This window comes from Parus major, chromosome 3 (assembly GCF_001522545.3).
Source record: "Parus major isolate Abel chromosome 3, Parus_major1.1, whole genome shotgun sequence".
NCBI lineage: Eukaryota > Metazoa > Chordata > Aves > Passeriformes > Paridae > Parus > Parus major.
In genome coordinates this window covers 21,640,037-21,711,427 of record NC_031770.1, presented here as the reverse complement: position 1 = coordinate 21,711,427, position 71,391 = coordinate 21,640,037, and the positions used below count along the sequence as shown (strand labels likewise).

The 71,391-nt window shown below is 41.0% G+C and overlaps 2 protein-coding genes and 2 long non-coding RNA genes across 6 annotated transcripts; 2 read left to right on the top strand and 2 right to left on the bottom strand.

Moving 5' to 3' along the window:
- Nucleotides 1–12,068: 12,068 nt before the first annotated feature.
- Nucleotides 12,069–15,261, top strand: LOC117244178. The gene is made up of 2 exons (XR_004496757.1): nt 12,069–12,131; nt 15,018–15,261. It is a non-coding gene; the product is annotated as an uncharacterized LOC117244178 (long non-coding RNA).
- Nucleotides 15,262–15,342: 81 nt separating this feature from the next.
- Nucleotides 15,343–39,563, bottom strand: INTS7 (integrator complex subunit 7). Of its 2 annotated transcripts, XM_015622216.2 has the most exons (20): nt 39,461–39,563; nt 39,183–39,312; nt 38,193–38,339; nt 35,532–35,669; nt 34,986–35,032; nt 34,279–34,478; nt 33,089–33,211; nt 30,429–30,546; nt 29,324–29,458; nt 28,670–28,767; nt 27,761–28,000; nt 26,940–27,077; nt 26,056–26,262; nt 22,402–22,596; nt 21,520–21,623; nt 21,066–21,134; nt 19,883–20,015; nt 18,557–18,655; nt 17,604–17,789; nt 15,343–16,715 (listed from the first exon to the last, which is right to left on the bottom strand). In XM_015622216.2, the coding sequence occupies exons 1-20, from the start codon at nt 39,549–39,551 to the stop codon at nt 16,428–16,430; spliced, it is 2,886 nt and encodes a 961-aa protein (XP_015477702.1). In that variant the 5' UTR covers nt 39,552–39,563; the 3' UTR covers nt 15,343–16,427. The 2 variants fall into 2 exon arrangements, 1 of the variants encoding a protein (XP_015477702.1); XR_001520523.1 differs by lacking the exon at nt 15,343–16,715 and having other exon boundaries at nt 17,702–17,789; nt 19,905–20,015.
- A 178-nt stretch (nt 39,564–39,741) lies between these two features.
- DTL (denticleless E3 ubiquitin protein ligase homolog) lies at nt 39,742–63,363 on the top strand. Its single transcript, XM_015623306.3, has 15 exons — nt 39,742–39,837; nt 39,979–40,104; nt 40,925–41,023; nt 41,352–41,413; nt 41,505–41,625; nt 42,103–42,168; nt 43,298–43,413; nt 44,177–44,250; nt 45,207–45,310; nt 46,258–46,362; nt 48,236–48,348; nt 51,873–51,962; nt 53,671–53,809; nt 57,398–58,269; nt 59,715–63,363. Exons 1-15 carry the CDS (start codon nt 39,795–39,797, stop codon nt 59,781–59,783), a joined length of 2,199 nt encoding a protein of 732 aa, XP_015478792.1. The 5' UTR covers nt 39,742–39,794; the 3' UTR covers nt 59,784–63,363.
- Nucleotides 63,364–63,951: 588 nt separating this feature from the next.
- Nucleotides 63,952–68,940, bottom strand: LOC107202514. Of its 2 annotated transcripts, none has more exons than XR_001520710.2 (3): nt 68,819–68,940; nt 68,622–68,720; nt 63,952–64,215 (listed from the first exon to the last, which is right to left on the bottom strand). It is a non-coding gene; the product is annotated as an uncharacterized LOC107202514 (long non-coding RNA). The 2 variants fall into 2 exon arrangements; XR_001520709.3 differs by lacking the exon at nt 63,952–64,215 and adding an exon at nt 64,386–65,974.
- Between the last annotated feature and the right edge of the window lie 2,451 nt (nt 68,941–71,391).

Here is a 71,391-nt window from a genome sequence, read left to right as displayed (position 1 = left end):
ATGAACGTTTTCAGGTGGAGATTATGTTCTAATATTTAGAAGTACTCTGTTATTTAGGATTTGTCAAGGGTTTGTTTTTAACTATTTTTGGATGCATTTCTTTCCTTTGTGGCACAAGAGCAGTGTGACAACCAGCATCTGTACAGCTGCCACCACAAAGACTCTAAAGAGACTCTTAAGTATAAGCTACAGAGCAGGACAAAGCCATATGATGCTTCAGTGAAGGCTATCTTGATCAAAAGAATTTGGGTACATTAATATCTGAATGTACTTATTCTTTCTACAGCATAACAGGAGCAAATCAAGGCATTTTGGAGCTGGTTAAGAACAGTGCAGTCATCTTGTTCATGACCTTCACTATTTGTAAGACAGGCAAAACCCAGAATATATCACATTTGAACAACCTGCCAGCTAGTCAAGACAAGCAGAAGGTGAGGCAGATGTAGCCATCATTCCCTTTCTTCTACCAGCTATATGCAAATTTCATAATTTTCCACTTAGGCAGAGCTTGTTAACCTTCACACAAGGCCACTCTGGGATTTTCCATTTCAATCTGTTTTACATAAGATATACACGTCATATTTGTAACTTTTTGGGTTACTCTTGGTCCGACCTATGAGGAATGTAAGGCCTCTTCTTGCAGCTACATCTTCTGTAAGTCGTATGCAGACCTCATAAGGTTACTCATAATGTATTTCACAGTTGGCCAAATCAACATAATCTTAAAAACCAGAGAGGCTGTTCCTGCTATTACAATGCCTTTTCATACCGTAATAAAGTCACCATACCAACCCCTGTAATTGTGAGCTGAATAATTCAGGTGTTTTGAGGTGTCTGATTTCTCATTAAAGCTAAACTGAAGTCTTTGACAGAGGCCTCTTATTAAAGATGGGTAACAGATACAGCACAATGCAACCAGGTGGCCAGTGGGCAGCACTTCCATTTGCTGCCGTATGGAAAGTGTTTCTGCCATGTGTCAGTCAATGGGCAGCTTATGTAGGGCCCAACTAAGCTGGGCTCTCATCTCAGTTGCATGGATGTTGCTTTCACCCCACTGACACTACTGTCACCAAGGTAAGTTTGACCTCAGGGTTTGCTTTTGATTTTTGTGGCACCTTGTTTTGTGTTGGTTTGTTGGCTTTTTTCTAGAATTAATCTTTAACCTCTTTGTTAGCTTGGTTATGAAATCTTTTATCCATAACATTGATTTAATCCTATCCCATCTACAGAATCTTATTACTTCAGGCAATGATAACATGCTGATTATATATATAAGCTTGTGCTTTGCAAGATTTTTTTGTAAGCCCATTAAGTTTGCATAAGGAAGCATGGTACAAACACAGAGATGAAGCCAACCTGTCTTTAGGCAGATGGGACTCCTAACATTTTCTAGTTATCACACTGTTTTGTGATTAGCCATTTAAAAAATAAAAATAAAAATGTATGTATGTATATATATATATATATATATATATATATATATATAAAAACCCAGGAATTTGACTGCCCTGAGTTAGTCTCTAATATTTTTCACCATCTGTACTGGCAAACTAAGCACTACACTGTATGGTCCTGATCATAAAGTTCTTACGTTGCATAAAGTTCAGATGAAGCTCTTGTTTTCATTCAAGTTCACTTCAAGTCAACGTTTACCAGACTGACCTACTTGGGTTTTGGTAAACTCTTAACACCAAGTCAGTGTTTGTAGATCAAACCATAAATACAAGAGAACTAAATAAATACTTATCACTGTTATAAAATGTGATTATCACACTTAAATCTCTAGTGAACAGCTTGTTACAAAATTAAAGAGTTATTTACACTACTTTATCCTTCTTATGTTTGTTGAATTCTAGATTGTTACAGTCTAAAAATAATATTGATGTTTCAGGAAAGTGGTGATTTTCCAGTTGATAAAGAAAGTAAAGAGTCCAATGTAACAACAACAGCTGCCTTTGTCATGGAGTCTGTTTGTCCATGTGATTTCAAACAGCACTGGTCAAAGGGCAAAGTTCCATCCTGTGTGAGCTGACTGAAGACCTGAGGACAAACTAATCAGGTCTGATCCAAGGTCCACTGTGCATTTCCAGGAAGCAGGTATTGTAAGATAAATACCACCATTGAAATCTGATCAGGATAGAGATCTATTAAAAAGACTCCTCATCTTCCCTCCCCCAGTTTAGCACCTCCTTGTTTTATGATGCCTTATGCAGCTTTGCAACTGTTTTGCTGAGCTTCCTCAAAGACTGTTTAACTTGGTTACCCAAAGAAGGTCATGAGCACATCAATGTTGCAAGCTGTTTATACAGGTTTTGCACAAGCTCAAGTTGACTGAAGAAATAATGCAACACTGGGAAATCCAAAAGGAGAAGTCACACCATAATTTGCATTCAAGCTACCCACATCCTCTGCAGCTACCTGGATGAAAACCACTGATACTGTCTCTGCTGAATGTAGAATAGTGATGTCCACTGTTAAAAGCAGTTAATCACTTATTTGGGAAAACTTCAGTTAAAGATACTGTTGGCACTGGTTAATGAGAAATCATTCATTTATGTAGACAACACTATCAGTTAGGTATTAAAAGGTATCCTGTTTTGTTTTTTTTTCCCTCCAGGGAAAGATAGAATCACAGAATGGCTTTAATTGGAAGGGATTATTAAAAGATTATTTAGTCCCACCCCTCTGCTCTGTGCAGGAACACCTTCCACTAGACCACATTGCTCAAAGCCCCATCCAACCTGGCCTTGAACACTTCCAGGGATGGGCCATCCACAGATTCTCTGGGCAATCTGTGGCGGTGCCTCACCACCATTACAGTAAAGAATTTCATCCTAATATCTAATCTAAACCTACCCTCAGTTTGAATCCATTCCCTCTTGTCCTGTCACTCCATGCCCTTGTAAAAAGTACCTCTCCATCTTTCTCGTAGGCTCCCTTCAGGTACTGCAAGGCCACAATTAGGTCTTAACCAAAGTCTCCTTTTTTCCACAGATGCAGGAGAAGGTTGAATTCCAGAAAATCCTTTTATATCTTATCTGTAGTTTCATATTAACTTTATCATCCTAAGCAGGTCCAATATTCTCAAAAGGAGAGGAAGGGAGGAGGCTTCATGCCATGTCCTATGATTGGCATCAACAATAAAGCCCCTTCCCGTCCTGCCCACAACCAATCCAAACCACTTCATCCTGATTTACACCAGCCAACAGCACAGACTTAGGCAACAGTCATTGGTCAAAGAGGAATTTTCATCTAGATGATTGTAATGCTGTTATATATTTTTTACCACAGACATCCAAGACCAGTTTCCTTAAGTCTGTGGCAGAGAACAAACATGTTTGTAAGGGACAATTATTCCCTATTTTCATGCCACACAGTCAAGTGCTGCCCAAAAGCTCCATAGGTTGGCATGTGCAGTAAGAGCTGGAAATTGTCCTTCCTAAAATACCACAATTGTTTGTCATTAGTGCTATTGATGCATTTCAACTTAATAAAATGTTGTAAAATCCATTACACCATTGTTAACTGTGGCTAAGACAGGCAATCCTAATGGCATGGATGAATCCAGCCAGACCACAAGGGATTACATAGTTTGATTTGTTCAGCCTAAGTCTCATAACAAAAAGGAAAGAAGGAAACTAAAGTAAGGTTTCAAAATTATAGTTTCCTAATGATACATATAACTGTAATACTATTTTTGTAATACTATGTACTTAGGAAAAAAAAATATTGAAGAAAGTAAAAACACAACAGAAACTCCCTTTGTCGAACAGAAGTGATGCAAGTGGAAGATAAAAACCCTTTCAACCATCTGCTCAACTCAAATCCCTTTTTCTCCATACAGAAATATCAGTAGTCCCAGTTTCACTGAGCTCCTCTAGAGCTGTACACCCCCTTATCGATCCAATGTGGCCCAGGCTGAGGCTGTTGACCTACCAGTGTTTTATGTCTCATCTCACACTTTCAAATGCAAGTTTCTCTAAGGTCCCAGCTTTCACCTCCCTGCTTTACAGCCCCAAGTTTTCCAATGGAAGCTGGAAGCTCTGAGCAGGACACCCGCCACGTTGTTCAGGTGAGGATCCATCCCCAGCTTTGGAGGTTGAAAAATGACATTAAATGTAGTTTTGAGATTGATAAATTAAGTTTCATTATTAGTAGAACTGAGATCTTTCCACTTGCTTCCTCTTACAATTGCCAAGACTGACAGACATCAGTGGAAGCCACTATAATTAGATTTGGGAGGGGGGAGGAAGGAGAAGACGGAACAGGCTGATGTGTTGAGGTTCTGAAAAATTATCAAACAAGATGTGCCTTGTGTTAATGTTGAATGATACATCAAGCAAACTGAATATCATAGAACCATAACTGCTTATCACACTCAGCTGTGAGGATGGTGTACTGACTTAATTGAGGTCAAGAATTATTGCATGTCTTTCAGATAACACTTCCAAATGGCAGCATCTGTCTAAAGTGAAGACATTAATTCAAACCTTTTAGGCCAAACATCTACAGAGAAGCAGAAAGTCCCAGTCAGAGGAAGAATGTGAAAAAATAAGTAAAATGTTATCTTGTCATAAAATGTGTCTTGATTGGCAAACTGTAAGTATGGATCAAAGCAGTAATATGCTGGAGAAAGAGCTAGATACAGCAGAGCATAGGCTTGAGTATTTAACCTACTATTTAATGTTCTCTTCTCTGTACTTGTGTATTCCAAGGAATTTTCTTCCCAAACTCTGCCTTACATCCTCTTTTCCAATATTAATACTTAGTGATGACTGACTTAGATTCTTAGCAAGGCAAACCTACCAAAGATGAAGACAAAAATAAACAGCAGTTGAAGAACAAATTATGTTGCATTTGTGACAGCTTGTTAGTAAGGTTGACTGGTGAAGAAACAGGACATACCACAGGGTGGTACTTGAATTCCAGGCTATCCTGGTGCCTGAGATTACCAGCTGACAACCTAGCAGGGAGCAGCCCTGGGCAGGGCACTGTCTCAGACATGAGCATCTCCAGGAGTATCTACCATGCCCAGTGATAAACTTTCTTTTCCTAAAGGCAGGGAAGAATTGGAAGCAGAGGCTTTACACCTTCTGGTTCCACACCAACTACTGCTGTCTCAAGTTGGGCTGGAGGCCAGTAATTTGGAGTATGTAAATTATATTGCACATTCCAGTCCCTACAACACACAGTCTTATTGTGGTAACTTCTATCTCCAAGTAGAGGTGGTATAGGAGTTGTTACATTCTTTACATATTGATCATCTCTCCCCTAAGGATGTGGCACACCTTAAAAAACAAGCAAACACCCCTAGCCAACCAACCCCAAACCTAAACCAACATCAGTTGTTAGATGAGTGCACAAAAACATTCCCTGGGCTATCCTAGACGGCAGCAACAGCATCTAGGACTGCAAGCAAACATAAACTACACATGTCCAAATCTACAGCAGAAAGGCTCACATTCCAGGTGAGGAATCTCTGCCATTCCCTATGCTGCCAGACACCATCATACTTGCTCCTGGACACTTAAGCTTTCCCTGTGAAAGGTGAGCTAGGAAGGGAGCAGCCCTGACACATGGTCAGGCAGAGACTGCCACAGACTGCAAGACAGCCAGGGTGATCTGTGCTGCTGCCCCACCACACACATGGACAGCACTGCCCAGCTCATTCTGCTCCTCCTCCTCTCTGACAGAAACTCACAAGCATCACAGCTTCTGCAAAGATAACTTCAGGGAGTTACAGAAAGAATCACTGGGCACATTTGGAAGGAGTGGGTGCAAGCACTGCTGTGCAGGATGATCTGTTAGAAGCTGTGGATTTTGTCTTGAGGAGATGGATGAAACAGTGCAAGCTAGCAGCTGAATGAAGAAGACACAACTGAGCAGAATCCACTTGTGAATTTGCAGAATCGAGGCAGTAGATTGTAGGGAAAAAAGCTGACTAAGATTGCTCAAATAAATACACTATATAATACACTCTGAAAAAGGCTTAACCATTACAGAAAAGTCAGGAGAATTTGCAAATCACTACTTGTAACCAACACACCCAGGAGCAGTCATTCTTCACCAGTATTTGCCAGAGGCCTTACAAAACACCACTACTTGACTTTATGGTCAAAACAAAAAGATAATAACATTGACTTGCAACTTTAGTCTTGCAATGCTGCAGCTCAGAGAGCAGCAGCAGCCAAAACCCTACAGTCTCTAGTCACCATCTTTAAAAACAGATGAAAAATGAAATATCCTTACAAAATAAATGGATTAACATTCTGTTCCAGTAGAAAAGCAATGAGTGTCACAGAAAAACTCTCTGTACCCTTGTTCACAGAAGCTCTTCACCCTGTGAGCTGTGTTGCTGAGATCCTACCCAGTCTGTAACAGCTGATTGAGTTCACATCGAATTTCAGCTGAACTGTTATAAAAATCCTGCAGGGTTTCCACAAAAGGTCATCACAATGTATGCAAATGCATGATGAAAGGATATAAATGAACATACTAAATAAACAATATGAATTCCTGGTTAAAAATAGTTCAGCTGAACCTAGGTATTATATAAACACCAAAGATGACTTTTTATAATCTGATCATGCTAGTCAGTGACTTCATTATGCAGGGAAACATGAGCTGGAATACTCAGATTTTTCAGTGCATTCTACAGTTTCACATTCAGAGCCATTTACATGCATTCAGTTCCAGGCAAAGTCCACTGCTAAGTACATCTGCAAACAGAGCTCAACAGGGCTGCCTACATAAACACAAAAGCTGAATTTTGAATCTGTGATTCAATGCATGTGAAATTATAGCTATTTCTACCAGCTAGATTAAGAAGAATGCTCATGGACAAGGTTCTCCTTTTAGCAATTCAGAAGCACTAATTCTGTTAAAATAGACCTAATCATCAAGAACATTTAAATTAGTCTTTACTCAGTAGAGCTTCATAACTTAACATGTGCTATTTGAGGGCGTTTATTAAGTGCACTGTTAGTATTCCCCCTCCTCAAAACTCAAATACCTCTTGATCTTTTTCAGATTCTCTTTTAGAATTCATCTTTAATCTTTGCTGTTACAGAAGTGTAAGTTTGTCCAGTTTCTCTTATCTTCCACCCTCCTTCAAAGTAACAGTTGCTTACACATGCACAAATACTTTAAAGGCTTATATTCCTGAAGATACAAAGCTTTCATGCATCTCCAAAATACTTTAGTAAGTGGAATGTCCATGCAACTGCAGCTCCTTCTACTCCTAGGTAGCCAAAATGATTAAAGAAACTAATTAAATAATTAATTACAAGTAGCATTCTTTGTAATGACTGGATTCTTCTGCCATTGCCTGGATAACACAGATAAATATTTTACTGTATCAGGTTGTATGTCTTGCCAGGCTTGTAATTGAAGTGGCCTGGAAGTTTAATATTTTAGAGAGGCACAAATGAGTCATGGTCTCAACTGCCTGTGCTGAGCATGAATTATGCACCTCATTTTAACAGCAGTCCAACACAGAACTATGGCAGACATCCTGTGCCCTGTGTCAGCCCTACTACAGCGTTACAGAGATTTGTCCTACATTAAAGGAAACTTTTGTCTACATTCTGTTTAGAAATTCAATTCCTGTGAATGGCTTGTGAATCCATGTAGACTGTGAGTAATCAAATCACTGGTGAACAAATTGTATCTCAGGCAGCACAGCTGTAGATTGCTGCTCTCTTGCTGGACAAAGTCCTTTCCACCTCTGTCCTTCAGCTGTCAGCTTCTCATTATCAACGCCACAGCTAGAACTAAGAACGGGTACACATGAATCACTGCTCAAACAGCTGAGCTGCTGTGACTAACCCAGGCTCCACAGCCTCTTTACACTGGTCAAAGTCTTCCTGAAGGAAAGATAAAGGACAAAATGAGTAATGTTTTTATTCACATGTGATCTCAGTATTTCTATACTGTACTAAGTAAATAACGTTATTACTTGTAATAATTTCTGTGAGCACAACCAGAGGATGCTGGGGTTTTTTATCTCTTCCTCTTGCAGATGAGGAAATAAAACAGGTGATAATTACAGTGATAAGATTTTTAAATTGCTAATTTGCCATCAACTTTTGTCAACTGCAAGTCACACAAGTGCTGCCCAAGTCCCACCCACAGGATGGAGTGGCGGCCACTTGGCTTCTAAAGCTATTAAGTTCCTGTGCTGATAATCTTTTACTCCTTGAATGGCAAAATGTCAGGCACAGCCCAGCAAGGCTGGGCATTTCAAGGTCAAACCAAAACTCACTCAATTGCCCAACAGTGCTGTTGGAAGGACAGATTTATTTTTTAATATTTTTTTTTCTCAGAAGGACAGATTTTACTGAACATTCGGCTCTTTTTAAACTTATGTTTTTAAGCCACACTTCCTGGAGTCATATACTAAAAATAAAAATGAGGAATGAGATTAGGCTAAACATGATTTATGGCTATCATGATTGTAGAGAAGAAGTTGAAAGTAAAAGCGCAAGAGATTAAAAGTGGCATTTTTCAAATTTATTCAGATTGCATAGCAGAATATTTAAGGTGGCCAATGCCAACTTCTCCCTGGGCTGCCCTGGAGCTGCTGGAAGTGGTCAAATATTTATAGCAGGAAGAGGATGTCAAGCTCCTCATAGCAGAGAATATTTCTATCTCTGCCAGGAGGAGATAAGTGGTCACATACAGGTGAGAACTGATGAATCAGAAAAACCACATCACAGGTAAACAGGGGCTGACTTGGCAGTGGATGTCCGAAACCAGCACAGCCTGTCAGTGCTGTTGTTAGCCACGACTGGAAGGGCAGTGCCCAGAAAGCACAAAGAGCTGCAGAAAGGCACCTCTCAGGTGATTAGACAGGCATCACAGAGGGCTCTCCCATCTGTCTTCTCACAGCAAATGCTCACTGTATTTGTACTACAGAGCAGGCTTCACTGAAAACAAATTTTAAGTTCCATATCCCTCTGGGTAAGCTGTTTTCTGGTGAGGTAGTGTTGACAAATATATTCAGTGAATCATCAACATTCCCATCTGCCATTTAGTACATTTACATCATTAAGGGCAGACCTGTACATGAGTACCTGATCACCAAGTTTTTGTTTTTGTTAAAAAAAGGTTCAGTTAAAAAAAAAAAAAAAAAAAAAAAAAGATTGATTCATCAGCATGGAATTTAAAAATATTTTTTCTCAAAAGCATTAATTACATTTAAAGTTCTGCACTGGTTTTGTTATCTTGCCAAATTGAACTACTGGAAGCATTGCAACACAGTTAAGAGTCATGGGGATTGTGTCCTCCTTTTTCCTATACAAAAAAGAAAAAATACCCCTCCACAAAACAGAACAATATTTTGTATGACCATAGTGAATTCCTAAAAATCTGAACAGCAAAATGAAGAATTAGGGGTTTGGGAGTTGTTGTTATTGTTGTTATCTGGTTTTGTTTTGTTTTAAGCAGGAAAACCAACAGAATTGGGTGCTTTTTTTAAGGTCAGGCTGAAATACCAGAAATACAACTAAACATACAGCCTTCAAGCTGTTTGTTCTTCTGGTTCATCTTTTTTGCCCCACTCCCCCAAAAATGAAAATCGGTGTATATTTTTGTTCTTGACCTAACTTACACATGCTAACAGAAGTACAAATCTCTCCAGTGGATCTATGATTTGGCTTGTACTACCCTGATGCAGTCAGGATTAATACTCTCAGAAATTCCTACCCAACTCACAAAGACTTGGTCAACACTAGAATTTAAACCCTTTCAAAAGGAGGAACAAAGAAATCTCCTGCATCTCTCTCACATGGCACAGAAAGCTGCCAGGCAAACATTTTCCTCTGCAAGGGTGAAAATGCACATCAATTCATTATTGGTGACAGACAGAGATAAAAGAAATAAACTATTGGAGTTTGTACACTGGAGGGAGGATCTACTCACTGCTTACATGTATCAGCTTCACTGATGAGTAGCAATAATTAGCCTAATTAATTATGGTTGCTTTTGCTCCTGCCTTGTGGAATGTGGGAAAGACCTTCTGAAGAGGTCAGACATCTTTTGTCAATTATTACAACTCCTGAAATTTCCTCTATGTCTGAAGCGTGTGACCAGCTCTGAGAGGTCTCCATCCACTTCACTCAACGATCTGGTTTGGACACTGTCATTTGCACAGACCAATTTCTGCTAATATGTACCCAAGAAACTAGTGTCAGTGGATTTCAGGCCAAAGGATAAAAGCCTACCTTTAGCCAGAATTTTTAAGTGTTCATGCAGGAACATCACTGGTATAAACTGCAATACATGAAATCGGACCTCTGCACACCTTGGGACTTTGTGAAACAAGGCGAGTCAGAAGCCATCATGTGAGCTGCTGCCCACATGCATTGCTGGCAAATCAGCACATACTCAAGCATGCCTCACCTGCTGCAGAGCAGAGAATGACACTCACACAGGCTTGGCCCCAGCCAGTGCTCCAAAGGACATTCCTTGCCTTCTGTCGCCTCACTCACTGGTGGGCGGTGACTCAGAGCAGCCGGGAGGCCGGGCAGCTGGCTGCGAGCTCCTGCAGTGCTCTCTGCCCTCTCCAGCTGCCCAAACAGAAAAGCCACAGTTGAGATACACATGAACACATTTTCCTCCAGACTCCTGCCAAGTACAGAAGTACACTGCAGGTCCATGGTCAGCCAGTCCAGCAGTTCACTATTACTTCCAGGATACACCACACGTCTTCCCCAGCACCTTTCTGCTACTGACTGCATTCACCAAGTCACTCTACAGTCAGACAGGACAAACCAGCTGAAAAAACACTCAGGCCAAACAGAACTGTTTTAAGTGGATAAACTAATGATCTGATCCAAAGAGCAAAGCTGGAGTCAGGAATAAGCACAAGAGAGAGTCCCATTTCAGCACTGCCACACACCTAGAGGGTGTCAAGTGAAGCCTGAAACTGTACCCTGAAGATTCACCCACCATGTTTGGCAGAGTCCATCCATCCACATCACACTCAGTTTATATTTATCCCAGTCTCTTCCAGCTCAACTGTTACTCCTTGGGTTTTCTCCACAGTTAGCTGCATGTTAAGCACAGACAGCTCTTAATTTCACATTAACTGCATTCCTAAATTTAGATTCTAGGAAGCAAGGAAGGGCTCTATAAAATGGATTGCCAGCATGTCACATACTTAAGCTGTTGAGCAAAGGTATTTTAAATCAGCCAGCCCACACAAGTCTCTTATTTTATCCTATCCTCCTTGGAGCTCACCATTGATACCCATTAAAAAAAAAACACCTTCCAAACAATTGTTTTTAGTAATCAAAGTTTTTAAAGACTTCTGGAGAACTCCACAATCATGTCTGAGGGAATGTGAATATGACTCCTTATCTATAGAGAAAAAGCAAAAGGGTGATTTTTAAGACTGTGAAGTGGCTATGGACTAAGTTTTTTATCTATACAATAAAACAGTTTCAGTATCTGCTTGACTGCTCTACTGGTCACTGGTTCAACTCTGACAAAAAGAAAAATCAGCTTTTTACTACAGTTAGCTGTCCAGTAGACTAAAGTGTTTATAGGCTCTTTCTAACCTCAGAAAGACTTTTCTCTCAAAATTCACTGAACACTGCTCTTACCTTATCTAAGATCCTTGGATCAGGAGACTGAGGCTAAGTGCAAACATCTCAGACATACAACCAAGCTGTCCTTAATTTTGACAGCATCAGTTGGAGGTGGGCAAGCAAGAGATAAAGACATTATCCTAAAAGCAAATAAGAACACCAAATAAATGCTTCCTATTTCTCAGCTGACAATCAGTAGAGTAGAGAAACTTTCTGAAGTGCAGACCTGGGATGACTGCTCACTGAAATGCAGCAATCTGTGATTTCAGTCATGAGTTTGAGCAGCTGCTGTTTGGCAGAGAGATGTTCCTTGGAGTACAAACAACTCGGGAACTATCAGGGGTCAGTAAGATAGGCTTGTTTCCTGGTGACACAAAACAGCACCTGGCTTAAAGGTTCACAGGGGGAGAGCGTAACTGCAACACTGCATAATATGCCTTGCTAGAAAAGCAGGTAACACTTGGTTTTCTTTTAATTTCAAGAAGTGTTTTTGTCTCAGGCACCATCTCTGCTCTGAAGGTGAAAATGCCAAAGTTCTGGGTAAGTCTGTTTTTGTTTAGCATCTCAGGTTGTGTCCTTTGAGGCACTTGTGTATATGAAGCAAGAGCAGCTCCCATAGTGCTGGACACAGATCTGCAGCAGTCAAACGGAGCGACTACCAGTTCTTGGGGGTTTACTCAACTCAGAACTGCTTTGAGAGCTGGCAGGGCTCCTAAGTTCCCCCCCTCTACCCTCTATTTTTCCCCCCCTGCCGTCTTGGTTTGCACAGTGCAGACACCTGAGTACACCTGCACTGCTACAAAAGGAACAGATTGTTCAGAGAAGATGCTATTAGCAACTAAAAGGACATGTGTGTAAATATGCTGACCAAGGACACAGCAAGCAGCACTTTAGGCAAACAAAAAGATAACCAGAAAAGAAATGAAGCTAATCTGAAGGCAAGATGCCTCCAAACTGTGTTGTATGAGATTTCTCTTTCTCTAAATGCATACACACACACACTGAATATCACTCAAAAGATATTTTAGGAACGCAACAAAATTCCTTCAAATCCTATAAATTTGTTCAGTAGGCTGGTGGCGTTTTTAGCTAGAATTGTGGTATCACTAAATAAAATATTTCTTAAAAGTTTATGCATATGTTTAAAGAATCATTGAACTTGCTTCTAGACCTGTGCAATTCCCATACAGTTTTACAGGATTTAAGTCAGAATGTATCCCCTATCAAATACAAAAACTTCAGCTATATTGAGGCATATCAGCCCTTGGGTAAAATGAGGGCATAGCCAAGGAAACAAAAATAGGAAAGGAAGTCTAAGATTCCATGAATACCCATGATGAGTACAACTTCAGGAATCACTTCTGAAATACACTTGAATGACCTTAGCAGGAGATTACACTCCAAATTCCAGGGGAAGGTAGAATCTGACAGCGGACATTCCTTCCCTTCCCTGCATTCAGTTCCACATTGCCTGGAGCAAGGAATCAGCCAGGAATCCAGAAATGACACTTTCTGGTATGCCTGAGCACATGTTCACAGGAACGTGAGTAGCAAGTACTTCCGAGAGTAACTGGCTACACCATCTGTGGAGAAGTCAGGTCAAATTATAGAGCCTAAGCACCAAAAACTATTGCCTTAATGCTGAACTGCACATATTATCAGCACCTCCAGTCATCTTCATTCAGCCATCTCCTCCTGCTCCACCCAACAATTTATCCAAGCTAGATGAAAGCATATCTCAATGATCAGGAACAGATCATGACGTAGCTGTCTGCATAAGCCCTTCTGTTGTTTGAATTCTTAGCAGCTGTCTCAGGACCAATGTCTGGCTACTGAATATTTTCTTTCTTCTGCCAGTTAGTGAAACAGATCTGAATTGTCTCCATTATCAGTATGCAGCTATGCACAGTAATCAAATTACTGCTTTGTTTACTGAGAAACACTAAGGAGATATAAGCTGGGTCCCTATCTTAGAAGTGCTTTCCAAATTCTTTTTTGCGTATCTTGAAGTACAGGCAACAGAAACTGAATGCAGGAATCAAACATTAATAACTCCCCTGCTTCCACTAATAGTCAAGGATCACATTCACTGCTGATAGCTCCAACAGCAGCTTTCTGTATATTGCTGTAATTTTAACTCCCTCACATCTCTTTTGGTATTTTCAGACATTGTTTGCCTTAATATCCATGGTTTCTGTTTGACAAGTCTATTTCCCAGCATATTAAGAATAAAAATACACCATGTTAGAAAAAAAACCAAAACACATACACAAAAAAGAACCTCACTACAATTCTAACAAAATATAAGACACTTGTGTTTACATAAAAAGAGAACTTAGTAATAGGTCCAGGGCCTTTCCTGATCAGCACACACATATAACTAACCCACAAATGAGTCAGCATGAGAAACTCTTCAGGGTTTGTTAGGAATACAGGTATTTGTACAGCAAGCCATCTTCCTATATAAGCTAACTTCCAATAAGCAGAAATTGCAATTTTCCTCCCCCTGCAATCTCCCATACCTAACATCCAGACTCTTAGGCTTCAATTATTATTTGCTTGGCTTTAAAACTGATACAAGTTCTTGGAATTCTAGAAGCCTCTCAGATCAGGTGAGCAGACATGTTTAAAGAAGGAACACTTTTTTCAGCTGTAAGGGTTAATCTCAGCAGCTCAGAGACAGTTAAGCCTCAAGCCAGAGCAGGGCTTTCCCTGGATAAGGCTGGGGTTTTTTCCTACTAGGCTTCTCGTAAGTTTAACTATGCACTCTGAACATCACATGACTTACGAGAAAAGTTTGTTCCCCAGCGTGGAAATGTCTTGTAATTTCTGAGTTGTTTTGGAATAGCACCATCAAAGGTTTCCACCAACAAATTGGTCAATAACAGCAAGAAACACACATTCATTATGCAGGATTAAAAAAATTGTTTGACCTCTTAGTCTCTTTTTTTTTTTGGCATTAAAATACAGAGGTTTTTGTGGTAAAGACACTGATCTATGCCTTTAATGAAAAAAACCAAATGACCACAAAAAGTTCAGATCTTCAGTCTGACAGAGAGCATACACAACAGCAGGTCAATTACCTCTTTCTGGACTTTCATTTGATTAAATGTAGCTACAGGTACATGTATGCATGTGTGCACACAGCTGCATGTATATATACACACACACCAAACTATAGTCATGGAACCACAAAAGTGGCACAGAAACCACCACTTTCCTCAGTCAGCTTGAAAGGCAGTGGCACTTTGTGCCTCCTGCTCAAAAGGAAAATAATTTAAGGAGGATGCTGCTCAACTTTTCACCAATTTTATGTCTTCTGTTTCTACCTTGCATCCCAATTATCTTTTCTAGTTAGGATTATAGCCTGACCAAGATACGACATCTAGCATCATCACTTCCATTTTTTTTTTCTTTTTTTAACAGTCTCAAGCCAAGAGGAGCTACTATAGGAAAACACAGCAAAAAATCCTTCATCCTGCTATGCAAAAGAAGCCTCAGCTTACACCAGTTCATTATCAGATTCTCTGCACTTGAAGGAAGCAAAATCCATGAACTCCAGTCAGCTCTAGAATGAAATCAGATTGAAGAAATAAACAGTAGCATGGGAATTTGCTAAGAAAATAACAATAAAAATTTCTGCTCCAATGAGAGAGATTAACAAGCTGAAGTATGTAAGAAGTGTCATCCATCCTCCTCCTCCTCCTCACCCAAGTGGGTCCTGCTTTTCTACAAAGTGATAAGCAGAGACTATTTATGAAGATCAGATGAAGGTCATGTTATGTGATCTACTGCCCGTGAGTCTGGATACAGTTCAGCCTTTTATATCACAAAGGAGGTGTGAAAATTATGTATGAAGCAGCATATTTCCAGAATTATTCTGGATCTATTTCTAGAATTGGCAAAATTCTATTTCAAGTTGTCTTGTAAAATTAACATTTAAGCTTAGCAAGTTGGTCAAAGAATACATAAGATTACAAATTCTTGGTACAAAGGACTCCTTTTAAAAAACAAAGCTGTTAACTTGCAAGTTGTCATTAATTTTAACTTCCTCCTTAAAAGAGCAAGTAAAAAAAAAACAACAAAATGACAGGTTTCAGTAACACAGATGCATAAAAATTTAAAAACAGCACATTAATATTCTTCCTGTCATCTCAGAGACAGTGATTATTCCCACCTATAAAACTCTGCCTCTTTCAGGACTCCCCCAACATCAGCCCCTCAACCAGTCTCCTCCCTCTGCAGTGACAGGTTATCAGAAGTGAACTGCAATGTTTTTTCTCTCAGCTGTGTGCATTAAGTAATGCTGATGAGTTGCAACAACATACATACATCAGCCAAATACTGGAACTTGCTATTAAAATGTCAGAAAAGGAATCTCTGGATATTCCTGACAATTTCTTCATGTTGAAAGATACACACTTGATATTACACTCATTTCTATATAACCAGCCAAAGTGAAGTGTTTCCCAATGTCCTGTAAACCTGACATTAGAACCTATGTGTGCCTCAAAAAAAATGGAAAGTACCAGTCAACAAGTTCTTAGTGTCCCCTGCTACTGTAGTTTATGGAGCCTGCTGGAATAGGTTTGTAAACAGAAGTTAGAGATCAGGTAGAAGTTCTTATAGCAAGAGCACAACTCCAAATTTGAACAGTTGCCTCTGCTGAATCAAGTTCAGATTTACCCCAGATAATTTAAAAAGCAACAAATTGGCATCTGAGACTTTCTGGGAGAAGGTTATGATGATAAGAAGTCTTCAAAAAACAATAAAAAAAAATAAGTGTCCAAGAAAAACTGCAATACCAGTTGAGCAGCACCGAGTGACCTCTGGGAATCAAAAGCGTGAGTACGCGGTTCTCTGCTGCTGCTGCTGGGATGGAGGCTGGCCTTGCTGCTGCTGGAGACGAACCTGCTGAGAGTATGGATCCTCAAGAGACTTAACAAAAATAGTTGTTTTAGGCCCAGTTTTCCAGACAATACCATTTGAGTCTATCACAGAGGACTCCACTGTGATGTTGTGGGTGCCAAGGATGACAAAGTTTAACAGGAACTGAGTGCTGAAATAGTCGTTGTGCGGTTCCACCTTCTGCTCCATTTCATTGGTCATGTTGTCAATAGGAATCTGAGAACACAGATGGAAAGTTAAAACACCATTTTACATAAACCTGCCAAAAATAAGTTTTCAACTCTCCATTTGAAGGAGAGGAAAAAAAAGGAAAAAGCTGTCCTCAATTCTCCTAAACATAAACACATGTGCATGCTCGAGACAGCTTGACAAGATAACAAGTTACCTTCTACCTAAGGTTCTACTTTTCCACAAATTAATGTGAGTCAAACATCACACACTTCCTAGTCCTGTTATTTTACAAGCCATTGACTTTCTCCTATTTGCCCTCAAAACACCCCAAACAACAAAACAAACAAAAACCTTACCCCAAAACACACCAAAACCAGGCCTTGCACTATCACATATTAGTTGAACCTAAATCTCAGGCATGCAATCTTTGATGAAACTGTTTACTTAAATTTAATATGTGTCTCTGCAGATGCTATTTGATTTGGACAGTGTGTCCTCAAAATTTCCACAAACAAAAGAAAAGAACCTTAAAATGACTATAAAGAAATTCTAGAGATTATGTGGTAAAGAATAATCTATTCCTGGTTTGGTTTTTTTTCCCTGTGGAGTTTTGTATGATGTATAACTGGGCTGAGTTCTCCTCATCTCAGGCAGGTTCCTAATGACTTGTTCTGAACATCACAAAGCCTCTTTGTTTGGAAGAAGAGCTGTTACAAAAAGGTACTGACATATTGCAGACTTAAAAATCCCAGATCCCCTCCACACGTTATGCTTGGCCCTGGCAGTGCTTGAATGTCAACTGGCAGGAGTGAAAGGATTACAGAACCACCCATTCATTTCACCCTGGAAATTCTGCTACCCAGAGTCAAACAAAAGAACAGCAAAACACAGCAAAAAAGCTTAAGACTCGTCCTGACTCTACTCTATCCACACCTTATAGTCTTGTCCAGATTTGCTCTGCAGCACTGAAGAGACATTCAGACAGACGGACTGGATTTTACGGAAAAGGCCTGGTTTAGATCCATGCTGAACCACTCCTTCCACCTTGAGGGCCAATTGCTGGTTGTTCTGTACTGCTATAGGCTCTGCTGGGTTCCTTGGAGACGGGGATAGAGCAAGCTGGAACACAAGTAAACAGATCAAAATGTAATTATGAGCCTTCAGAAAAGCAAACAGAATTCAAGGATGAAACAGGACACCTTCTTACAGAAAAATTTCCGAGGAGAGGTTGGGTAGGGAAATCAGCAAATGGAAACACAGACATTATCAGAGTATTCATTACTATATTAACTAATAAACATCATCAGCAATACCAGATATTATCTTTGTATCAGTTTCATTTACTTGTTTCATTACTTGTGGAAGATGTGGAAGAAATATGAAGCTGAACAAAGAAGCAAAATGCAATGAGTAATATTAAAAAAACTTAAGGCTTTCACTTTTCCCAGAAAAAAGAAGCATTTGAGTAAAACAAAAAAAGCACCACCATAGCCATATACACTCACTCTTAGTCAGTGAGCTGATATATATGACAATTTTCTTCCAAGATAGTGAACACTGTTTAAAGAAAAAGGGAAAAAAACTAATACAAATCTATAAAAGCTGTCCTCCCAGGACCAGAATTAATTAGCTTTGCAGACTCAGAATCAACAAAAATTCCAGGTACATTTTATCTTTAAGGCTTTGCAATCAAAAAACTGAATCCCACTTGCCTAAGTGACAGTATAGTCGTTCTGAACAACCATACATACATGTTATTCAAGTTATTCCTAACAGATTAACCTAAATGCTATTTGAGTTATGTATATTCACTAAAGATGCTGAAGCTTTTTTTGATGAAAGGCTCTGTAAAGAGAAATTTGAGGTCCTATTTGAGCAGTACATACCTTAATACTTGTAGACTGGAGCTTTTGGAAAAAATACCTTTGAAATGAAAGGGGCACCTTCAACAATGCAATGACAGCATTGCACAGACAAGCTGTATGCTGCAAGAAACAAGAGTCAGAACAATTGAGGAAAAATATCATGCATGACACAGCAAAAACCATGTACTTAAGGTATTGAAACAGCAGGAATTTCCATTTTAAGTCCAAAAATATATTAATACAGTCACAGAATTAAAGCCACTAAGATGACAGTGACTACATTCAGCTGCTCTGTTTATGTTCTGCCCCTTATTGAAGGAGGTATTCTGCTCTGGAAAAAATAAGGAGGCCAAGCAAAAGAAAAATACAAACTCTCCAGTCCTAGTGTTACAGTCAGCAGAGCATTTTCTGCTTGAAACACTCATCCAGAAAAACTCTCAAAAAACAACTCCCCTCCAAGCAAAAAGGCTGGCATCTATCACAACTTAATGCAGTAATTAAGTTTTAAGCCTCTTGTCTACTCTTTCTTTCCCTGCTGCACCATGCCTCGGGCTCACACGAACACAAGCAGTGCCACTGAAACCACCAAGCTGCCTTGGTGTGGAGCCAGCCACAACTACGTTTACAGGGTTTACCTTTGCTGTGGTTTACATGATTACTCTTCTATTCTATTTGGAATTGGTAAGGACTGTTTGATTAAGAAACCAGGCAAACAGATGGCAGCCATGACAAACAAACTACCTTGTTCCCATTAACATGCACTTCAGCTTTATGATGTTCATGAGCAGTAAGAGACAAACCCACCAGCCCTGTAAAGGAGAGCGTTATCAGCTCAGTGTTTGCACCCAGCACACTCCACACCATGCTCTCTGATGACCTGCACTGATAAGAGAAATGCTACACTCACACAGCACAGTGCTCACCACCACCAGAGAATTTCTCTGCAGCAAGAACATGAATGAAGAGAATGTGCTCCAGTGTTTGAATGTGAATGTGGTGAGGGGTCTGACAGTGCTTTTAGTTACCTTATCAGCATCTGCTGTGCTCTTAGGATGGGAATTTAAAAAAGATTATTTTTTAAATAAATAATATAAATTATATTAATATTATAATTATAAATTATATTAATATTAATAAAATATAAATAAAATAAATAAAACCAGTGAGGCTACAGATGTTTTAGCAAAATGGTTCTTGAAGTATTTTTAAACAAATGTAGAGACCATTTGTGTCAATAATGTCAAGTAACTGAGAATGCTTCCCAGTTTCTTGCCAACCACAGATATATGGAGTTCTGGGGCTTTGGCCCCTTTCTCTACACAATATACATTTAAAACTGTTACTTGCCAAGTAAGACACAGGAGCATACTTCCTGTTGAGAGATTCCACTTCCTCTAGTACACGATTAAATACAGACATCATTCTTCTTTCATATTCACTTTCAACATGAGCTGTTCCATTTGAGCTATATTCCTGGAAACTAAAAAAAAAAAAAACAGAAGAAACTTTTCATTATGTCTAACCTATCTTCCTCATCATAACCTGGAAGACATACTGCCAAAGAGATATAACAAGGGATTACAACATGAAATCCATTAAGAAATGTCTTTCAAACTGTATATTCTGTTTTTTAAATTATATAACACTTGCCCTTTGGGTTTAAATCTTTCTTAACTACCACTTATTCACCACTTCTTGTCCCCACCCTCTCAGTTGAGGCAGTGACAGGTCTAACAGACTCAGCATACATACTTCCCATGGATTTTATTTAACCCTGCAGTGTGTGTAACAGTCAAGAAAATCTCACAGCACAAAGCAAGAATGCCAGTCAGAATTAAAACTAAATCTTGAAGTTTATAATCTCCTTCTCTGAATAGAATTCCACCTCGTACACACCCAGCTTCCTACAAATTTGACTAATACACCTTCTAAGCAATGCTTAATTCATAATGAGTATTACAGTAACTTAGGATGTTCACTTTTATTACCAGCTATAAAATCACTGAGAGCTTTTATCCACAGTATTTTCCATTTAATCTCAGCCTGGGAGTTTTAAGCAGTGATTCAATTCAGCAGGACTTCAGTGTTATTTTCTAGCGGACTTAAGCTCACTGTTAGAAAAAGAGCCAGAGGTGATGGCTTTACATTAAAAATTTGAACTAATTTAGTGCATGTATTCTCACAACTTTGAAGGAAGCTAAGGTGCACTTACAAGTGCAAGCAACAGGTATGGGATCTAACACACAACACAAATTAAAGTAAGCAGCTAAAGGAGAGATTTAAAGTTCAAGTCTGCATTTAAGGTAAGTCCAGTATTCTCAAGAGCAAAATCAGTATGAAATGCAGAACCCAAGAGAGTTCCCAATTTGCCAGGTATGGCACAGTAGCAACAGATCCTCAAGCCTGCCCAGAATATAATTATAAAGGTCTACTGAGAAACTTTCTGAACATTCCTTGAATTCCTAGTTTTAAAGCTCCCAGGATTTATTAATAAGCAGAAAAAGAGTATGTAGTTAACTATCAAACCTACCTTGCAGATTCTGGATCCAAAATCAGAGCTTCTATTGCATGTGAAATCAACAGACAGCTCTGCTGTTGTCTGATATTAATGCTAAGGAGTTAAAAGACTTTCAAAGTTGGCACCTAAAGCAAGAAATGCAGTGTGTTTAGTGGCACTTTTCCTTGCTTCTGGAGAAGTAATCCTACAGTCATTACTCAATTAGTGACCAAAGAGCAAGAACTGTGAAAATACCAAGTTATATGCTGCTCCAATTTTTGTCTCATAGCTTGTTTATCAAGTAATTCCAAACAATAATATGGTAATGTTTATTTTCAAATAGGTTTTAAGCAATTGACTGCTAATTTTTATGTTAGCAACTTCCAAAATTACTTCATGGCAGTCTTCATAGAAAAGAGGATTCTTAGACTTCATGCTGTCCACATTAGAATGGAAGTGGACAAACTCTCGGATTTTTAAAGGATACAGTTCTACATTCCTTAGAGTTGCTGAGTCCGCATCAAATGATGACTGATACAGATCTCCGTACCGTGTAGCCAAGTTTCGGAATTCCTCCATTGAGTGCTTCATCTGGAGAGACAATGTTACTAGGCAAAAACACAAAGCAAAACAAAACAAACAAAACCCCACACATCCAGAAAACCACTGCACTCTAACATACAACACTGAAGGAATAGGTGGCTTATTAGAGAAAAATTTATTAAGTTCTTGCTTCTTCACTCAGATAAAGATTACCAAAGTGACAGACTGTTATCTACACATTAAACAAGTATTTTTCCTGCACCAACAAAATCTCCTTGGGTTAAAAACAAAGCAAAAGGAAAAAAAAAAACCCACCAACAACCTCCTCCATCCCCTACTGGTAAATCAAACTGCTCTTTCAATGACCACCTACTGGTTCCTTCCTGCATGGATTTGGAAGCAAACCTCCTTGGTGTTACGTACAGTACCAAGGCAGCTGCCAGCTCTCAGCAAAAGGAGTTGCAGAATCATCCTTAGGTATATATGTTCTTCCTTAGTGTACTCAAGAGTGTCTGAGGTGTTTCAAATCAAGGTGTGAAAAGCCTTGCCACAAGTTTGAGTGTACCAAGTGACTTGTTACATGCATAACCTTGGAAGCTGTGTGCATGACTGGAGGAGAAAACACATGTTCACGCTCAGCTTCAAAACACGGCCTGCTATAGGCAGGCATTTCCAGAGCTACAGCTGAAAACCGAAGTCCACAATTCAAAAAAACACACTTCACAACTACTTTTCATTTATTTTGTCAAATATGCTTGCTGAGAAGCAAATTTCATACCAGAGTCACAAACAGAACTGCACAAGAGCAAAATAGGACCACATATACCTGGTTGGAGATGCGTCCACACCTCTGGAGATCATTTCCGGATGTCATAGCAATTGTCGTGGCAATAGCTGGGGGGGGACTTGTTTTTAGGCTGTTGCAGGTACAAATAAGTTGAGAAAAAGCTTGCAGAAGGTCAATCCTGAGTTTCACAAAACCACACTGAAAGCTCAGAGGATTAAGTGGCGTGCTAGCAGCCTGAAACACAGTAATAGGAATGTTGGCAAACTAGGTCAAAAGCAAAAATGATAAAATGACACTGCAGTGCCACTGAACATTAGAAAACTGAATCCTTAAGTTCATTTCTAAAGGCTCTTTTTTTAAAACTGCATTTAACAGGTTTGCTCAATTTCAATCATACTAAATATAAATGACATAGAAATTACATAATTACTAAGTCATATTCCAAGCACTTCACCCTTGTAACCAATGTGACTTAAGCTGTCAAAACACTGTTAGGGCACCTATTTCCTCTTTTTCCAAGGCCAAACCATTAGGCTTCAAATGACATTAGGCCAGATAGTCTTTACCATAAGAAAAAATACACTGAATTGGATGGTAAACAAGAAATGCAAGGACTGAAAAAGTGATTCTCTGCATCAGCCAGAAAAGAAAGAATTGGCTGAAGTAACCCACAGCAAGATGAAGGGGTGATTTTTTGGAACTGTGAAATGGATGAGAACACTATGAAGGCACTGAACCTTGCATTTGATCAAGGCAAGAGACACAGTCTAGTGGTAACTAAGAACAGTAAATAACAGAATTCCAGGAAGATAGACAAGCTGCTATTGTTTAGAAAAGAACAGTTCTATGAAGCTTTGCTCCCTAAGAGCTTATCTGACTTGGAGAAACATCTGTGACAACTTAGGACACCCAGGAGGGGGTAAACTGCAGTACTCAATGCTTGATATTAGTAAGCCAAAAATCCTCTACTTATTTTTCTTACACTGTTGGATTTTTTAAAGAATGAGCCCTCTCCAAAAACAAAGCACTGAGACTTCCTCTTAAGACTTATTTCCCCAGTGCTTCTTGTTCCTCACCAGGTCACTTCTCAAAGCAAGAAGTTATAATCTACACCAAAACCTTACTAAAAATCATTTCTCTGCTGGCAGAAAACCAGCTAACTGATTCCTCACGAAGCATCACATCATCTGATAACTGGCCCACTATTGCCAAAAGTGAGGAAATATCAGCCCACTGCATCCAGTTTAAACTACTGAACTAAATTTCAACTGAAAAAATAAGACTATTTCATATTAAACCATTAAGCCTCTCTTATCCAGCACTTTGCTTTTCCTTCTCCAAGGGCACACAAAAAAAATCCCTTTTGAACTGGAATTGTTCCGTTTATTTTGCAAGGATGGTTTCAGCAAACCCTCTGTGGAAGAGGGCTACACTGCACTGTAATTGCTCTACAGAGACTACATGCTTTTAAAGAGTAAAGTACTCATATCAGAAAATCCAGACATTTTTAGTAGCACAAATTGGACTTGAGTCTTGTAAATGGAAATACAAGCTTGTCTCATTAATACTGCAATTTACCTTATCTGCTATGGGCAATAAATGAGTAACAATTCTTTTTGAAAGTGACAGAAATATTTTTGTGGCTCAGCCAAGTTCTTCAAACACTACCACTTCTATCGACATATTTGGAATTGGTGCTACTTAACCAATAGCTGTATAAGTGCTTTGTTCAAGTTTTGTATCTCCTTTAGATTACCAGCAGTGAAAAATTAACCCAATGCTTCCAGTGAGATACATGATCTGTGCCAGAAAGAGCAGGACCCATTCAAAAACTTTGCTAACTTTACGACCAAGCACACAGCAAGGCAGATGTGGTCATGATGCTCCCTGACAAGTCCCTGTTCTCCCACAGGGAGAACCTCTTACCCATAAAGCAGAGGGACTTCCTCAAGTGTACTAACTCCCATGAAAGAACATTCTGCAGTGCAAGACAGAGTTTTATGTGCATCAAGGAGGAATTGAGAAATTTTCCGACAAGGCGCTGTCTGAGTATTTCATCGTTGCTAAACTGGGCTGGCTGAACATCTGCAAGAGATTTACTGACACTGTTTTCCAGCTACAAAGTGGAGGAGCTACACAAGGTTCATCACATGCACCACTGGTCTGTGGTACCAGCAGTGCTGAGTCATGCCCTGCACTGAAACAGCAGCAACAGGAAAGCTCAAGTCACAGGGAAGAGAGCAAAAGCCTCCAGCAGCAAGGCTGTCACATGCATTTTGTGGCACTTTGCTCCCTTTGGAGAGGCTGAGTTCTACAGACAAGCAGTGAGTGGCTCCTTTTACAGCTGATACACTCAAGCATGGCTGGGAAGTTCTCCAGAGTGATGCAACAAGTCAGTAACAACCAGCAGTAAAACCCAACTTCCTCCCCTCTAACCTACAGAACGTGTACTTAGTCCCCCAGACCACAGCCATCCATAAGGAGGGCACTGCGCCCAGAAAAGCACTACGTGCAACAGGAACTGAAGTCAGCAGAAGACATGAAGACAGGAATCCTTCAACAGAAAAAAAGACCCAAACTCCACAGAATTGGTAATTAAATTACTGGATCACAGTATGACCTGTTAAAGCAAGTTTTTTTCCTGCCTCTATTAAATATTAACATCTAATTAGATGAGGTCCTCCTCTCAATGTCTTCTCGATGTTAGAGAAATCTTGAAATGCTGAATTAAAAGCCTTATTCAATCAGCCAACAGTTGAAGAAAAACACTTCAGGAATGATGGGTCTTTCAGAGGACAAAAATAGAAGTTTATGTCATTTCAGCTTATTCAGGGACATTTAATTAATAAATAGTAATATCTGGACTTTATTAAACACTAATGTCTAAATTTCCATGACCCTAACTGTCTGGTAACTGAAACAACAAAGCAGCTTCACTGAAAAGGCACACAGAAAACTGCATGTAAAGATTTCCTCATGGAAACTAAAATATGAAAGAAAGTATTGTGTGAAGCTGGATCATCTTTGCTTAAGAAGCAACTTTACAGTAGGAACTAAAGGTCCCTAATCATTAATGCTTTTTTTGGTCTAAAGACATCACATAGCTTCTTGGTATTTTTACCACTTCAGAGAAGCAGAAATATTTGCATAAATGCAGGTACCAGTTGGATTTGAAGAAACTGAATTGTCTTCCCTCTTCTTACTAACTTGCTGTTAGGATTCCATGAGATCACATTGTCAAATAGAAGGCAACATGAACTCAGCAGGAGGGAGAAAGACAACTGAATCCTTCTCTGTATTTCAAGAAGACAGCAGCCAATTTAGGCCAATTCCCAGGCTTGACTATTACAATAACTTTTGTTCACCCAAAGCAAGGAGTGGAAAATTATAAGTATTGCAACTTTAATTAAACAAGATCTTTCACATTTCATATGATCTGATCAAGGGAGGAAATGAGGGATGGAGGGAGAAGAAAAAGCAAAGAGAAATCTAGCTAATGACACTTGGCTGAGTTAGAGGATCTTTTCTCTCAAGATGCAGTGTGTTACAACTGAGATGCCTGCAGAGGAGAACCCAGCAGAGTCTGGCAGATGCCAGACATATTTAAGAACTTTTCAGGGAGTTAAGAACAGACCCCAAAGAGCCATACTGCAGCACCCAGAAATATCACCACTACTAGAGATGTGTGCTGACCGTCAGTGAGGCTATTCCTTTGTGGTAGGATTTTAAGGCTTCGGCAATGCAGGAGAGCGCGGAGCTGTAGTTGTCCTCCTGCAGGCCTGTCAGGCATTGCTCTGCATGGGAGAACTCCTTCAGGCTGTTCAGCCAGAAGTAGAAGTGCTCTGAAGCCACTTGAGTCAGCAGGCTTTGGTACAGTTCTCTGGCCATGTCGTGGTTGCCCTGTAATGAGAAGAATGTTTCTGAAAGGGAACGTGAAAGAAGGCTGAGGATTTCTACAAAACTTACACAAATAAGAAAACAGGAACATCTCCAGAACTATTCCCAGCTTATAAACAGAAATAGTGAAACTTTTTCCAATTATTTGATTGTGGCAATCCTAATAATATAGAAAAGCACAAGGGCTTACTTTATAGAAATATCAGCCTGTAAAAAAGTATATATTTATTTACACAAGATAATTCAATATGATGAGAAAAAAAAAATCATGGAAATTTACCTCATCATCTCATACTAGGATTTCTGTGTATTCTAACCCCAACTGTGAATTTACTGAAGGGAAAAGGGGAACAGTATATTTTTCTTCCGTTCTTTACATTGGAGAAAGAGAACCATACATCACATTCTGAAGAGCAGTCAGACAATACAGATTAGGTATGTCCTCAAGAAAATGCCAGGACATCACTTACTTCCTTCTCAAATACTTCAAAAGGACAAGTGAAAAAAACATTTTGATGGGATAAGTGTCCCAAATTATATCTATCTGAACCTGCATTCCAGGGAATTAGGAGGGAAAGTGATTTTTATTCTTTTTTCCTCCATTCCTTATCCAATTCAAAGAAATCCCTGGCATTCCTTCAATCACAGCAAAGCATTTTTCTCCAGGTATTTTCACTTACCATCCTGGAAGCCTGCCTGGCTATCCTGTAGGCTGTCCATCCATTAGAGGCATTCTCAAGCTGCTGTTTGATAACAGTTTTGATTTCTGTGGACAAAGCTTTCTGACTGGAAACAAATATCACTGTGGCAAGAGAAACCTAGTAGAGAGTGGAGGAGTGAGAAAGAAAGTTATATTTCAGTAACAAAAGAAATTAAAAAAGCCACTTCTGTTTTAATTTGGGCTGAAAACTACATAGAAGATTACACATATATATTTTAACTGCAAAACTTCTCAGTCATATGTTTTAAATAGTTAAGCAATCCAACTATATCTTGTAGATAAAAGTAACTTTCATTTAAAGAATCTCTACTCTGCCTTGTAGCTGAAATATTTCAAATGCTCCAAATAAATTAACAGAAAGCTTGTAATTTCTTTTTTTAAAATTCAAATTATTTTCCAAGTAGATGTGATGAAAGCATTTTTCTCTCTTACAGTATATTAAGTCATTTGCCTCAGAGCACCCTATATAAATGGAGCTAGCTGCCATTTGGCCTTTAACCACTACTTTAGAGATACCCCAATAATTTCAAAAGCCAGGTTTGCCTAAGCAGTGCCATCTGCTGGAAAATTTAATGAATACACTGCGCAGTACAGCTCTATCTTGGAGGTTTTTCTACACTAAGCACTGACACATGGAGTCAGAAGTTAAAACAAAATTGAAAATAATGGCTACAGACCGGCACATCAACCTGGACACATAACAAATGTCTTAGCTGCCTTTTAAAATACAGTCCATTCACAACTGTTTACACAGACTTTATCCATCAATGGAGGTCTTACCAAGAGTTCCTGCTTTTTATCTGTGGCAGATTGTCCAATTAATTTATAGAGGTCCATTAGGTCTCCCAGCATCCCATCTGCCAAGACAGGCAGCTGCATGGCAATGGCTGCTAGGCAGTGGCACATGAGGATCCTGGCATTGTCCTGGGCACTGTGTAGCTGTGTCAGCAGGGATTCCACCACGGACTGGCTCAGGTGAGGGCGGCACTTCACCAGCTCCACCATGCAAGTTAGCGTCATCTGCAGCTCACACAATCCACAGGTACAATCAACACAATGTCTTCAAAACCAGAAAGTCCAAGCACACTTACTTAGCTGCAAGCAGGGCTGCAGAAATACAGATCTGGTAATTTCAGAACTATGTACTCTACAAAAGATGAGACTTTTCTAAGAGCCCAAGCCTTTGTCCCCAAGCTACCAGCACAAAAACATGTCACAAATTCAAGAAACATTAGTAGTGTCTCACACCATCAGCCTTATAACTTACCAGCCAGGTAAATAACTAGAAAAATTACTGATGGTTGCTAAAGTGGGAAAATAAGAATAATCGTTTACAAAAATGTTGTGATAATGTACATTGCATCTCCAAAAAGCAAGTTCTCTCCAAGATTCTCTTTGCCCTCCAGAGACACCGCCATCCAATGTTCATGTTTTAGTACAGGTCCTCTGAGAGGAATGCTCCCTGCCACCTGTAACAATCCTCTTATCCTAGAGCTGAAGGGAGTTCTACTGTAGCTATGCTCAGTTTCTCAGCTGCTCTGAACTCTGATTATGGGCAAACCAGAAAAATCTTTTCCCTCCAGTCTGTTATGCTTCCACCAGAAAGGATCTGGTGCACACCAGCCTCTCTGTTATACAAGCTGTTATTATAACTTACAGCTGTGAAGGGTAATACAACAGCAATGTCACCTTTAAGGTTGCCTGAGCTCCTGGGCTGTCATCTTGGCTACAGAGAACAAGAAGAGCTTCTAAGCCAAAAACTGCATCTTGCTCCAAAGGCAGAAGATCTACAAAAAAGAAAAAGAGTGAGTTTGTTCTCTGACTATAGTTGGTGTAATGCTCGCACTGCTGTTGCACTCATGACAATTAAGAATCTTCCTAACTCTTCTGCTTTGCCTTACTTTGATGAGAAACAAATCTGCCATTCTATGTCTTGGGTAACTATTCAGCAGCCACACTGACACTTACAAAGCATGCATAAATCTTGGGACCAAGACTTCTAAACACCCTATTATTATTTTGCAAGACACTTTGTGCCAAGGGCTTTCAAAAGTTGACAAGCAATTTACTAGCCTTACAGCAAAGGTAAAGCAAGCATTCATTTAGCACGAGTTCTACTGTGCACAGTAATTTTCTCTAAATGAGACAAAGATGGAACCTTCCCAACCATTCATAAAACCATACAGAATATTCCCTGCTAGATTATAGTCCCCATTTTCCCTAACCAGCATGAGGGATCAGACAGATTTACAGGCAAGTTCACAGACAGGACAAGTTAATACATGTTAAGTGCATAAGCCTGACTGTAAACAGAGCCACTTCACTGCCCTTGCCTTCCCTTACCTTTTTCCTGGCAAGAGGCTGATATATTGGTCAGAATTCTCACTCCATGAGCTGCAATGCCACGGTTGTTATGATAACAGCACTCCTGTGCTAGTTTTACCAAATCAAATGACCTTGCAGTTGTAGCTGTTGTTCCTAAATAAAAGCAAGGCAAATGAAACATAAAACTGCACAGTCCATAAATATACCACAGATGTTTAAGTACATTTCTGCAAAACAATGATATTCGTTTAGGGTTTCTTCTTATGTTTAAACAATAGGATAGAAATATTTTTCTCTCTTCAGATAAAACCAGAGACTCTCTCATTCTTGAACACTACACAAGTTAGACACATGAGAAAGAACATTTGGACCTAATGGTTGATGTTTCAGGACTCGGAGAAATATTGCCTTAAGAAATATTATGTCTGATTAAAAAAAGCTGGTGAGTCTATTAATTATTAAGCCATGCTAGAATGATTGAAGAGGATGTACTATTTATTTTTTTTCCATTTCTGCAGCCCATGTATTTGAGCTCATAACACTCATTAAGACAGTCTGGCTTTCAAGAAGAAAAAAAAAAAAAGAAGCACGATCACAATTTTGAGAACAAGATACCTTTAATCACTTTTAAATGTCTACTCTTTTTCAACAGTTTCTCCAGAATATTGTCACAGAGCAGAAAGGTTCACCTGGTACTGCTGTAGGTCAAGCCCACAAGGGTGGAAGAGTAACATGCCAGCCCACTCTTACACCATGAAACCTCCCTACTACTCGAGAATTATGCAAATCCATGGTTTCAAAGCACCTTAAGCAGAATGCAGGTCAGCCATTTGAGAGGCAATACATCTCTTCACAAAATGAAGAAAACTTGAAGACCCAAAGGCAAAAAACCCTTTTTCATATACCACAGTACTCACAAAACAAAACCAAACCATCATTACTCATGACTATACAGTGTCCCATTTTAAGTTCTAAACATGATGAACACAGTCCGACTCTCAGTGTTCTGAAGTTCAAAAAATAGTTTTAGAAAATGCTACAAAGTGTTTAGATGAAACTGATCATCAGCAGAAAACCAAGCTACTAAAATGCCAAAGGTAATGATCTAATCCAGTTTTCTTACCTGGAGCACTGCTGAAGTACTGTTTAATGGCAATGGTCCCTGATAACGTGGAAAGAACAGATAACATGCCCATTTTCAAGCTGTCATAAGGAGTGTTAAGAGCAGATTCACAGAGTGCCTAAAATCAGCAGGAAAAAATACAGAGTTAAAAAGTCCCATGAGCTGTTTGTATGAAAAATTCAGTTGCACTTCTCTGGGAAGCTTTAAGAATCAAGATTTTCTACAGAAATTACTGTACTAAAATCAAAAATCAAGTCCTCAAGCATCTGGTTTAGAGGACTGAGGATGTGGCTTGCAGAAAAGTGAAAGTGGATCTTATATGCTAGGAAACATCAATTAGAAGTCATTCATTAATTAAAAATCACTGACAAAAATATTATCTGGTCTCACTGATCCAAGACTATAAAAGATTTTAAGACAGTTTCAGGCCTCCTGATGATTCTGCACTGTAAAAATCTGCAAGGTTTTATATAAATATACACCTCTGAAGAGCAAGGTTTCAAGTGTCATTTCCTTTGCAGTATTTGTGTCCAATGTCTTGATAAATAAATTAAGGTGTATTTTATGTTTTAACTCATTTGTTGTCCAACTCCTGTCTTACTTTTGTGCCTTTTGCCAGATCTTATCACAGGCCTTACCACATTTAGGTTTTAATAACTCTTAAAATGCACATTGTTTTCAATTTCTTATGCCAACACTGCACACAATTTAGTCATTCACTGATTTTGGATGCTTTTTTAGTCAACAGGAGTGACAGTAATATGAGACATAAATAGAAAACATAAGTATATTCTGCTTTAGAGTGTGTCAAAACTGAATGACAGAGAGACAGTAATGGATAAAGGAAAACAACACAATTAGTTCCATAGAACATAAAAAAAACCCACAGTATCAGGTATATGTATTGTGTAAGGGTTAAATTCTAATATCTGTGATTTATATCAATTAGTATTTTGCTAATCCACTGAATAGAATGGCATCCAAAGACAGAGGAAAATCTAATGACTGGGTTAGAAAATGAGTCTCAATGTGTCCCAAGACACCAATGTTTTACTCCAGTGCTATCAGATGAGCTCCCAGAGCAAATCTGAAGCAGTAACTGTGAAGACTGCCAGGAGCAGAGAAGAATTAGCAGGATGGACTGCTCTAGGCAGCAACAACTTCTGAAGCTGATGTCTAGAAATCAGTGAAGCCTCCACAGTACAAAGACCAAATCTCCCAACTGACCTACACAGGACAGACTTAAAATGCTGAAGAAACTAAACAATGTTTGTTGGTAGAAAGGCATAAGAGACAAGCCCTGCCATGGTAAAAGGAGGGTCTGTTCCAGTCCCTCTTGTATAAATATGAATAACTGTGGAGAACAACTTCCCAACTCAATATGTCAACTTTTTATTTCAGAAGTCAGAAAAACTCTTATTACTTCTGCATACCATTCTGCAAGCAGTAGCAAGTTTCAGACAATTAGTTTTGTTTTAACCTAGTCACTGGTTTAGCTCTGACATCAGTGGGACTTCTTCCCTATGCATTTCAACCATCAGGACACCCACTTCAAAATACTACATGACAATGAGAGCCATATTATCAATGTCTCTCACTTGAACTGATATGACTACTAATGAAATATAATGGGATAGAGTAGCATTTTCTCCACAAAAAATCCGTAAATCCATAATTCCTTAAAATTCCTGAAAGGAAATAAATTTCTGGAGTTAAGCAATTATGCAGAATAAAACTAAAGTTCACTAAAGCAAAAAGCTCTGCACACTCCAACTCATCATTGAGAACCCAAGAACTGGGGACAAAGCAGAACATGCTTTACTTCTCCACAATTGTTAACAAAAACCTGCACAGATTTTCCTTCCAGCTGCCTTCTGCTCCCACAGCACAGAACCAAAGTAGCTTCCAAGAGTAACAAAAGCAAAGAAAAAATGGCCTAGGAAAAAGTAAAGCTGTAACCCTGTCCCACTAAGTTCTTGAAATATTTACTTTCCCATTAATCTAAACTGATGTCATTTCTACCAGAAAAAGGGAAAAGAGACAAAATTCATATGCAACTGTGATTGAAAGAAGGCAGCAGTAGTATCTACAGTAGAACACTAGTTTCCCCAAATAACACAGGTGCACTATAAACACCTTCTCATGAATACAACAGGAGTCACAAGACTACTACTGAAAAAAAAACCAAACCATTAATTCTAGGAAATGAAATCAAAATTCCATTTGTCCTTTCAAGAACCACCTTGCTGGACAACATGTTCTGACAAATCCCGGAGGCTCTGTTGTGCACCAGAGCGTTGGTGTGTACTCCGTGTGTGGTAAGATCAGTGTAAACATTCAGCTCTCATGTCTGTTACCTGAAATGGGTTTGTCAGGTGGAAAAGCTACTTCCTCACTGTACAAAGGCCTCCTACATGGCATGTGCCTTCCCTCAGTAATAGTGCTCCAACTTTAATCACTGAGGGTCAACTTATCCAACTGAAGACGTTCTATGAACTGCTCATTAATACTTGGCTAGTCTGCTTGGCAGAGTAACCTAACTTAAGGGTATGGAGATGAATGTTACTCCTTTCTTTACCTCCCAGATTGTTCCTCTGGAAAGAATTCTACAACTCCTTGGGAAGTTTCATAATAGACTTTAGCTTGAAAAACATACAGACCTGAATATTTTCTCTGCTCCATGTATGTGGTGTCTTGTTGGCCAACAGCTTCAAATCCTGGATTGCAAGCCTCTTCACAGCCTTCCTGGGGTCACTTTTCAAGTACTGCAACAAAAGTTGAATCTGCAAGAAAATAAATTAATTGTTTAAGAATGATGCTACTTGGAGGAAGTATTTTCAAAAACACTCAGGAAGAAAGGTAGAGCACACTGAGACAAAACTAACTTGAAAAAGTATGAACATGCCAGCCATGGTTTTAGTCATCATCCCCACCCTGGCTACATCAGTTTTATGCAGTATTAGTTGTTGTGCTGCAAATCTCCATGTTTACTGCATTAAAAAAAATAAAAGCAGCACATTAAGTGTTCTACTGTTGTTTCAGTAGACTCAGATTCAGTACCATCAGAACCATCCTCTGAAATACAGAAGTGAGCCACAGCACTTTCAGAGTTTCAGACAGATCAATGCTATTATCTAACAGTCACAGACACCAGCCTTGCATGGCTGTACAGGGCTGAAAGAAAGCAAATAGATTTTCCTGACTCCTTTACAAGGATTTGCTGGATGAGTCTCAAGACCTGCTCTATAAACCACATCCATAAAGCTCATTATCAGAGCACAAAAAGCATTGTAGTTTCCCATCACTGCTTTCCCATTACTTGGTTTACAGTCCTTGAATTTAAGGAACCGACTGAAATTCCTCAAAGTTCTCCAAGAAATGCATTTTAATGCATTCTATGCTATTGAAAGCTTCATGTGCTTGCATGAAAGAAAGGCCAAAAGGCACACCCACAACCCAAGACAACATGCAGAAATGCAAAGTGAAGCCTGGCTTCCACAGGCAAGTTGAAGATTTTTCAGAAAAAGTCAGGGTGTTTATTTTCCTGCATGCTGATCTATCCTTGTTGATTTGAATCCCATTGTTGATTTGAATCCCTGATTTAGAAAAAGACATGTTATGAACTGTAAAAAAGGCATAGTGTGTTTGATAGAGTCACCTGGAAATGGAACCAGAAAAGGCAAGAAGTATGAAAGCAGCAGCAATTTTCAGGGTATTCTTCCTCAACAGCATACAGGAGCAACCAACCCAGCACAGCCACCACCATTTATTTTGATCAGCAGGCAGAATCTGAGGGTTTTTTAAATGTACTTTGTACTTCACAAGGAAGGCATGCCTTAGGAAGAATTACCTGCTTGGGAATGTCAACCAAAGAAGAAGCAGCAAGCAGAGTAAAGGTGTGCAGGGTGACAATGACCATCTTGGTGGAGGGGTAGGATGTCACCAGCTGCTGCAGTAGCTGCCGGGAGCTGGAGGCCAAGCTGGCATCGTGGTGCATGTGCTGCAGAATAGGGATCAACTTCAGCTTCAAGTCCACAGGTGTGGCCAAACCTGCAATAAGGAAAGAAACACAGCCAGAGTTAGTCCTTGGGCTGACTTTTTTGGTAGTTCTGAGGCACAGAGTATGTCAGGATTGCTAGCACTGCTGAAAGGAGATTTCTGAACACCTGCAGTGGCTTCAAATAACTCATGTTCTAGCTCGGTGTGAAATGACAGCACTACCAAGCACTTTCATGGTTGTTTGAGAAAGCTACTCCTTGTTCCACTGCAGGTAACACATAAAGTAACTCATCTGAAGCAACCTATGAGAGTCCATGCAAGTTTATTCACCACACTGTAGACAGGCTTTTATTTCTACCAAGCAGGTGCTTCGAAAACTTAAATTTTAGGAGGATTTAAGATAACCAGACAGATTATTGATCAGATAATTAAAAAATTGGAATCATCTAAGGACAACAGCATTCTAATAGCTAATATGTAAATATGAATAATAAAGAATTTTCAGACAACCTAAAGCTTTTCCTCCTTATCATTCAACATACATGATGATCAACGTACCTTGAATCATCTCACTGATTTTATTACAAATTCCGACAGCAAAATCCCTGTGGAGAAAAGAAAGTACCAGGTGAAATAAAAATAAAAAAATAAGTAATTAAAAATTAAATAAAAAAATAGACTGAACTACTAAACACCGTGTTTTAGCAATTCAAAGTTACACAAAAGAGTGCCTCCCAAAACCTAAGTCTTTTCAGAGCCCCTGCACACAGGCATGACCAAAGGAGAAAATGAACACTGACTTTCAAAAACTGACAAGCAGCACTACATTTTAGTAATGTAATTTCTGTAAAATAATTCATGATTAAAGCTGCTATTCCAGATCTCAGGCTCATATCTGAGATTTTCAAATTTCATATTTCCATTTTAGGGGGAAAAAAAAAAAATCTGCTGAACTTGTATTCAGATTTCCTCACACTGTTATTGCACATAATTGCTTTGCTGTAAAGGACAGCACAACAGAAAATAGTAAGGTTTGTGAATGTCAGTGTTAATGGAGTTTCCATTCTCTGTAATATGAAAAAGTGAAAAAAAACCAGTTCTTACTTAGATTGTGCAGAAAAGTTGGCAGCAGCAAATATAGCAGCTTCAACTTCCACATTATCATGGGAATCCAAACTCTGGCGAATACTGTGATGTGCATTCTTCCTTTCTGGAATGATAGATGCCATGCTGCCCAACATCCTACAGAAATAAACCACAGCAAAATCAAGGAGAACAATGATCATGAAGGAATGATGAAACCAAATAAAAATATAAAAAGACTATGCTTATATAAATATGTGCTCTTTCATGACTGTTACAGAAATAAACAAGCTAAAAGCACATACCTAAATGTAACAGATTTTGACCTGTGGGTTGTGTCAGTGTGTAACAATGTAACAGTTGATAAAAATTTAATTACATTTTGATACCTTTTAGCTTGAAATTGGCACAGTGAGAAAACTTACTAAAAACTCTTTCAAAATTAAGAGTTCACTACAGCATGATTTATTTCCAACATCTTTCACTGATGTAAGATAAGGTTATGAGGGAAAAAAGTACACTCTGTGTAATTGCTAAAAAGGTACCAAATCAACCTATACTTTGCCAAAAATATTTCAAAGATACCGTTCAGACATTTTTAGCATAATCCAATTAAAAGAAGAATAAATGTAGGATTGATTTACACTGATGGTAATTTTAGCAAGAGTTCTGTGGAAATATTTACACAGTTATCTAGCAATAAAATTCCACAAAGTTTTGTTTAAGCAGTTCTTTCTTTCAACATGTTCTTCCTTACTGACACTATTCAAGGAGGACCAAAAAAAAAAAAAAATCAACAGGAGATTTTAAACTGAAACTTCTAAACCTAAAGCTATTTTAACATTTTATTTGATGTATTTTGTGAATTTATTAGTAATTTAAGTTTTTTTGCAAACTGAGAGGATTCCTGGGACTTGTAGCAGTCTGTGAAGATAACCTTCAATGCCAGTCAACAACTGCAATCTTAGATTAGAATACTGAACTACAAAAAATGATGCAGACACATTGTATTTACAGATTTCTGAGACACCAGGGTATGAAAGCAAAATCTCAAATGAAGTATTGAAAGACAAAAGAAATGGACCTGATCAAAAGTCCTGTTAATGCCTACAATTTCCCAGTAGCAAAATCAGTAACAGTTCTAGATGAAGGTACAAAAATAATATAAAGAAAAAAAGACAAATGCTCTCTTCACATTTGAATTCACCTGCACAGGGGCTGGAAGTTGTAGTTAAGAGGATCATGTTGGACAGCATTAGAGACACAGACACCAAACCAACAGGAGAGTGACATGAAAGATTAATTTTATTTGTTTTCCCATTTGATTCCCAGAAGTTAAAAGCAATAAGTAATATAACAGCATTTCCTTAGAAGTTACTGATCAGAGATCAACTAGCAGTTCTAGCTGGGACAAGACCGAATGAAAAATAGGTGCAAACATTACAAAGTTCCTTTAAGTTTTTGTTACAAGTTAACAAAAACTATTTGGAAAGGAAGCACTTTCACTTGGTCTAAATGTATCCTAGACAAGATGTGATATATTGCATATAGCTACTGTCTGGCTTATGCCTACAACAGATTCAGTTTTCTTCTCTGGTGTACACAAAATTTCAACACTGCAAATTCTGCTTTGCCTGGGACCAGCCACAAAATTCTCACCATTGTAAGTAGTTAATAACCTTGCTCTTATCCACAAAATTCTCACCATCATAAGTGGTTAATAACCTAGTTCTTGTATTACAAATCCTTATCATTCACACGTTTTAAAGACAGAATTCTTTGCTTTTAACTTTATGAGCAATGTATAAAAAGCCTCCTTTATTTCACTCACAGAATGGCCTGTGTTGGAAGGGACCTTAAAGACCATCCAGTTCCAACCCCCTTGCCATGGGCAGGGACACCTTCCACTAGACCCGGTTGCTCAAAGTCCCATCCAACCTGGTTTTGAACACTTTCATGGATGATGCATCCGTAACTTCTCTAGGCAACCTGTTCCAGTGCTTCACCACACTCATAGGAAAGAATTTTTTCCCAATATTTTATCTAAACCTGCTCTCTTTCAGTTTGAAGCCATTCCCCCTTATCCTGACACTATAAGCTCTTGTAAAAAGTCACTCTCCATTGTTCTTGTAGGGTCCCTTCAGGTACTGGAAGGCCACACTGAGGTCACCCCCTATCCTTCTCTTCTCCAGGCTGAACAATCCCAATTCTCTCAGCATTTTCTCACAGGACAGGTGCTCCATCCCTTTGACCATCTTGGTTGCCTCCTCTGGATTCCATCAACAGGTCCATGTCCTTGCTGTGCTGAGAACCCCAGAGCTGGACAGCACTGCAGGAAGGGTCTCACCAGTGGGGAGCAGAGAGGCAGAATCCCCTTCCTTGCCCTCCTGCCCAGGCCCCTTTTGATGTAGCCCAGGACACATTTGGCTTTCTGAGCTGCCAGTGCACATTGCTGGGTCATGTCCAGCTTTTCATCCACCAGCACCCCCAAGTCCTTGGCAGGGCTCCTCTGGTCTGTTCATTGCCCAGCCTGAACTGATACCAGGGGTTGCCCAGATGCAACACCTTGTACTTGGTCTTACTATTCCAGACAAGTACATTGATAGTTACCTACAGATTTGAAGTAAATCCCAGTCATTCATCAGATTTGAAGTCCATCAGAATCATTCATGCCATACATACCTAAGTGTAATAGCCCGAGCAACAGGATCATTGCTATGGATTACTGAGAAAACTCTCTTGACAAATTCATCCACATTTAGGATCTTCTCTAAGTGCTTCTCACTCTGCTGAGTAACTTTCAGCACACACAGCCTCAGGAAGTTGTTCCTGTTGGAAATTACACACATTTCTTTGTCAAGCTATTTTGTAACAAACATTCAAGCACTTTAAATACTAAGTAATTTAACTACAAATTTAGGGAGCAAATTAAAACAAGGAAATGTCTATGCTTTAGAAACATTTGAGTAGACTGATACAGTAGAAAAGAGGCTATTAATATACTGTTGTTCTATTTTCAAATTCAGCTAGTGTCAAATTAAAGCCCAATTCCCAGGAAATGAACCTGTTGACACCAGTGAGGAGGGGTGTAAGCAAATGCCTGTTTTGTGCACACACAGGGATCCAAATCTGCTGGAAAAACACATCCAAGACTAAGACAGAGAAGTCTAATTACCACTTTAAAGTACTGAGAAAATTTATATTCCTTTCTGAAGACATGAGCGAAGATTCCATGACATCAACATACACTTTTGTAAGCTTTTACAAAGCAGCTTTGATTCCATTATATACATCACTTGGACAGCAGGCACTTGGAAAAGCTGTACTTTGAGCTTTTATATCTGCACATGTGATCATTCATCCATTTATGAGCTACGATTTGGATGTGCTTATGGAGCAAAACTTACACCACTGAAATTAAACCAGTCAGGGGGAGAATCCTCAAATCAGGACAGATGAAAAGGAACTCTGTCCTTATCACTCATAGCCACTTAAGCCCACTAAAGAAGTGGAAAAGAGGTTTCAGTCAAGCACAGCCGCGACCGGCTGGGTAGCACAGCGGTGCTGCCAGGCAGGCACGACACGCCGGACTCCAGCGCAGGGACACTCCGAGGCACCGTGCGTTCTCACGGATCAGGCTTGAATGGCTAGGGCCAGACCGACAGTACTCACCCCACTCGGAAAACATCGGCGAGCTTTAGGAATGCCGAGTTGATGAGAATGGGGAACGGGTATTTCTGGAAGAGCCTCGGAAAACGAACGACGGCTTCGCACTGCTCCCCGAGCTTGCCTGACCTGAGGCCTAAAGGAGACAGCAGGAATTACCGCAGGTACCTCCAGCCCCGGGTGCTCTCTCCGCCCCCCGCCGTGGACAAAGCCGTGCCAAGCAAAGCCCCCACCCCGACCCCGCTGTCCAGACCGGCGACAGCGCCGATCCCGCGCGGGCTCACCTTTGTCCAGCTCCATGAGGGCGGAGTTGGCATCCAGCTCCTGCTCGCCATAGCCCGCGTCGGCCAGGAAGGACTTGGCGCTGGCCGCCATTGCTGCCGCTCACGCCGGCCCTGCGCATGCGCAGCCGCGCCTCTGACCCCGCCATCCTGGCGCTGCCGCGGGAACCGGCGGCGGGCGCGACCTGGAGGCCCCGCCCCCCAGCACCGCCCAATGAGAGGAGGCGGGAGCTGCGCGGCGCGCTCGCCGCTGACCAATGAGGGCGCGGGTTGCGCTTGGCGGGCCGGTCGCTTGGCGGGAGTTGGCGCGGCGCGCGCCGGTCGTGTCCCCTTGGCCATGCTGTGCCGCGCGCTGCTCCGCCGCGCCGCCGAGCCCGCCGGTGAGTACCGAGCCTTTCCCCACAGCTCCCCCGTCCCGACACATCCCTGGCCGCCTGCACCGCCGCGGCGGCCGCCTCGCTGCTCCTGGCGCCCGAGCCTGGGGTGCCGGAGGCGTTTACGGTCCGTCTGTCCCCTTGTAGGTCGGTCCTCAGCGCTTCCCCTGCAGCATCTCCTGGAGAGCTACCAGTGCAGCCAAGAAGATGACCACCTCTCTTGCGGGGAAACGGGAATGCCTGTCCCTCCTTTCGGCTGCACCTTTTCTACAGGTAAAGTCTCCTCCTGAAAGGCCTTTTGTGGGCCCAGGGTATGTGCTCTGTTGTCAGTAGTTTCTTGTTTTAAAGTGAGCTGGTAACAGTGTGCTTGCTCCTACACGTGATAAGCACTGGATCTTGGTGCACCTAGATATACCGGTGGAAAGTACTCAAAGAAGCAACTGCAAAGAACGTATTTTAATGCCTCTTTGTTTCATCTGTGTGTGTTTCAAGGTATGTCTTCTTGGTGACAGTGTGAGGCTACATAGGTGAGAAACTGAGCTTTGTTCAAAATATATAGCTATAATAGGGTGAAAATTAGGTGGAAATCAGAGGTGGATGGATGTCACCAGGCAGTTACACACTGCCAGCATTTTCCCATGATGAGAGAAAGGACTAAGCAATGAAGCTCCTGCATCTTTTTTTCATTCATTGTACTCTAGTTTTGGCATGAGATTTTACATTTCTCTAAGGTGGCTTCCTGCTTTTCCAAGTCAGATTGTGGAAAATGCTGGAGGCTCTAGATAATAGGTACTCTAGATACAGAAAACAGTAACTAGAAAGCTATTATAGCTGGTGAAAGAGGCATTATCTCGAAAGTTGCTCCTGGAGCCATTTGATTGCCCATGTATAGTCATTCCTGAATGGAACATCTAGAAAAAGTGATTGCCGATATTTCTGTGCTTTAACACTTAAGTTGCCATATAAATGTTGTTTATTTCACAGCTTTATGTTTTCTGCATTCCCTATTTAAAGCATCTGTGGCCTTTCACAAAAAGCATGGGCATTATTATGTTTTAGCTATGTAGCATAATATGTTTCAATTTCTTTCCAGCCCCAAATTTGGAGCACATCCTGGCAGTTGCAAATGAAGAAGGGTTTGTTAGACTGTATGATACTGAAGCACAGGGCACCAGCAAGCTCATCTTTAAAGGTAAATGTTGTATAGAAGGTGATCTTCATTTGATGTGACAAGTATGGGATTTGCTGGAATCAAAGAGAGCTTTTTGCAAGTCCTTAATACATAAATTCTAGGCAGTACTTTATTCCTTCCACGTTCTTTGCTGAGTCTTCTTTACAAAGCAGCAGCATGAATGTGCTCTTAAAACAGCAGTAGCAGATGAATTGTTCTGTGTTGTCTTTCATGCCTGAGGCAAACTGTTGACAAGATTTCTGATTTGAGTGTCCGATGTCATTTAGTCTTCTGCAAAATACCATCCTGCAATGCACTGAACTAATCTTGGCTTTTGTTTTTTTGTTAGAATGGCAGGCTCACTCAAATGCTGTATTTGACCTTGCCTGGGTGCCAGGGGAACACAGGATTGTAAGCAGTCTTTTACCATCCGACTTTTTTTTTAATGCTTTGGCGACTGTGTACAGAAAATGACTAAAGCTTTTTATTTTTCCTTCTGAAGGTCACTGCTTCAGGAGATCAGACAGCCAAGGTGTGGGATGTGAGAGCTGGTGAACTTCTTGGCATATGCAAAGGTCACCAGTGTAGCCTCAAGTCAGTTGCTTTTTCCAGATTTGAGAAAGGTAAATGTTGATATTCCCTGTTGTCTGGTTTTTTCCTTCTTTCCCCCTGGCAAAGTACTTTAAGGGCTTAAAAAGGGCTTTGGAAACTGACAGGTAGAAATAGCACAGGACTGAGCAGTGACCCAGCCAGGAAAGCAAAACTGTCTTGCTGGAACTTGATGGTGTCCTGATGCTAAAATCTGCATATTTCTTATCTTGGGATGAGATAGGATGTCAGGTTCCGTACCCAAGTGTGTGAAAATGCTTCCCATAAGCTGGTTTCTCTAGTGGGAGCAAGAAAAGAATAGTAAGAGTAAGGGAACAAGTCAAAAAGCATGGCAAAACAATGGCCTGTGTTTTGTGTTTCTAGGACTGGCATCCCAAGCGTTGGGAGAAGAGCCAGAGGTACCCAGATGGCATTGTGCTGCATTCAGTTACTTAAATAAATGCTTTTAGAAGCTAATAACACTATTTATTTTTAATTTTTTTTTCTTTCAGCTGTTTTCTGTACTGGAGGGAGAGATGGAAACATCATGGTTTGGGATACCAGGTGCAACAAGAAAGGTAAATAAACTTTCAGATGTGTATGAAAAAAGCTTGGTATCTCATGAAAAAGTACTGCTCCAATGGACTCGTTGGACTGATACTTTTGATTACAATATAGGCAGCAGAGCATTCTCAGATAACTGTACTGCTTTAGATACCTTAAGAGGATGGAATAGGTATCTCTGCTATGTATAATACATTTCTTTGCAGCAGTCTCAGATTTGCAGCATCAAGCCACAGGCTGGTTTGATAATTCCCTGTGTGAAGGTAAGGAGATGAGGTTGTATAGAATGCATCCCTGTTAGGGCACTGCACAAGCCGATGAAGTGGGAGAAATTGCTTAGTTCAGAGCCATCCAGAGGCGTGAAGAAAAGTTGGAAAGGCCTCTGCCAGCATAGGAGGGAAGGCAGAAAGTGTAGAAAAAAGAGCTTGTGAGTGCTGGTAGCAACTGAATATATTGGGGGAAAACCTACTGTAAGTACAGTATGAGTTCATTCTGCTCCTGCTCATTTCCTGGAGCTTTTCCTTCCCGAGCCCCTTCCTCTCATGCCTTTTTCCAGTTCCCTGCTCTGCCACAACTGTTTCTTTGTCTGAACATGTCTTGCTCTTCCATCTGTCCTAGGTTCCCTGGTTTTTCAAACAGGCAAATGAAGGAAAAGACTGACTCCACATGACTGAAGTGGAAGGTGTAGGGGAAAAAAAAGTAAAAAAGTTGCATTACCCTAGTAAGGCAGCATATTTCATAAACTAACAGACAAAAGGCTAAACAGAAAATTATAGGGTGGAAAAGCACTGGAAATCTTCCAGTGAGCACTGTTCTTCATGGGATGAGGTGGATTGAGCACTCCAGACCAGGATGCATGTGAAAAACAGTCCAAGGGGTAACGATTTCCAAAGGCAGATCCAAATTGCCTAGATCAGTTTTAGTTTTGTTGTCCATGCTACACTGACCTCTGTAGTTTTTTTGCACTGTGCTCTTCTCACTGGTTTTGGACATAAGTAATTTTTGTTTTCAGAATACAGTAATGATTTTAAAGGTTAACCTAAGCCACTTTTTAGGACTAATCCTGAGCCGATACCTGTTTTATTAAAGCGATAGCAAAATTACATGTAAACTACTAATTGAGATGCCTTTGATTTCTTTCAGATGGCTTTTACAGGCAGGTGAATCAAATCAGTGGAGCACACAACATGGTTGACAAGCAGACTCCTTCCAAACTGAAGAAGAAGAGGCAGAGCCTGAGAGGACTTGCTCCCTCGGTGGTGGGTATCTGGGCAACAAACAAAATGTCTCTGCTGGGGACATTGTTACTCACAGAATCCTTTCTGTGTAAATATGATGAAAAATATGTAGCTTGTATGTGGTAAATGCTTCCATTTATTTTTGCAGAGATAGGGGTTTTTGCATGGTCAATTGCTATGGCTAATTTTAGACATTGTTTTGTTGTCTAACAGCCTATTTGTCATAAAAGCCAACTTCAGGCAAATGCTGTCTGAAAACACATATTTTTTGGTTTTGTTTGGGTTTTTTTGTTGTTGGGTTTTTTGTGGGTTTGTTTGTTTGTTTTGTTGGTTTTTTTTGTTTGGTTGACTGGGGGGTTTTTGTTTGGTTTTGGCTCTTTTTCCACAGAGAGGGAAGGAGTGGCCCAGCATTACCTTTTTGAGGGGGACATATGGAGAGTTGTAATTTTTTTACCCCCCCCTAATTTGACCAGATAAATTACTGCCTTAATGGTGTAAGACCTGATAATTTTTAATCTATTAAACCTTGTGATGAAGGTAGCTCTCTTATCTATGACCTGAAAGGTGTTATCTCAAACTGCTGCCCAAACACTTATCTCTCAGTGGTAATTTCACTGGTAGGAGTGTTCAAAGGATTGTTGTGTCCTAAATGACATCTGCTGTTTCTAGGCTCTCGTGCCTGGTTAGGAGGAGGTTTTCCCTGCATTCACATGGCCTTGAACTAAGCAGCAATATCTTGCTGAGCTTAAAAGAAAATAAAGTTCTTTTTTCTTCTCTTTTTAAGGATTTCCAGCAGAGTGTAACTGTGGTGCTGCTTCAGGATGAGCATACTCTGATCTCTGCAGGAGCTGTTGATGGGTAAGGAGGGAGGATGCCGGCTTTCCTGTCTATTCTGTGTGCTCAGAGGCATAAAAAGATTGGGAGATTTTCTCTCTAAGATGACTCAGTGGCCAGCAAGGCTAGAGCTACTGCTAGGTGAAATCAGCAGCTATGCTGCCAGCTTGCATTAGTTTTACTTCTTTACTGGAGATTGATGTTCTGAACAAACTGTGATATGTGGTAAATGCTCATTTTAGTGTCCTAGCTATGGGACACAATGAGAGCAATTCTTCCCTCTCTCTCCCTCTATTCTCATGGACCTACGAGACCACACATAGACAGACTATTGTTAGACAGCCTTTTTGGATGTGAGTGGGTGGTCAGGACCTAGATATGTGTAGGAGTGCTTGAGAAAATGTTGCTTTGAGTTACAAAAGATGCATTCTCTTAGGTGCCATATCCCTTGCAGCATCTTGGAGCTCGAGCAAACTGTCTTATTGATTAGCATGGAAATTATCCTCTTGGACTCAACTCTTTAGCAGGATCCATGTGGACAGAGCCTTTCTGAGGCAGATATGATTGACTCTCCTGCCTATGGTTCATGACAGAGACTAACTTCCAAAGAGCAAGTAAAAAAAATTGGAAGACTTAATTTTTAAAACTGCAAACTAAAACTACTTGTCAGAAGTATAAAGGCATCCATGTATTTCCTTTTACCAGTTGAGTAGAGCTATTACTAGAATACTACTAGAGCTTCTAGGCTCTTGTTCTGCCTGTGTTTGTTACAGAAGGCAGTGCTGCCTCCTCACCCATGGCCAGCAGAGCAATTGTTTGGCTTTCAGCACGGCTCTGCTCTGCTCCTGCTCAGTTATTGTCTCTTTAGCACTGGATACTCCTCAGTCATGAGCAACGTGACTTTCTGTGCTCCTAAAAGGCTTTATCAGCATGAAAAGCGAAATTTGGAAGCTGTAGACACTCGTGCTTTTCCATTCCAGTGTGATCAAAGTGTGGGACTTGCGCAGGAACTACGCCGCTTTCCGCCAGGACCCGCTGCCCGTCAGGTCTTTCTGCTACCCTGGAACCAGCACTCGCAAGCTCGGTGAGGCACTGGGCATGGATTTGTTAGAGTGCAGAATGAATTTAAGTAGTACTGTCAGTGACATTTCTTATCTTTATAGCCAATTGTTGATCAAACTGGCAAACTGCGGGATGTTTTGATTGCCAGCACCAAATTTTCAAGCTGAAGAGTGAACATATGCCTGCCTTTTATATCACAGCACCAATGATAAAAACTTGCAGAAGCCTCAGCGGTGCATTTTCATAAACAGAGCTGAGGAACAGTAGAGCTCTTGATGAGGAATTTAGCTAGTAATTCTGATACATGACTAAAATTCAGATTGAACTTTCTTTGCGTTGTGTCTTGCAAAGACAACAGACTGGACTGGGTTTTTATATTATCACTTCTTGAAACTCTTATCAAAAACAATAGCACACTTGTTCATGTTTCTCTGCCTTCTTTGTACCTTTAATGCCATACAATGCTCTTATGCAACACAGTAATTCCTGATGATTTGTCTGACCAATGTGGTAATGGTCAGTGTCAGCCCCAGGAATGTGAGGCAAATCCTCAAGGAGGTAGCTGTGAAATAATTTGCCTGCAGCAAAAGATTTTTCTTTGACCTGAATGACTAACAAATCAGAAAATGGTTTGTTCTACCAAAGCATGAGGGTTTCTCTTTATTTTTGATCTCTGCTCTACAACTGGTTGTTCTTGTTAACTGTTTGAAACTATCTAATAAATCACTTGCCTGTTCTGAAGGTGCTGTTCCTTTCTAAATACCATCCTGAATCCTCATGAGAAAATTAGATGTTATTCTAGAAACATTTCTTCTTCAGCAAGTGCTCTGTCAAACACAGGAACTTTACCATGACAATCTCATACATGTTACAGATCCTTTCCAAATTTCCTTCTCTGGGCATTTCTTTAAGAATATCTCTTTTCCATTTTTTTTTTTTTTTTTAATGAAGAACTCTCTTTCTCTGTAGGATATTCTAGCCTGGTTTTGGATTCCACTGGTGCTAATCTGTTTGCCAACTGCACTGATGACAGTATCTACATGTTCAATATGACAAGTTTAAGGACCACTCCAGGTAAGCATGATATCTGTGGAAATAGCTGCAAAAACAATAGATGTTACAGAGTGTAGAAAGGCAAGTTTGTCCCTCTGACACAGAGGGACAGGGACAGGGACCAGGTTCAACACTTGAAGGAAATCTATTCCATGCTCTTATCTCTAAAGCTGTGTAGGAGAGATCCTCATTTTGTGTTCAATCATCCACATGAAATAATAGCAGATACTGGTTCAGCCAGACAGACTGATGGTAGTTTGTGTGTTAGTTCTAGTTATCCAGTGAGGAATGGCTACTATCCAGCCTGAAGCAAGTTGGAATCTTCTGCTTACTGGCACTCACTAGTTCGTCAGACTTTTAGATACGAACCCAGTGAAAGTGGTCACCTGATAACTTCAGATGTTTTAAGGTGTCTTTTCAATTTAACTTCTACCACAGTTTCTGGAAGAAAGGATCCCCAGATATCGAGGTGCCTCAGCCTTTCAGATTCCTTCAGCTCTGCATCTGTGACCTTTACATGCACAAGATGGCCCTGAGCCTTTGGTGCACGATGCTGCTTTGCCATAGGCCAGTGGCAAAATTTGTTAGATGCATTCCAGCCAGACACATAATTTATTTTCCACTGCCTTTTCTCAGTCTCTCAGTTAACTGAAATGAAATGAACAATGCGTCCTTCTGTCTGCTCTTCAGGAAGGCAGTCTGGTGGGTGGGAATTCTTCCAGAGTGGAGAAGTGCTGCAAGTAGTAAATATTAATAGCTTGGTTGTTGAGGTTAACCCCGAGTGCCACCGCCAGCTGCTCTGTGGGAATGGGCTGCCTGGCCTGTCCCCTCACAGGAGCAGGCTCTTGCCAGCACACCCCTCGGCCTCCTCATGGAGCTCTTGCCTTGTGTGTGTGTGGCTGAGGCGAGCAGTCCCCGTTGCTCTGGCTGCACGGAGCTCCTGTGGCTCCTCGGAGCGTGCGGTTCCCGCAGAGGGCAGCGCCTGCCCGCCCTTGTGCCGCCCTCACCGCGGCCGCAGCTGCTCTTACCCAGCACTGAGGCGGCTTGGTTTGGGAAGGGATGATGGCCACTGCACTGGGAAAGCTGTGGGCAAAAAAAATCCAAGGGTGTTTTGGGGTCTTGCAACTCTTCAAAGGCCACTGAAGGCAGCTACGTGTCCTCTCAGACTGTGGGCTGTTTCCTTTGTGAGAGCCACTACCAAAACAGGGCTGGAGGAGAGGGTGCCAGCCCAGCCTGGGGCTACACTGGGAAACTTGTGCTTTGTGCCCCATGAGAGGACAGGACATGGTGCAGCCAGGCACTCTGGATCCACGCTCAGCTGTCATGCCAGCTGAAGGCTGTTGTGGTAGGGGCAGTGTCAGCCATTTGGGGTGATGGTTTCAAGGCTTTAGCAAACACTACTAAGGCCTTAAGTACAGGAGAGCATGACTGACAAAATGCAAGTTTTATTGACAAAATAAAGCTGCTGGCAGTGGGAGGAAGGAGCAGCCAGTGCCTTTGTTGCCACCTGTGTGGAAGAAGGCTCCTGCTGCAGGACTGCCCTTGCTGATGGAGTGGGACTGTTGATGGCAAGTGAGGGAGGAAGGGACAGGGAAGCTGAACCAGAGTAGTGGGGGAGCCCAGGTGAGGGCAGAGCCTGCTTGTGATATGTCAAGCTAGAGCTTTAATAAACTGCCACTGGTTTGTTTGGGAAGCCTGAAGGGCTCCAGTTGAATAATAAAAACTTCCTGCTGCCAGAGCCCCAGAGCAAGGGAGCAGTGCAACCACTTTCTCCAAAGGATATGTGGCTAGGCAGGAAAAGCCTGTAAGATCAGCCCTTCTTGCACAAGTGACTCCAGGGCTGTGCACTGAGTGGGGCTTTTACTTATTTTTTTATTTTATTTTCTCTTCACAGTGGCTGTTTTCAGTGGACACCAGAATTCAACCTTTTACATCAAATCCAGCATCAGCCCTGATGACCAGTTCCTGGTCAGTGGCTCGAGTGACTGCAGCGCGTACATCTGGAAGGTGAGGCAGTGGGGGGAGACCCAAGCGTGCAGCCTGGAGCTGCATTTGCTTGTCAAGTTCACATAGAACACTCCTTGCTTCCCAATCCTACCCAAAGCAGCTAGCTCCTGATGGGTTGCACCTGGAGTGTGTACATTGCTGTCAAGGCTTCATGTAATTGCTTAATGTAAAACAGAGCTAACCTCCTGCTATCGGTACATCTCTCGTCGCTGCTGCTTATTGCAAATTGCTCTTCTTAATCTGGTTTTAATGGGCATTAAAATCCTCTTTCACTCCTGTTGGTTCAAGCAGCTATGACAAGTAGACAGACAGTTCTTGGTTCATATTTAGCAATGGAGCACATTAGCAGAAACCTAAAAGTTTAATTGTTTTAAAGGGCACTCTTTCCCTCCACCTCTTCCTTTTCCAGCTCCTGCTTCATATACAGCTTTTTCTCGTGCTTAATTTACAGTAGTTAAAGCTTTTGTATTATAGCAAAGGTTCAGCCAGAGCCTTCAGCAAAATTCTAAAGCACTGTCTGGCAGCTGAGGGGCTTTGTCGCTTAACATCTTGCAGTGATGTGTAGGAAATGCAAATGTCACCAAGTTAGTAGCAGGCGCCTCAGAATAGGGTATGCTTCAAGTTCTGTTCTTCATGTTCCTCCTAGGAGAACAGAGTAGACTTACTGAAGTAGAATAGATAGAAACCACAGGTGACTGCCTGTTTCAGGTTTGGGATATTTTTTATGGACTGTTGACTTGTGCATCCATTTCACAACGAGTTTGAAAGTAAAACACAAACCTCTCAGAGGAGAGGGTCAGCCTGCTGAGGCTGTGGTTAGAGCATGTAGCCTCTTTAATTTAGAGAACACATGGAAGCAGCTGGGTTGCTCAGTCAGTGGAGGCAGGAGTTTATAGTAGCAGGACTACTATGCCAAGTGGTGTAATTTTAACCTTCCTCATGTTCTGTGCAAATTCAGCAAAAATGCCTGTGCAAACCTGAGTTGCACATTCTGCATTCATGTGTTCTGATACTTTCTTGGAGGCTGGGACTCAGTTGAGAGTATTCAAGGTGTCATTTTATCTCAAAATTTAAGCATTTGAGCACATTTAAAATATGATAATGTACAGAAAGCTTCTGTTGCTATTGCATATGAGTGACAGATCATATTGCACACTTATAAAATAAATCATCAGTTGATTACATTTCTTTTAATATCATAGTCATATTAGAAAGTAGGACTTGCAGTGCATTTGTCTCTTTCAAGATCTATAGTATTCAAAGGCTTCTTAATTTAAATGTTGACAGATTTGACTCTGAAACATCTGTATCTTTTCATGGCATGAGGACTTACTTTGCTGTGAAAAAAAACATGGTTAAAGTTGCATGAGTAGATAAGAGGTGATGTAAGGACCTTAATGAAGAGCTCTTTCTGTACCTAGAGAGGAATAAGATGCAGAGGAAGACTTTTTCCACTTTGATGATTTCTTTGAGGAACTTTTGCAGCAGTACTAAGTTTGTGTTTGGGTGAGAAACGCTGTGGATAGAAGTTATTGTTGACAAGGATGCAATTTCAGTCTGTTTTCTTTATAAGTCACTTCCAGGCAATGAATACTTCCTTTATTGTGTTTGGGGTTTTTTGTTTGTTTTTTTTTTAATTAGAAGTTCATCAATTAATGAACTTTCACTCTTGAACAACCATAAGATTATATAAGCTGAAGAGCAGAGAGGTTTTTCTCCATAAATATGGTACCTATCTGAGATACCTTTCTGGTAATAAACAAATACCATTTATAGACTTATACTTCCATTGTTCTTTCAGTCCTTTAATGTGGATCACTCCCAGGAAACCATATCAAGTTATGCTTTGGAGTGTCCCAGCCCTGGAATGGGCGTGTTTCTGTATCATATGGTGCACAGGACCATAGACACCATTTTACACGGCATCCTGAAAATGGATGTAACAGCTGTTTCCAGTGAGGAGAGTGACTGAAAAAAGTCTCATTTCCTAGGTTTCTCTTTTTAACCTTTCCACAATAGCCCTCACTTCCCCAGCAATATCCTGTCAGTTCAGGGACACAAAAAGCAGCCTGTGCTGTGGCTAATCCTGACTTAACATGCGCAGACTGCTGACAGTCTTCTGCCAAACCATCCAAGTGGACGCAGCCATAACTGTGCACTCTTCTTCACAGTAATAGAAATTGGGTATAGTTGTTTCAATTTACACTACTATAGTGTAAAACCACTGTGTCCTAGAAAGAGTAATTCCCTTCTTCTGCTTTCCTTCCAGCTATCAGTGGCTACTGGACCACTGTTTTGGTTGCCATGAATGTATAATTAGCAAGACTGCTATTAACTGTAAGTGAAGGTATTTTCTGCACCAAGATCTCCTGTTTATTCCCTAAATAGGGATTTTGTTTCCATGGCATTGCATGTTTTGGCAGTGAAGGGAATGCTCTGACCAAGGCGTTTAGTGGATGTTTAGTCAAGTGATTGCCTCTGTCATGCCATGGGGAAAAAAAGGTGCTATTAAGATGAACCTGTTTGTATCAGAACAACTTGAGTTCTGAAGCTGCAGTTTTGCAGGCTGTTGTAGATGATCGACAGGAGAAAAATGTTTGTAAATCAGAAGCTTTTCCCAAAGTCTTGCATCTTCCTTTGAAACCTATATGTAATGTCTACTCCTTTTCCCAGACAGTAAAGGATTTGTTCATTCCCTCAGTCATTTATGCAAACCCCCTTGATAAATCTCTCTTATAATGTCACATCAATGATGGTGACTCACAAATCCAGAAAGGATTGCCTGATGAAAGCAAGCAAAACTTGGCTAGAATCTGTGTGTGTGTTTTATTCTGTGAGCCACTTAAAGCTGGCTTCAGCTGTCTGTTACTTACAGGAGCTGGAGTCAAAGATAAGTAGCAATACTATAGAATAGGAGAATTATTTTTATGAAGAGTGTGAGAGAAATAGAGATCAGTTGAATGAATGTGAGTGATTTTGAGAACTCTTAAGCTGAACTCTTGAGTGGGTCTCTTGTCCAGCTGATTGGCTGGAGAAGGAACAGGCACTTGGCAGTTGCACAAATGCCAGTTCTGAAGCCAGTGAAAGTTCATCTATGGGATTTTGTTGGCAGTGGTTTCATTTTTTTAATAAACCATTGACCTGTGATTGGGACATTGGTAAAACAGCAGCAGAAGATATTTGCCTAACCTGATTCAAAATATGAGCCTCTCAACATTTAAGCATCTTGCCTGGAACAGGTAGAGGTACTTAAAATGCTTCTCATGTTTTGGGCTCTCAGCTCTGGAGGCAGAATTCCTGTGTGTAACAGGAATTGAACAAGTGTTTCCATGAATTGCTGCTTAGGACTTCCTCAGTTGTTACCTCATGATGACAGGCTGAGAGCATTTGATTTATGCATTTCATACAGGAAAGATGGGAAGTATTCACATGCTTCACAGGTGGGATATGGGGTTTTTCTTGGAGATGTATATTAGGCTGTGTGCCTTCTGACTGTTTGCTTGTTTTTCTCTGGAATTTTTAAGGTTTCTGAGCCCAGCCTTCCTCCACGTGTACTCCTTGGTCACTCTCAGGAAGTTACCTCCATTGCTTGGTGTCCTTCAGACTTCACTAAGGTTTGTCCTCTGCAAAATGGCCTTTCCTGTGAAACAATAGATGTGATGTGACAACATCTGCTTTTCAAAATGGCAGCAGCATTTGTTGTTTTGGGAGGAAATTTTTAGCTCATCAATTCTAAAATGTTCATTTAGGGGACAGTAATCCAACCATGTCATATTAACACAATGTATCAGAACCTTTTTAGTATTTTCAGATAATTTAGGCTAATTGCGAAGTCTAAGAAATTGCAAATCAGTAATGACCTCTCCTGATGAGAGCTTAATACTACCTATAAGAGACAAAACAATGAAATCATTTAATCAGGGCTTTCATAAGCCAAAGGCTTGTTTCGGTGTTCCATATTCACATCTTCCTTTCCCTCTGACTGCTGAGTGGCGAGAAGTTTTGAATGCCCTTTAAAAAAACATATGAACTCTTCTCATTGTGACCTCTTTTCAAAACCTGAGCTGTTTTTATGATAAAAAGAGCCTCCAGTGAAAACTGGGTCAGTAGATATGCACCAGGTGTCACTAAAAAGGAAAACAGCTGAAGTAGGAAGTTGGTTTGAATGTTTGGCCTAGCTCAAAACTAGAAATAACCCTGAAAAATCCTGAACAGTGTCCTAATGATAGCCAGAATTTCTTCCACCCCACAACGTTAAAGAAGTCAGCTTCTTTCTCTTGCTTGCATTGCAGCACCAGGGCTTCAGAAAAGCATTACAGTATAGGAGGATGGGAGTCCTGCAGGGAAACATCAGGAATTGTTCTATTTGTGTAAGATAAACAATATGAGAACTGGCATTTCAGATGAAATCTATGATGTAGAGGTAGCCCAGCATCCTGACCATGATGCATTGGAAATGCAGACCAATTTGACCTTTTAAATTGTTACTGGCACAGGGAAGAAATAGTCAGCCATTGTTCAGATGCTAAAGCATGAGAACAAGGGAGCTAAGACAGGTCAGGAAGCTGCTTGGTGTGATTTGAGAAGGTTGCTTTTGGTAGGGACAACATTGGTGTGACAAAGGTTGGAGTAGAAACATTTGCCCCATTCAGATTGCTATGAACTTTCACCACAGCATTTCCTTTTTCTTTCTACTGATTTCCTGTGGAGTAACCAGTTAATCTTCCTGAAGATAGCCATAAAATGTGGGCTAGATGGGTGCTGCTCCTTTGGTCGGGATTCCAGAGATCTTTTTAGAGCGCGTGATGCTGTGGCAGGGCTCTAGAGCTGTGTTCCTGGCAGAGTTGGGTTCTCTGCCAGATACTGCTGACATCTGACTCTGAAGAGATAGCACAGGTCATGCAACAGCCATCCAATGTCACCTTCTCAGTGTGCTGCAAACGTTTGTCCCCAAGCAGAAGATGTCCTCAGCAACAGAGGCAGATTAAGATGTAGGTGCAAAAAGGATTGTGGCTGCTTTTGTCTACTGAGGGCCTGAAATTTCAAAACAGAGCAGAGTCTGTTATGTAGCCATGCATTTCTATAGCAGAAAGACATGGATGTGGTAGCCTTGCCTGCTTTAAAACAAATACTGCTGCCTGGTGCAGTAATAAAACAGTGTTGGGTTATTTTCATTGCTGAATGGTCAATCTTGTACCCCTTCAGCCAAGCTTCACCATCATTCATACTGGTTTGGTGTGTTGGACGTAGCTGTTCCAGTTCACTCAGCCAGTGATCCATAGGATGTGCTCTGGTTGCTCTAACACACAGATTTATACTTAGATTGCCACATGCTCTGATGACAACACTGTGAGGATTTGGCGCTTACAACGATGTCCTCAGGAAGAGAAATCAGTATACAGAAAAGCCAACTTGGTGGGCTGGGTCACTCAGAGGAAACCAGAAGAACAACATGGAGCAGGTAAGGCCCCTGAGCTATCTTGCTCTGCAACACAGCTGCTGAATTTTGTCTGTTCTCTGTACCAACAAAAGCCTTTGGCTCATCTTATTACTTATTATTTTCATCTTATTATTATTAAACCTCTTCTGAGGTTTTTCTCATACTAGGCAATTACTCATATAGCCAGACAAGCACTTCTATTTGTAAACACTTCTGCCATCAACAGGACAAGGTGGCTGAAGTAGCTTACAAGTATGGCAAAGTCTGTATGGCCAGACTGCAAAGCAGATATTCATTGACACATCTTGTTGGGCAGCCAGGCCTTCAGTGGGTTTCAGCAGAGTTCAATAACTGAACGGTTAAAGGAGATGTCACTGTAGCAATAACTCACTTTTTTTTTCCCCCTACCAAATAGTAACTGAGAGCAGTAATATCATGTGCCTTTTCCAGTTTGGTAGTTTACTCAGCAAAGGGCTGACAGCACATATATAGAGCCTTGAAACTCTGAACTGTTTGCTTCTGCCCATAGTTGCATTGTGCACAGATTTCTTGGGTGCAGTTACCAGTATTCCTTCATCTTTAGTCAGTGGTACTGACCATATACACCCAAAAAACATATAGACATTTGTGATGATTGTAATGTCCCAGAATTAATCATCTATTCATGAGTTAAGTCTAGTGAACAAATGCAGTACCTTTCTACAAAGCCTGGGCACTCAGGCAAGTTGTGCAGCATGCTCTGAGCTAGATAGCAGATGTGGGCTCTGTAGAGAAGGGAATCACTAAACAGGCAATACCTTAGACCAGAAGAAAGGAACCCTGATCATAATATTACTTTGATTTGTCTGTAACCTGCATTTTGTTGCAGTTGAGTAGGTGAAAGGAGAAGTGCCCTCCCCCCCAAAGTGAAGTAAGATGAGCTGCTCTGTAGCATAGCTCTGAAATTAAGAATACAATAGCTTCCCAGCAGCTGCTGCTGTGACTTCCTGCATTCCTCCTATCTTTTCGAGCCACCCTCCAAATGAATTTCATCTTGGCCAACACACATAAAAGCTGAAGGTCTCCAAATCCCACTAATGGGATAACATTACCTCTAACCTTTTGCCAGTGAGTAACAAGTCTAGCAGGAAGTTTGCAGGACAATAGGAGGGAGAGTGCCAGGTCCACTCCATAGCTGGTAATTGTTTTGTGTGTACACACTCTTCCTCAGAGAGGGCTCAAAAATATATTTGTGTCATAGTTTCAGAAAAACAGAAGTAAACATAGATCTAGACCAGAAATGTGAAGTCTAAAGTATCTTATACACTAAAACTTTTCAAGTCAGGTTTGGCAATAATACCAGAAAAAATGATTTATTTCTCCTTGTTCTTGCTGCATTAAAGTAACACAGGAGGGAAGAGGAAGTACACAGACACTGCAAACACAACAGCAGGCTTCCTGCTGACCTTGGCTCTTGAAAACAAAACACGTGCTGTTAGAATATAGGAGTTATCTGCAGAGACTGATTCAGAGCTGGCAAGCAGAATACTATTTCACCTGCTGGGATGAATCTAGGTAGTTCCCCACCCATTTCTGACGAATAAATTACAAGATTGAGGTTGTGTATTGATTGTTGACCTACATCATCCAGTGTAGCAACCAGAGTTTCCTTTACTTTAGCAATTACTTCTGTGGTTTCTGTAAGTTGTACTACTTTCTCTGTGGTTTTGTGTAACCAAATTTCTGGAGCAGGCCTGTGCATGGACAATTTGATTCTTAAATCTTGAGATTGATTATACCACTCTAGAAGATTTGTGGCAGAGAAGGTAGGAAGCATCCAAAATAACCTCCTTTGGTGTGATGCAGGTTGACTGCAGGTATTTGCAGTATTGTACCATGTGCAGTGGCAGCATAAATGGAAACAGCTTGAAACTGGATTAGTAGAATCCTGAAAAATGCAGGCAGTCCTAGGAAAAAAGAAAGCCAGATCTTCATATTCTTTATTTCAAATTTGTTTGCTTCTTGCCATGACAAGAAGTCATCCTACTCCAAGGATAACTCGTTTTCCGTTATCCAGTGTGTCCACAGCATAACTTTAAGACTGGTTTGGGATTCAAAGTGCTCATACCCAACTAGTCATGCAATATTTCTGCTGAATGAACTTGTAATGGTCGTTGTGGATTAAGAGTTGCTGAGCTTGCTACCTTCTTCCCCTCTAGTACCTTAGATATTTGAGCGCAACTAATTTCCTGGCTGAGTTACTATTGTCCTGTAAGTGCTCATTAAACCAAAGATTAGGAGAAGAAATCTTGGCAGCTATGTTCTCATAGCTCAGATTGAAGCAAGTTGTTATGAAGTAGCATATTTTATCAGGAAAGGAGCCTTTAACTCGTTTTTTTGTGTTGAAGTTATTCGTAGCAGGGTCCTTTAATAGGGGTTCCTATTCAATTTTGTTCTGATACAGCAGTACTTGTATTTTGAATACTAGTTAGATAACACAGTTAAAGGATTAGAAGAGGCTTAGTATGGTGTATAACCAGGCCTGTAGGTGCTCACTCGACATGTGTGTGAGACAGCCCAGCATTGTAAAGAAAATGGCAGGTTATTCCCCCTGGACTTCTCATGTTTCTAATGAAGTGCTTTATAGTGCAGTGCTAGTGCTGAGAGTGGGGAATTTGGATTAAACCCACAGTATTACACAAAATTTTTAGTGCTCTTGTGCCCAGCAGTGGAAGTGCTCAAAGTTACTAAAGGCACTACCCCATTTAATTGCATCACCATGAGTTAGATGAATGAGAAAGCAGGCATCTTGCAAACCTACTAATGTGTTCCCTGTGTGAGGGGGATGGAGATAAAAACATTTGAAAAAATTAAAATAACCTCTCTAATACTGCTGCAGACTGAGATCTTTGCCATGTATGAGTCCCACTACTGTTAGTGAGGTCCTTAGGCCCCCCTACCTATGACTGGTGTTTTCTGGGTGTTCAAAACTTCCTTTTTACTTCCTTTTTACCAAGACTCCTTATGTCTTGGCTAGTGAGCTCAAAAGCCACTGTGAAATACCTGTTTGGGAATCATTTGTTGAGAGATTTTATTTCCTTTAGAATTTAGTCCTTGTTCAGGAGGTGAAGAATTTCTCAGACTTCCCTAACTTTGGTAAATAACTACTGGATCTCCGTTCTAATACAGAACTGCAGGAAGCCCTCCAGCAAAAAGACAAGAGAATGAAAGTATGTCCTTCACTAAAAAAAGTCTTTAAAATATGCAGCCAGTAACACCTGACTTAGGAGCATTATTCACGTGGTAGGGCATCACAGTGTAAGGCTTCCTTGCTATTGTAATTAGCCGTGGGACCTCCTTGCAGTACCTTTGTCCCTCAGCTTGCTTATGCAGCTGTTAAAGATGCAGGGCAGATTGTACTTTGTCAGTGTGATACAGGATTTTATAACGGGCTTGTAGCAGTTTAACCAAACTCAGAGGGATTTATACAACTTCTTAGTTGAAAAGGGTGTATCTGACACACAGGGTCAGCACCAATTCATGTCCTGGTTGGAAGGGGTGTTTTTAAAAAGGCTGTCCTTAATTTGCTGTTCTGTGCCCTCATCAAACTACTTATTTCTCCCTTCTCAGGGCCACTAGCCAGCCCACAAAGCACTCCTGCCAAGGCCCTGACAGCAGGCAGCGTGTGCAGTTCCTCACCGCGGCCTGCGGCCTGTGCTCCCACTCACTCCGGGGACCTTCCGCTGCCCACCAACACTCCCACAGTCGCTCTCAAAACCCTGACTGCCACTGCCTCCACCCCAGCCAAGCCACCTGGAGCCAGCCCCTGTGCGTCTCCTAAACTGATCTCTTCCTCCAAAATGACCATCAAACACTGGATTACAAGGACTCCATGCTCTTCTCCTCCAGAAGTGGAGAAAAAGGCTTCTTCTCCTAGGAAAGCCCTGGCAGAAGTCACCCAAGTTACTCAGGGTTGCCTGGAAGCTGCTTGCCCTCCTCAAGTCCCACACTCACAGTTTGAAAAGCGTGCCAAGAGAAGGCTTGACTGCAGCAAGGAGGCTGATGTGGGGCAGAAGTGTCTGCAGGCCTGTAGCTGTGTGACTGAGCTGGACCATGCAGCTAAGAAATCCAAGCTGAATTTATGTCACTTGGTTCCAGAGGAAAAAGCTGCTGATGAAGACTCTCTCAGTCTGGCTGACTTGTGTAGCAACCATGAAGGCTCCAGCCACAGCCCGAAAGAGCCTTCCCTTTCTGGAAGCCATATTAATCCATCAGGCATTCAAACTTCCCCCTATCTTTTCATATCTCCACATGGGAAAGACACTGAGGTAGTAGATAAAGAGAACAGTTCTCCTGAAACAAAAAATTGGTTGTCTGCTCTGGGAGAGAAGCTACGGACTGGCAGACCTGGCAGCCAGAGCACACCAAATAGCCCCCTGTCACTCTGCAGCCCCGGTGCCAAAAGACAAGAGTCTGTGGCAGTGGCCACTTCGCCGAAAACTGTAAGTAGGGCAGCCAACAACATTGTCATGAAATAAGCTATCCCTAGCTGCCACTCTCCCCTTGTTTGTTCTCTCCTGCTCAGACACAAAGAATTATCTGATCCCTTTGACTATGGACAAAAGGGATGATTTCTGGCCTAATAAGCCAGATACATTATTGCTGTGATCTGCTAAGCCCCTCCACGCAGGAACAGAATTTTTATGATGTGTCCTTTGTTTTCAAGGGACTTAAGGCACACTGGAGCTCAGAGATCCCTGTAGCTCCCAGCTGGATGTTTGAAGGAGGTAGCTGTCTTCTTAAGTACAGCTCTAGTCTGAGAGGCACAATATGCCAACAGCTTTCCTGGCAGACCTCCTGTTCATGTGTTCACCATCACATCTGCCTGTTTATGTTACTGGAGAGCCACTTAAACATTGGAAGAAAGAGCTAAACTCTCTTCCAGCTCAGGTAGCAAAAGAATTTGTTACCCATGTTAAAACTGTGGGACATTATATAATGCCTTCAGTTCCTTCAATGGAAAACTAGAAGAAAACAGTAAGTGTGCAAGAGTGAGAGGTCAGGATTTGACCTACATCATCCTGCTTTTGGTGTACAGGAAGCCTGACACAGAGCCCATCCTAGGTTCTGAAATTAAAGTTAAGCTTATAAAGCAGCTAAAAACATTGGCATGAGGGTTTAACTAGGAAATTAAGATTACATTTTTTAAAACAAGCCAGACTTGCCTTATCTCTGAAACTGGACTCCCAAGTCTTCCAGTGTCTTTGACTGAGTCTTATTTCAGTAAATGTTAGGTAAATTTTCAATCATCAAATTTTAGTTGTACTCTGGTGCTAAAAGATCTGAGGCTAAAAGCCATTATTGAGGCTTATCTCATTTCTTAGCTAATTTCATCCCTTCCAACACCTCTATCAGATATGACCTGGGCAAACCACCAGTCCTGAAGTTATTCATAGCATCTTCATGTTGTGGTTGTACCAAGAAATCTTGGTTATAGAAAACCTATAGCTACTTGTGACTACTTGTGGTTTATGCTGTATGTGCTTAAACACAAGACAGAGAGACTTGCCCTGGTTCAGATTTTGGGATGCTCCTGTGTTGTTACAGCCTGAGGAGATGCCAGAAACACCCCACAGCATTCATTGAATTTGCTGTTTCTTGGAAATTTGCAGCTCTCTTACCTGCTGTAGGGAAGCTGAAACTGCAGTTGGAGTTCTGCATTTCTCATGGCAGTAGGACAACCCTAGGATTTAGACAGTGTTGCCTGTGGTTAGTAAGCCTCTTATCTGTGAAACAGATTGTAGTAAAGAACCTTTCCATCTACTCTCTTAGTTGGGAAGCCAAGCAAACTGGAACAGTGATGGAAGAGAGACTTTGTGATTCCTGCAGCAAATGAGCTGTTAACCTAAAAGTGTTTCATGTTGGTTTTGGTTTTATTTCTTGCTAGGCTGCAGCCACTTCAATTTCCATGAGGAAGATCTGCACATACTTCCACAGAAAGCCACAGAATGACTGAAACAGCATGTGGTGGTTGCACCTGAGGCATGTTGACACTGAGCTATCAAGACCAGGCTTAACAATGCCAGCAACGATGCACCAGCATTACACCATTTGTTGTCGGACCTTCATAGACTTGAGGTTTTAGTCTTCCTGTTTTTAAAGCTGTTAGCAGTTAAAGTGAGCTGAGTGTGTAAAATCTACACAATACTTACTCGTGGTCGCTTTCTGACTTCTAGGGTATGTATTTTTTTAATAAACAAAGTATTTTTAATGTGGCAACTGTTCTAGTCCAAAGACAGCCACAGCTCTGCTGTGTATTGTTGATAGGCACCTATAGCTTGTCAGTTTGTTATTAATCTGCTGTTCAAACTGCCTCTACTTAAGAGTAGTGTGTCAATCATTGCACCCTCCTGAAAAGTAAGTGTTGGAATGTGTGTACAGAAATTTACTGGAGGTACATCTGATCCTCTAAATACTGAATGGCATTTCTGGAGTTATTCCTCTAGTACTGCAATGACTGCCTGCTTCCAGCAGGGAAGTTAGAAATGTGTTAATTGAATCTAAAACCCTTTTAAATAGCCTATGTCCATCTGATGGTGACTATGGTATAAGAGACAAAGTATAATCAAGTACATAATGCCTGTTCTCCCCTTGCCATCCTCTTTCTTCTCCCACCCTGGAAACTACTGTATTTACCTACTTAGCTGCCTCTTGAACAATCAGCACTACAGCTCTTAAGACCAAAAGTTTATCACTTTTCTGAAATGAAATACTGGCAAGGCATGTTTGAGGAATTAGTTTGACCTAGCCTAAATAGGCATCCATAACAGCCCACTGCCAGTCAGCTCTTACAGGTTCAGCCTGTAGCAAAGGCATTAGTAACTACTTATAACACACCTTCATAACAGTTTTATAATACAGTAGTTACAAAATAATACCTTGTAAATTTTGGGAGAGGCAACTGACATTTTAGAAAGCACTTGAGAGCATTTACATATTAATATTAAATGCTTTGCCATTGTGTGTTGTCCCTGATGCTGATAGAAGGTCACTGAAATGAGATCACTGTCCTGGCTAATGACACCAATTCCTCAGCCACGCTTTCCCCAGGATCTTCTAATAGAAGTAGGATCTTCTAGTAGAAGATCCCTACCTTATGTTGGAGCATTTACTGTTTTCTGGTGTAATACTTCCCATGAACTTCAAAACCAATCAAACCCTTTGAATCCCTATTAAATTTTTTGACTGCAGAAGAATTGAGGTATATGAAGGGGAGATGATCCCACTAACTTAGGTTTTCTATCTTAAATTGTAACACCTACTTTCCTGTAACATTGGAAAGTAGGGTAGCTGAAAGGGATTAGAAGGAAACAGGATGGTTTGTACTTTGTGGTAGATTGTATTTTGCAAAGAAATCAGTTACTTGAGAGACAATGGCTTCTGTTAAAGGTCTGTTACAGCTACAAAACAAAAGGAAATGTATAGTGTGCTTTTTTAAAAAAAAAGAAAAGGAATTACTGTCATGTTGCATCTTTTAGCAGAAGCTCTTGGGTACAAATAGGGGCCAGGACAGTTTTCTTGTGTTTGCTGAATTACAGGCCATCATCCTATGAATGCGTCAGGCATATTTTTATAGTTCTTCTTTTAAAAAAATGGATTTTTTAAAAGTGATTATCTGAATAGATCTAGTATCTTAGGCAAAACAGGAATATAAAAATATCTGCTAGTTTAATTTTAACCTACTTCTGTATATTGAAATACATGGAAGTAGTAGAAACATAACCTAAAATAAGTAGGTTTGGGATTTAATTCTGTCTTAATTTTAATTATTAGAGCAACTTTGTGGGGTACAACCTGCCTTGCTTCAACCAGATTTTCATGCAGGATTCTTCCATGCAGTTTCTAAAAAACATTGCAGAGTAAAGAGATGTTAACCCTATTGAAGTAAATGAGAGTCATCAGACACTTCAACAATAGGATTTTTTGTTTCTCCACTTTTCCATAGTATTTTACTCCTCCAGAAACGTTCTGCAACCAAACCATTGTCTCCTGTATCTTGTAAATGTCTACCTAGAGATGATATACACTAATGGCTTACCACCTGGATGAATAATATTCTGTGGGCATGTGAGATCTTCTTTTAGGCGATACTTGTTTAGTGGAACAACTTGTTTTATGGACCACTGGGCATTTATTTTTTCATCTGAAGCTGGTGTCAACCTGGTTCAGAGTCTAGGAGAATTAACTGAAACGTATTTTTCTAAGACCAACTGCCTTGACCTTATTGTGATAAAATCAAAATTGCAAAAGCATGGAAAAATTGCTTATACAAATTGTGTGCCAGGTGGTTCAAGGTAACCAGTGCTGCCTTTACCTTAGAAGCTTGATAAAATAAGCATTCAGAGAACTGCTTTCAATTGTTTTGGGACAGCAAGCCATACCTCAGAATTTTCTTTCCTTCTAAAGGATTTGCAGAATCTCTTACCTCCATGTTCTATAATAAAATTAAGCCTTTTAAGGTATTATTCCCAAATCCTACATATGTATGTAAATCCCACCTTAAGTATCTTATAGGTTTTTCTAGGCAGCTGATAGTGATTCCTGATGTCTTGTCTCTGTCCTCAGTGTTTACCTTTACCCTCTGACTGCCAAGTGGGATTCTGATGGTGCTACATCCAACAGTTATTGCTGCTGCTCTGTTGGAAGTTGTGCCTCCCTCTGCTCAGCTGTGAGCAGCCAACCAGTTTGGATTTTGGGCAGCCTGACAGCAACTGGGGCTAGCCCTGCTGGGCAAAACTGGGCAGGCAAAACTGGCAGATCCCAGGATCTGTGCAGCTGCATGGTCAGCAAGCCTGGGCAAGCATTTCTGCTGGGAGCAGCACTCACTTAAGAGGCCCTTGGGGCAGCTAGCAGCCAAGAAAACCTAAATTGCCTCAGTTCTCTGCCTCAGCATCTAGCTATAGACCATGGAGGAGACAGATGTGAACGTGTGGGGACAACATTGCCACCAAGGGAACTGTCCTGTCAAACTACCTCTTGATGTGTAGAGTTGGCATCTGGTGGAATTCAATGTCTTGTTGGTTGGGGAGTGCTTGAGTGTTCCTCTGGCACAGTTGTTTCTGCAGCCACTGAACATGGCTGGAATCTCCAATATGGTCCATATTACCTTTGAGTGTCCACCTTGTACAGTGGTTACTGAGATGACAGAAAATGCACTGGCATGGCTTAGAAAAACGTTCTAGTTGCTCTCTGTGTGTGGTTTATAAGTTCTTAAGAAGTTTTGTTTAGAAATTGATGCTTTTCAGGCAGGAATTTGTCAAAAGCATTTGGTAGCTGGATATTCTAAGGTCTGTGTATAACTCTTGAAGAAGCTCTTCAAGGTCAAATATTAAAAGTTTTTCATGACTAATACTTCTTTGCCAGTAAATGGGAAATTGTGTTCATCATCAGGTCCACTACGATCAAATGTCATTTGATCTGGAGCTGACCTAAACAGTTTTCCAAGTGGAAATTATCATTCTCTTCACAGAACTCAGAACTTCCCCTCTCTCTGATTTATGAATACTACAATAAATAAAATACATCATGCTACTATACAGCATCCATGTGTTGTCCTTCAAATAACAGCTTTACCCATAACAAACTGCTCATCATCTGCACTCCACAAAATGCCAAATACAAAGCAAAGCATGGGTATGGGGAAAGCAAACATGAAAGAGTCCATCTATAATTTCTTTTAAAATGACTTAAACATTTCATGTCAGTTGTTTTATAGAATAATGCATAGTTGATGTGAGGACAGCATGAAGCCAGAAGGGGGAAAAGCAAAATTGCAATCAAAGAACGTTTAAATTTTAAGCCTGTCTAAATTACATATTTTTCCAATCTGAATAACTAACTTTCCATATTAATTTGTGCATTATGGAAAAATTCCAGGGACTAAAAGGACAGTAGGAAGACACATTACTCCAGTCTTGTGCAGCTAGACAAAGAGCGAAAGCCTTATGTATAATGAAGTCTGAATACCTGTCTTGGCATGAAAAGACAGGTGTCTGCTAAGGAAGGCAGGAGCCTTTCTTGAAATGGAAAATGTAAACTCTCCCTCTGAATTAATATAATTTTGACATTAAAAGGCTCTCAGGTGAAAGATATTGAAGTAAGAATAACAGTTATTTGCTAGTATGTATAAATAAAACCCCTACAATTTAATAGGAAAATTTAAATAAAATGCATCAGCACAAAAACCATAGAGAATACAACTGGCCCCTGTTGGTCAGGGTGTTGGTAGCAGAGCCATTAAATGGTGGCTGCAGTCCTCCTGGAGAGACAGATGTGGTTCTGTTGAAGCAGGGATCCTGTAGAAGGGATCCTGTAGTTTTCCTCTGAAGGTCCAGTGGTGGTGTAGATGGGTCTGGTCTTCCTCTGGGAATCCAGTGGAGAAAGTATGCCTGTGGTGTTCCAAGTGTCAGATTATATCCAGGTAGGAATGCTTGGCTCCTCCCCCTGGGTGGAGCATCTCCCAATGGGATGTTGTAATTTTATCAGTCATGCACTGAGACTCAATGGCCCATCAACATGAGATATCCCCCTGGAGGGAGGATGGCTTGTGGAAGAGATAAAGAATACTGCCCAGCTGGTTTTAACAGCTGGTAATAGAATACATACTTTTGGTTAAATCTTGCATTGTAATTGAAGGACAATACCCCATCTTAATTTTTCAATATAGTATTTTTAACTGTTGAATCTACAGCAGTTTTTATTTTTTAAGTTGTTCAGTCTTGATTTAAATGCTTTGCATGATTACATGTCCATTACAGTTGTACATAAATTATTTTAGAGCTGAGATACTGTGATAAGACTGACTTTTTGAATTTGTTTAGCATTGTCTTTTGCCTGTTAGCTCAGGTTACTCACTTTTTACTATTTATACTACGTTAGATCTTTTATCCAATTTGTAGAAAGCTCAAACATGAAACAACCACCTCTTGTTCTTCTCTGTCTTGAGCTAAAGAGATTCTACATACAAAACCCAAAACAGCCAAGGAAGTGCTTCATTTGTTCACATTAAAGAGCCACAGTTGTAGCTCCACTTATATTAACACCAAAGCCGCTGTGTGTCTTTACTTCACTCGGATTTATGGTTTACTTCTCTTGTCTGAAGACTGACTGAATCTTTTGGCAAAGTGTCTTCAACCACCCACTTCTGTGCCATCCCTGGATGTTTTCATTTGGGTCATAAATTATGTAACTCCCTGGTGCTTCATAAGTGTGCTCTCACATTGTATTGGGAGTGTGGCAGAGGAGGAGATGGGCACAAACCCAAGCAGCAAAGACAAGGCTGACCTGGGAGAGCTGATCATCCTCACATCCCCTTGCCTATAACTGTGACAAAACTGTTTTGGTTGGGATTTTATCCCTATAGTTGTAACATCATGATGATAAAAATACCAATTTATTCTGTCCTGTTCTTGCAAAAAGTGTTAACTGTCCAAAAACCAGACTAATAATAGTCCATGTGACTGTAAGGCCAGCTCCAGAAACAGCAAGGTAGGCTATGTTGACAGGAGTTTAGCAGATATTGTCAGAGTGTATCACTGAATTATTCAGTGTCACCATTATTTTTGTTCTGATTTTCATTGATTGACTGACAGAGGAAGTGACAGTTTGTACACTGAGATCCAGAGGTCCCTTGGATTCTTGAAAACAACCTGACTGACATAACTGCAATGAGTTCTCATTTGCTTGAATGGACTGATTTGATGCAGGTAATTGACGGCAAGGTGATTATGTGAAAATTGGAAGCGTTATATCATAAGGAAGTGGCTGTTTGTACACATTCAGTTGTCTGAAGAAGCAGGACTGGTGAAAGAATGATAAAGAGAAAGCTGATGCTTGCACAAGGGGGAAAACATTCACCATAAATGTGAAAGAACAAAGTACATTGCATAAGACAAGCAGCTGACAGGAGAAACTAATATTCATCCAGCTGTTACATGCTTAGAAGAAAGAGTAGTGCTTGGGAGGCCCCTACCTTTGTATCAGATTCTCATCTATATACTCCTGTTTTTTTCCTCTGTGGAACAGGACAATTGTCCATGCTTGCCAATTCATTCTGATTAAGAGAGGGTGTGAATTTGAGGTCTGGTCTTGATCCCTCTCTTTGTGGACACTCTTCTTCCAACTGTTCTGATTTAACCCGATCAACTCCTGAAAAGATGTTAGTTTTGAAACAGTATTGAGATCAATCAGAATAAGGGGTTTTTTGTTTCAGAATAAGCCTAGTTTTGCACTGGTTGTTCAGAAACAGCTATTTTGAAGAAACAGCAACTCAAACGGCCCTACAGTAACTCCACTACGTAGGCGAATCTTCAAGAAAGTCATGCGAGACTGTTGGGGGAGCGGGATAACATAAAAGCAAGGATACTTTCAAGCATGAAGGCAGCAGGAAAAAAATTCTCCATCAAAATTAATTTCTTAATTTTTTCAGCTCAGCACCCTCAGCCATACCAGTTAGCAAGCATGACACAGAGAAGGGCTCTGGTTTTGAGTCACACAGCCTGTGGTTTGGCCATCGACGTGCTTTTGCCCATCCAAGGCTGAAGGGACCCCTGCTGCTGCCCCTGCTTCCTGGTGGCAGAGCCCTCCTCACCCCTCTGCCGACTGAGAAAGTTCCAGTCGCTTGTGGATCTGTACAAGGCTCTGCTGCTCTGCTTTCCTGCAGAGCAGGAAATTCCAAGGGATGCAGCCCCATGGAATCTGGGATATTCCTGTAGCAGCCACATTCCCGGCCCCACAGGGTCTCTGAGGCTGTGCCTGCATCCCTGCACCTCCAGCACTCCAAGCACAGCCCTGCATCACAGCCTCCCACCACCTCATGTCTCCCCCACTGCCCCAGAGGGCCCACAGTGGGTCCCCTACTGTGCTCACACAGCCGATGTGCTCCAAAAAGCATGTTCTGGCTGTGCTTTTATCGCCTTGCTGTGCAGCCAGCAGGGACACCACCTTGGGCCACCCTTACCACAGGGCGTGCGTGCAGCCTTCCTTTTCATTTTCTCCCTGGGAGGCGGAGAAGAGTGAGTTTTAAATACAGTGCTGCGAGTTCAATGCTGCTAAGCAGAGCCTGTCTGATTGCAGATGCAGCTGGAGCTCCTGGCTTAGTCCTGGCACAAGCAAGGACAAAAGGTCTTCGTTCCTCTTATGCAAAGAGACAATTTCTGTGGCAGCTGAGGGCAGCATTAGTATTCATGCCTTGGCTGGTCTGGCAGCAAGGCGGCTAACTTGATACTAACTGTGGCACAATGACTGGGGCTTATGGGCTGTTTCTTAATATATATCACAGGTAGCCAACCAAATGTCTCTTTATCCTATTTTCCCTGGGGTACCTGCTCTCGTATCCGCTCCAACTACGGCCTTGGGTTTTTCTTGCAATGGTGGTGTTTTTTTAAGAGCCACAGGCTGGTTCCCTACTTGGCTCATTTATTGTCGTGTTGTAATTTTGTGTTGGTTTATTTTCCAGCTGACCAAAGTTCCTCTTAAACTCAAGTCATCTGTGTTTACAAATATTTTATTGTGTAATATACTAAAGCTTTTTCCCAGCATTTGAACTGGACCATAGATTTGCTTCTGAGACATTTCCACATTGTATGCATTAGAAACATGTTACCCTGAATGACTAATGGAAATTATTTCTGCTCCAGGAAGCAAAACGATGCTGAGTGAAAGAGAGAAGAGGGTTTATATGGAAACAAGAGTATATTCCTCTTTGCTTGGGCCTGCTGAAATGCTCTTTCCCCTGCCCCCTCATCGTGTATCTCACCACAGCACAAGGGTGTGCCAGAACATGTTCCCACAACCTTTCAACCCATTCCGCACAGCCTGCAACTTTCCTGGCTATTTTTGTGTACTCCACTCAATGATTAAGTGCCCAGGACTGTGATAATACATCCTTTCAGCACTGGCAACCAACAAAATGCAGTCTCAGCTGCTCACAAACAGCTTTTCCAGTTCTTCTTCCTTAAAAAAAATGGATTATGGATAGCTTATCCTTCTGATCATAAGGGTGTAAACTTGGAGACTTGTTCTTCCTGGCAAGGACTTCAGCTCTTAGTAATCAAGGATTATTCTTGTTGACAATAGGGGTTCTGCATCTAACTGAAGCCCCTTGCAGGCTGCCTTTGCCTGCTATAAACAAAGTGTCTCATCTGCAGCTGAAGATTAACCACGTCTGGGTCGAAACAGGGCAGCTATTCAATTTTACAAAGCTGTAGCACACATTGGTTTCCTGAACACCTCTGGTTGTATAGTGGTATTTTAGCTTTGCTTCAACTCCTCAGTCTATTTACCAAACAGGCTATAACACTGCTGATGATTTATCCTTGGCAGAAAAGCCCCTTCCCTCTCTGACATCTGACAGTTTTTCCATTGCTCAGCCACACTCGGGTGCTGTGAGCCCCCACTCCCACAGCAAGATTAATTCAATCTCATATTGACCAGGTGGAAGGGCTACCATCAATTCACTGCTGTTCATTGTTCTTGTCAGCAGCAGAAGCGAGTCTTGTGGTTTGGGTCGGGGTGCAGTGATACCACCCCAATAAACCATTTCAATTGCTCCTTCAGTGTCAGCTGACAGACACCAAGGCACAACACATCTATTGCAGCTGACTGACAGCTTGCTGACAGCTCACAACCCAAATCATGCCTGCTTTCACATTATACCCCAGTGAACTAATAAAAATAAAACAACAAAATGGGAACTCTACCATTGAAGAAAGTAGGGGAGCATCAGCCACTGCAATGTGGGCAAGATGTGACAGAATCAGAAATAGGAGCTTTTGGTTCCCACTTTCCCACTCACCTTCAGGAGTGCCTGAATCTTTGAGGAGCCTTCATTGCCTGAGCTTCCAGGCAGGCTCTGCAGCAATGTTTGAGAGCAGGAGTGTGTCTTCCAAGGACCCTTGGCACAGTGAACATTTCAACATTAAAACTTGACTCACTAAACAGAGCAGGGGCTAAATGTAGGGAACCACACCGAGGATCTGGCCCTGCACATACCTGCACAGACAGGTGATTTTTGATGCCTGCTATGATCAGAGTCAGGCAGAAGAAAGAATTTCCCTCTTGGGCTTTCTCTGATTCTACAAGACATATCCTCTGAGTCCCACATGGCAGCCAGAAGAAAGTCTCCATCCAGAAAAAGAAAAGTAGGCTGTTTTTGGGACTTGCCAGCCACAGCCAATAGGAGTTATGTGGGCAAAGGGCCAGACTCCCACAGATATAAATCAGTCAGGCTCCACTGACACCACAGCTCTGCTCGTTCACGCCAAGTGAAGCTGGTGCTCACTGTGTTTCAGGTGTTAGATTCTAATTTATGCTCACTCTCTATCCCACTACAAGGTAAATCACATTCACTGGCAGGCTCTGGGCTGAAGAGGGTGGTGCATTATATCTCTGGTTTCATTCTAAAAAGTAAAATCAAAACCTTAGCTTAGCCCTTCCAAACTACGGTATGAAAATGCATGCCAAAACTGTGCTGTAAAAATATTTGGAATGTTAAAAATAGATTGGCATTTGAATAGCTGTTGAAAGGGGAAGCAGTCCCAACTAAACCTGGCATGACCAAAGCTGTTTGTTTTCCCTACACTTACTTCCAAGCAGGTTCAGCACACGGGGAGATCATTTCCTCTTGGGGTCTTTGTATCCCAGGTACCACTGGTGGCAGCTCCCAGTGCAACTGTAGCTGGTTTCCCACTGCTGTCACCTGCCCTCCTGGCTCAGCATCCAGTCTGGGCATTGTCGTCATCAAACTGGAAACTTTTTCACCACAGGAAACTATGAAGGTTGAGTTAATGAGAACAAAAAAAAGCTCACTTAGGTAAAGATGAGCATCTTCAAATTTCAGCATCTGAAACTCTTCTATGCTATTTTAAAGGCAGAACCTACCGATTTATCAAATCATCAGACAGATCAATACATGCACATATTGTCTGCTTTCTCACTGTCCTGTGCTGATGTACTTGCACATTGCTCATTTTCCACACTGGAGTCATGCTGTGCTAAGTCAAACACTCATATGTAAGTCTCTGCAGCACCCTATTCATGACAAGATAATGATAATGATACCTTAGAAGCATATTTTTCCAGCTCAACTCAATGTTTTTTTATACAATCGATATTCACCTTTAAATATGACAGACTTACAGAACTTACGAATCTTTTGAGGGGCCAGAGCATGGGGCAAGTGGAAGGGCCATGCTATGGAGAGGGGAACTGATGCCAAGAGGAATGATGAAGTCAATGTTTTATGAAGCCAATGGATAGACAGAAAAGCAGTAAATAAATAATCACATATAATTCTTGTCCAATTTAAGCCTCAAACCACCATTATCAAGAAAGTCCTGCCAGGAGAATTATGAACATCTTCTGTGATATTTTACATGACCATATTTGTGTGTGTTTCTAAACAAAATCTCTGCAGCAGACTGCTCAGCTTCACACTTTTTCAGGGCAAAAAGCTTCACCTTTGTTCTTTCTTGCCAGTATGCCTCACTTAAATTGTGCCTAGGTTTTTGATGACTGCCTGAGGTGGTTTCTCTGTGTGCTAGAAGAATCATTTCAAAAGGCTTATTTGTTCTAAAGTGCACCAGAGGAATGCAGGGAAGTGCACTGGTGAGGGAAAAGATAAACAGAGCAAACAAAAAGAGCAGTTTAATCTTGCTCAGCTGTATCTCAGCTGCAATTCTGCTTTCTCTGGGCAGCTTTGACACAATCATGATGAAAGCAGATGGCAAGGAAGTGAAATTTGCAGTAGCACCCAGCCCCACCTTGAAACAAGACTGAAACACCCACAGAAAAGAAAAGCCTTGCTCACCAAGCCATGATACACTACAAAATTTTGCTCTACCATGGCTGCAATTTGATGGTAGTCTCATATTTCTGTATCTGTAGTGTACAGCAAGCAGGAAGCTATCAACTGCATTACCACAGAAAATGGTTTTTGCTTAGCAAGCCTGCAAGATGAGTCATTAGATCCACCAGCACAAGCTCTGTGTGCTGCTTCATGCCAGGCACATCCTGAGGAGCCAGGGCAGCAGGGTGGTCATAAGCCTGGGGATGCCCACAGAACAAGAGGCTGGAGCTGAACCCTGTTAGTGCCAGCAGCAAGTTCTCTGCAGGTTGTTTGACGTTTTTCTCTTTGTTTCTCCTCCTTTGCAAAGCTATTCCTCTCTATTTCACCTGATGCTGTTGGCATCTCCCCCTGCAAAGCCCTTTAAAACAATTGCATGGAAGGACATCTATGGACATGCACTTTACAGCTCCAGGGTAACTGGTGGAACGAGGAGAAAGCACATTGCCCCCCCAAATTCAAAGAGATAATCCAAAGAGCTATTTCAGGCTTTCTGGCTCACAGCTGGGGTAGCAAAAAAAAAAAAAAAAGCTTCATGGTGAACTCTCCTTCTTTCTGGCATCTCAGTGTGGATAAGGGTGGGGAAACTCAGGAAAGGATCACTACAGTAGGGCTGTGAAATAATATTTAAATCAACATCCTAAAGCAATAAAAAGAGGTTTGCTTCACAGGATGATTTCCTTATGGTGGACATTTATTATACTGGTTCAGGTTTGCTGAA

Bases quoted from the DNA above. Each gene is read 5' to 3' on its own strand.
- DTL (XM_015623306.3), top strand. From the start codon at position 39,795: ATGCTGTGCCGCGCGCTGCTCCGCCGCGCCGCCGAGCCCGCCG. The intron at 41,024-41,351 runs GTAAATGTTGTA...TTTTTTTGTTAG, and splicing joins CAGCAAGCTCATCTTTAAAG to AATGGCAGGCTCACTCAAAT. The intron at 42,169-43,297 runs GTAAATAAACTT...GATTTCTTTCAG, and splicing joins TACCAGGTGCAACAAGAAAG to ATGGCTTTTACAGGCAGGTG.
- INTS7 (XM_015622216.2), bottom strand. From the start codon at position 39,551: ATGGCGGCCAGCGCCAAGTCCTTCCTGGCCGACGCGGGCTATGGCGAG. The intron at 28,001-28,669 runs GTGACATTGCTG...TGTGAGCTGCAG, and splicing joins GAGCTCAGGCAACCTTAAAG to ATGACGCTAACTTGCATGGT. The intron at 17,790-18,556 runs GTATGTACTGCT...CTTGTGTTCCAG, and splicing joins TCCAGTCTACAAGTATTAAG to CTTGCTCTATCCCCGTCTCC.